At 34.9% G+C, this 69,205-nt stretch overlaps 11 protein-coding genes and 1 long non-coding RNA gene across 18 annotated transcripts in view; 6 read left to right on the top strand and 6 right to left on the bottom strand.

Moving 5' to 3' along the window:
- Nucleotides 1-1,452, top strand: part of LOC124386137 — a 2,136-nt gene extending 684 nt beyond the window's left edge. The window contains exons 3-5 of the mRNA XM_046849786.1: nt 440-880; nt 1,152-1,195; nt 1,327-1,452. Coding sequence (XP_046705742.1) covers nt 440-880; nt 1,152-1,195; nt 1,327-1,452 — 611 coding nt within the window. The remainder of the gene's footprint in view (nt 1-439; nt 881-1,151; nt 1,196-1,326) is intronic.
- A 1,272-nt stretch (nt 1,453-2,724) lies between these two features.
- On the top strand, nt 2,725-5,831 carry LOC124386265. 5 transcript variants are annotated; one of them, XM_046850002.1, is made up of 6 exons: nt 2,725-2,781; nt 3,008-3,358; nt 3,484-3,819; nt 4,487-4,603; nt 5,182-5,222; nt 5,392-5,831. In XM_046850002.1, exons 1-6 carry the CDS (start codon nt 2,739-2,741, stop codon nt 5,524-5,526), a joined length of 1,023 nt encoding a protein of 340 aa, XP_046705958.1. In that variant the 5' UTR covers nt 2,725-2,738; the 3' UTR covers nt 5,527-5,831. The 5 variants fall into 5 exon arrangements, 3 of the variants coding, with proteins under 3 accessions (XP_046705958.1, XP_046705959.1, XP_046705957.1); XR_006925888.1 differs by having other exon boundaries at nt 2,728-2,781; nt 3,005-3,358; nt 4,492-4,603; nt 5,395-5,475; XR_006925887.1 differs by having other exon boundaries at nt 2,728-2,781; nt 3,005-3,358; nt 4,492-4,603; nt 5,392-5,473.
- Nucleotides 5,832-11,116: 5,285 nt separating this feature from the next.
- On the top strand, nt 11,117-12,743 carry LOC124386275. 2 transcript variants are annotated; one of them, XM_046850013.1, is made up of 6 exons: nt 11,117-11,214; nt 11,371-11,751; nt 11,893-11,952; nt 12,054-12,131; nt 12,211-12,257; nt 12,540-12,743. In XM_046850013.1, the coding sequence occupies exons 1-6, from the start codon at nt 11,172-11,174 to the stop codon at nt 12,612-12,614; spliced, it is 684 nt and encodes a 227-aa protein (XP_046705969.1). In that variant the 5' UTR covers nt 11,117-11,171; the 3' UTR covers nt 12,615-12,743. The 2 variants fall into 2 exon arrangements, with proteins under 2 accessions (XP_046705969.1, XP_046705968.1); XM_046850012.1 differs by having other exon boundaries at nt 11,863-11,952.
- A 3,463-nt stretch (nt 12,744-16,206) lies between these two features.
- On the top strand, nt 16,207-17,571 carry LOC124386276. Its single transcript, XR_006925889.1, has 5 exons — nt 16,207-16,218; nt 16,529-16,621; nt 16,752-16,841; nt 16,934-16,971; nt 17,137-17,571. It is a non-coding gene; the product is annotated as an uncharacterized LOC124386276 (long non-coding RNA).
- A 4,781-nt stretch (nt 17,572-22,352) lies between these two features.
- Nucleotides 22,353-26,253, top strand: LOC124386136. Its single transcript, XM_046849785.1, has 6 exons — nt 22,353-22,689; nt 24,749-24,901; nt 25,212-25,304; nt 25,435-25,524; nt 25,618-25,655; nt 25,821-26,253. Exons 1-6 carry the CDS (start codon nt 22,353-22,355, stop codon nt 25,971-25,973), a joined length of 864 nt encoding a protein of 287 aa, XP_046705741.1. The 3' UTR covers nt 25,974-26,253.
- A 6,220-nt stretch (nt 26,254-32,473) lies between these two features.
- Nucleotides 32,474-34,958, top strand: LOC124386273. The gene is made up of 6 exons (XM_046850010.1): nt 32,474-32,516; nt 33,217-33,582; nt 33,900-33,992; nt 34,124-34,213; nt 34,307-34,344; nt 34,504-34,958. Exons 1-6 carry the CDS (start codon nt 32,474-32,476, stop codon nt 34,636-34,638), a joined length of 765 nt encoding a protein of 254 aa, XP_046705966.1. The 3' UTR covers nt 34,639-34,958.
- A 1,508-nt stretch (nt 34,959-36,466) lies between these two features.
- LOC124386135 lies at nt 36,467-38,277 on the bottom strand. The gene is given in 4 exon segments (XM_046849784.1): nt 36,467-36,519; nt 36,522-36,839; nt 37,746-38,093; nt 38,205-38,277. Coding segments are annotated over 4 exon segments (762 nt in total). The 5' UTR covers nt 38,248-38,277.
- A 2,458-nt stretch (nt 38,278-40,735) lies between these two features.
- LOC124386264 lies at nt 40,736-42,982 on the bottom strand. 2 transcript variants are annotated; one of them, XM_046849999.1, is made up of 6 exons: nt 42,912-42,982; nt 42,134-42,484; nt 41,441-41,785; nt 41,230-41,343; nt 41,111-41,160; nt 40,736-40,860 (listed from the first exon to the last, which is right to left on the bottom strand). In XM_046849999.1, the coding sequence occupies exons 1-6, from the start codon at nt 42,970-42,972 to the stop codon at nt 40,750-40,752; spliced, it is 1,032 nt and encodes a 343-aa protein (XP_046705955.1). In that variant the 5' UTR covers nt 42,973-42,982; the 3' UTR covers nt 40,736-40,749. The 2 variants fall into 2 exon arrangements, with proteins under 2 accessions (XP_046705955.1, XP_046705956.1); XM_046850000.1 differs by having other exon boundaries at nt 41,230-41,325.
- Nucleotides 42,983-45,508: 2,526 nt separating this feature from the next.
- LOC124386261 (immunoglobulin superfamily member 2-like) lies at nt 45,509-47,892 on the bottom strand. Its single transcript, XM_046849995.1, has 6 exons — nt 47,828-47,892; nt 47,086-47,436; nt 46,342-46,677; nt 46,142-46,258; nt 45,980-46,023; nt 45,509-45,868 (listed from the first exon to the last, which is right to left on the bottom strand). The coding sequence occupies exons 1-6, from the start codon at nt 47,886-47,888 to the stop codon at nt 45,737-45,739; spliced, it is 1,041 nt and encodes a 346-aa protein (XP_046705951.1). The 5' UTR covers nt 47,889-47,892; the 3' UTR covers nt 45,509-45,736.
- A 1,525-nt stretch (nt 47,893-49,417) lies between these two features.
- Nucleotides 49,418-56,559, bottom strand: LOC124386134. The gene is made up of 11 exons (XM_046849783.1): nt 56,499-56,559; nt 55,754-56,098; nt 55,273-55,608; nt 55,149-55,201; nt 54,275-54,357; nt 52,895-52,971; nt 52,125-52,475; nt 50,758-51,093; nt 50,560-50,676; nt 49,736-49,779; nt 49,418-49,633 (listed from the first exon to the last, which is right to left on the bottom strand). The coding sequence occupies exons 1-11, from the start codon at nt 56,557-56,559 to the stop codon at nt 49,502-49,504; spliced, it is 1,935 nt and encodes a 644-aa protein (XP_046705739.1). The 3' UTR covers nt 49,418-49,501.
- A 2,367-nt stretch (nt 56,560-58,926) lies between these two features.
- On the bottom strand, nt 58,927-61,545 carry LOC124385731. The gene is made up of 6 exons (XM_046848979.1): nt 61,437-61,545; nt 60,863-61,204; nt 59,868-60,197; nt 59,537-59,653; nt 59,311-59,354; nt 58,927-59,206 (listed from the first exon to the last, which is right to left on the bottom strand). The coding sequence occupies exons 1-6, from the start codon at nt 61,510-61,512 to the stop codon at nt 59,075-59,077; spliced, it is 1,041 nt and encodes a 346-aa protein (XP_046704935.1). The 5' UTR covers nt 61,513-61,545; the 3' UTR covers nt 58,927-59,074.
- Nucleotides 61,546-63,685: 2,140 nt separating this feature from the next.
- LOC124385737 lies at nt 63,686-66,161 on the bottom strand. The gene is made up of 6 exons (XM_046848985.1): nt 66,093-66,161; nt 65,627-65,965; nt 64,963-65,298; nt 64,516-64,629; nt 64,057-64,100; nt 63,686-63,946 (listed from the first exon to the last, which is right to left on the bottom strand). Exons 1-6 carry the CDS (start codon nt 66,136-66,138, stop codon nt 63,815-63,817), a joined length of 1,011 nt encoding a protein of 336 aa, XP_046704941.1. The 5' UTR covers nt 66,139-66,161; the 3' UTR covers nt 63,686-63,814.
- Between the last annotated feature and the right edge of the window lie 3,044 nt (nt 66,162-69,205).

Here is a 69,205-nt window from a genome sequence, read left to right as displayed (position 1 = left end):
ATATATATTTTATTCTGTATTCATTCAACACAGACTGGTATATTAAACGCTCTACAGACCAGATTACAAATGTGTAATTATTTATGTGGTGATAATTTCTGTAAGAAGAGATGTTAGTTAACACTCAGAAAATGCTGATTTTGGAGACTCTTTTCATAACATGGAGATAATGAAGTCAATTTGTAAACTTTAACACATGAAGTCTACAACGAGAAACAATTATAGTGCAGAAAGTAATTGTAGTGCAGAAAAAAACATTTTACAGCTGCTATAAGAGAAGTGATAAAGTTATTTGTTCAACAGGATTAAATGTCATTATTGACTTATAAAAAGCATAACATTCTTTAGTAAATGAGAAAATTACAATAATTTGCAAACTACTGTGGTATAAAAGTAAAAAGTATTTTCACCCAAACACTGTCTTTATTCTCCTGAGCAGGAGATGAAGATGTAAAAGTCTCAGTGTTCCAGAGCAGTGTGTCAGACTCGGTTCCTGCAGGAGCATCAGTGACTCTGCAGTGTTCGGTTCTCTCTGAGAGCAGAGCAGCAGAACTCCAAGTGCTCTGGTTCAGAGCTGCTCCATCACAATCCCATCCTCAACTCATTTACACTCATCACAACAGCAGCCTTCAGTGTGAGGACGAATCTTCTACACACACCTGTGTGTACAACTTGTCCAAGAACATCTTCAGCCTCAATGATACTGGAACTTACTACTGCGCTGTGGCCCTGTGTGGGAAGATCATTTTCGGGAACGGGACACGAGTACAGCTGGAGGATGATCTAGTTGATCCTTTAGTGATAGCGTTAGGAGTGTGTGTGGTTGTGATTTTTTTTCAGGCCGTGTTCAACTGTAAAAGGAGAAACTCTGAATGCAGCAGTAAGTTTACACATTTTTTTTTTTTTTTATTATTATGAGTTCACATTTTTATTTGTTTATCAAGTGATGGTGTGAATGATTTACTTCACAATATTACCATGCTCGGCGCTGAAATCTAAAACTGCATGAAAAAAAAAGAGAAAAAATCTAAAACTGCATGAATCAGGAAATTATTATGTCTAATAAATAAATAAATAAATAAATAATGCAAAGCTGACTGTAAAGGATTAAAAAATTAATTACTTCATGTGCTGTTTTCTTTCCTCTCCAGTGAGACATCAACATGGTTCCAATAAAGAAAAGGTTCCTAATCAGGTGCCTAACTTTACATTCTATACACACACAGGCTTCAATTTTAAAGCTACGACTGTGAATGAAAACCACACCAATCTCAACACATTATTCAGACAGCAGTGTTTTAGAGAATCTGTTTTATGTCCCTACAGAGTGAAGATGCGGTGGATCTGAATTACGCTGCTTTACATTTCAATAAGAAGAAAACTAAAAGAATGAGAAGAACGAAAGCTGATGATTGCGTCTATTCTGAAGTGATAATGTCACCAGCACCATAGATCAAATCTTCAACATTTTATCTCATATCTTCTCTGATAGCACGTGGATCATGGAGGAGTGGTCAGTGCTTTCATGGTGATTTGTGATGAAATGTTCAAAGCAAAATTTGTAATTTTTCTTTAATTTTTATATTAGAAAATATTTTAATTACAGTCTCAGAAATGCTCAGAAAGTGGTGTTAGCTATTACATGTATGGTCTGAAGACCAGGTTGTGTTTGACATGTAAAAGTGTGTATTAAAATTATTTCTGTAGAAACAAGTTAATTTTTTAACTAAGAAAATGTTGGTTTTTAAATTGCTAATAATGTAAAGTAATCCCATATTTGTTATAATAACCTTCATTCTACATAGAAGATGTTCCACCAAATTCTGGAGCGTATTCATGGAGATTTGTACTTATTCAGCTACAAGGGTGTTAATAAAGTGAAGTATTGCTGCAGATGCTGTGAGGAGCCCTGGTGTGCAGTCAGCCTTCTAATTCATCCCAAAGGTGTTAAGTAAGGTTAAATCCAGCGCTCTATAGCAGGAGATCTTCCACACCAACCTAGGTAAAGCACATGTTGATAGAGCTGGCGTTGTGCACAGCGGCATTGCCATGCTGGAGCAGGTTTGGGTCTCCTAATTCAAGTGAAGAGAAAATGTAATTCTACTACATCCAAAAAACGTCTGTACTTTCAACTTTGTGCTAACAGTTTGAGGAGAAACACATATGGCTGAAAAAAAAAAGGTGTCGCCAATACTTTTGTTTATATAGTCTACATTTCAGGACAATCACCCTTCTAATAATGCAGAAATTCTTAAAAATGAGTCGGGTTGATTATATTTCAGGTTAAACCACAACATTAACAGGATTCATTTAATCTTTCCCACAATTTTTAAGTTTTATTTATATATACAGTATATATTAAAATTCAGCACAAACATAATCCAGCATAAAAATCCTTAAAACATGTGCAAACTATAATAATGTTCTCCACATTTGCAGTCTCATTCATCTGATTTTCTTGATGTTTGCTTGGATAATGGAGTGTAATCATATTTAGTTTTCCATTTCTGGTTTCCATTCAGTCATACAGTAAAACATCCGCTAACATCTCTAAGATCTTCACTTGTTTTTTTTTATTGGTTTCTGTTTACACCACTGACTTCTGGTGGTTGAAAAAGTTTAGGCAGCAGTTCAATGGAAAGTTTGTGTGAACGTGTCACATGACAGCCGGTGGTTTAAAAGACGATGTTTATTCAAATTCATTACGTTCATTCTCCATGTGTTTGTTCTCCGTGAGCATGGGCGCAGTCTTGATTCTCATTTTCTCTTTCTGCATAATGTGTAAGTAAACTTCCATTCACAGGAATCTTCATATAGATCTTTAAGTTGAATTTTAAGATGAATAAACCTTTGCTGAAACAAATCTATCTATCTATCTATCTATCTATCTATCTATCTATCTATCTATCTATCTATCTATCTATCTATCTATCTATCTATCTATCTATCTATCTATCTATCTATCTAATTTTTCTTCTAATATAATTGATATTTTTTTCCTCAGTAGATTCAGCACAATTTGTGGATTTCAATGAAACGGTCTCGTTCGTCTCTGCTGACACGGGTTATGCTGTGTCTCTTCGGTGCCCACTTGAAGAGCAGTTCAGCAATGAGCTTATAGTTTGGTACCAGCAGAAACTGGGAGGGATCCCTCAGGCAATGGGCATGAGCAGACCGCTGACCGCTGACATTATTTTTGCACCATTCAACAAATCTGCCTTCCAACTAGAAAGAACTAAAAATCTAATTTCTCTGAATATCCTTCATGTAAATAAAGACGATGAAGCGATATACTTCTGTGGAAGGTCTCGGGTGAATATTATTGAGTTCTCAAGTGGAATATTTTTATCTGTTCGAGGTAATTCTTTTTGTTAATGTATAATAACACATTTATGAAGTAACTATAATAAAAGACGTATTTAACTACTCTCTAATATTAAATATTCTGCATTGACAATCTAAAAAGTGTTATTGTTATTACAGATAAATTACATCAAGGCGTCTCAGTGTTCCAGAGCAGTGTATCAGACTCGGTTCCTGCAGGAGCATCAGTGACTCTGCAGTGTTCGGTTCTCTCTGAGAGCAGAGCAGCAGAACTCCAAGTGCTCTGGTTCAGAGCTGCTCCATCACAATCCCATCCTCAACTCATCTACACTCATCACAACAGCAGCCTTCAGTGTGAGAGCGAATCTTCTACACACACCTGTGTGTACAACTTGTCCAAGAACATCTTCAGCCTCAATGATACTGGTACTTACTACTGCGCTGTGGTCCTGTGTGGGAAGATCATTTTCGGGAACGGGACACGAGTACAGCTGGGTGAGACTCATGAGAAATTGTTATAATTTATTAAAACAAATAAATTATAAAAAAAAAAAATAAGCCAAAATACATATGATTTTGTATTTATTCTTTTATTCTTATTCATTTATAATTTTGGATGGACCATTTATTTGAATTCTAAGCTTGTAAGAAACATGAATTTATATTCACAAATAGTTTAAGACAAAATCTACATAATACACCTGTAATACATTTTAATTTATTATATTAAGTATATTTTGGCAGTGCAAATTTGCTTTTTTAACTGACGTGGATCCATGCAGCCATGCCGGTCCCTTTGCAGATAATCCAAATGATCACCTATAATTAATACTCAATAATTCAGTATTTTATTTATTCAATAAATATAAAATATTTTTATAAATATTTATAATATTTATATACATTTACTAATATTTTGCTTTGTGCTTTAATGGTTAAACCCTACATTCACAGAGCAGAGATGTTATGTAATTATGGATGTCAGTATGTTTATGTATATTTCGCCCATCAACATGTACTAAATTTCATTTGATCATTTCTGTTGTAGCATAGATATTTACTTAATTGTTTATAATTTAATACAATAAATAATATCCTACAGCAATTTCTACATGCATATTTTATAAACCTTCATTATTATTATTTCCCCCGTTACACACAGAACAGTCTATAAATCCTTTATTGATCATCCTGGCATCAGCTTTGGGAGTGTGTGGGATTGTAATCACTGCTCAAATCATTTTCATTTGCAAAAGGACACATGAGAAATACCACAGTCGTAAGTATTTATATGCTTATTAACAAAGTATAAAATGTTTATATAAATCTGAGTAAAATTTCCAAATTTAACATGATTGAATATTAGTCTGAAAATGTAAAAAAATAAATTGATATTGGTCATTCAATGTCGTTTTATATGCACGATTACAATATACTGTATTAGAGAGCGTAAGATTCACCAGGCCACATTGGTGCGTTGGCATAAAAGTTTACGATGTGATGTATAGATTTAAAAAACAACAACAACAAAAAAAGTTGCATTGGATAATAGTAATAATAGATACATTTTGCATTTGTATAAAGATGCATCATTTCTAACATATTTGCATTGGGAAAAAAAAAATTATATATAATAATATAATATAATAATCACATTGTGTGAAATGAAATCGAAATCGGATCGCACTGCATCGTTATGGAGGGGGGGTGGGGGGAGTGTTGTATCGTATCGCATTGGTAGCTGTTTCATATGTATCTTGAATGTATTGTATCATTGGCTGTGGTGAGATACTGTATGCACCTTACTAGTTATAATATTACTGTAGATCTTATCGTGTTTTTTCCCCCCTTTTTTAGCGAGACTTCAAGGTACTGTGACCGACAGGACAACTGATCAGGTAGTTCTTATACACTTAGATCAATAAATCAAATGATGGGTTTGTGTCAAAGTGGTGGTCCCTTTAACAACCCAATATGATTCATTTTCCCATTACACTACAACCTGAAGTGTTTCCTAACAAATCAGTTTCTAATTTATTACTGAAAAAATGTTCATGTTTATTCCAGCAGGGTCGTGTTGCAGAGCTGAATTACTCTGCTTTGCATTTCAATAAGAAGAAAAATAACAGTGAGAGGAGGAAGAGCGAACGACCCCATGACATTGTTTACTCTGAAGTTAAACACCTCAGAGCTTCTCACTAACTTGGTTTTCTAAATCCTGCCAATTCCTTGGTTTAGAATTTTGCTGGAGGTATGTGGAAGATCTTTTGCTCACCTGCACATGGCATAGAGCTACAGTAACGTTTCATTTAACGCCCATTTTCAGATCTCATCACAAATGTTCAAGTTTGGGCTCCGGATGGGCCACTCAAGAACATTCACAGAGTCGTCCTGTAGACACTAACGGCTGTGTGCTTAGGGTCGTTGTCCTGTTGGAAGCTGAACCGTTGGCCCAATCTGAGATCCAGAGCGCTCTAGAGCAGGTTTTAATAAAGGACGTCTCTGTACATGCTGCATTCATCTTTACCTCTATCCTGTCTAGTCTCCCAGTTCCTGCTGCTGAAAAACATCCCCACAGCACGAGTCTTCCACCACCATGCTTCACACAATTCCTTGGATTTATGGCTTGGTTTGTGCTCTTACATGCACTGTTAACTGTGGGACCTTTTATAGACAGGTGTGTGCCTTTTTAAAGTCCAATCAACTGAATTTACCACATTCGATTCGATTGAGAAATTCTGGAAATTCTTGCCATCTAGTGGTTAGAACTGATGTTTGCATGGGGCATTTAATATTTGCATGAAATGGTTGTTTGGGGTTTAAAATCATGTCTGTCCGCTGTAGCACCACTAAAATAAGACACCATGTTTACAGACTCAGTACATAAACCATTGTCTAAAGAAGGAAGGATTAATTAAATATAGGTTGGAATAAACCAAGTTTGTGCTGAATATCTGAGTGGTGGTCAGCTGAGGGTCATTTCTGTAATGATCAATGAGTTGAGGTCAACAGAGTTATCAAATGACTGCAAGTGAATACCAGATTAAAGGATTTTATCATATGCAAAATAACAAGCTTCGAAGTGCGTGAGGATCTTCATGTTTCGGCTGCTCATGTTAGGGTTTGCCACAGCAGATCATTTGTTTTCATATTACAATACCTGTGAAGGTCGTTGGTAACCCAGACCTCCATTTATCCAGTAGGACATTCAGGTTTGTGATTTGCATATTTGATTTGGGTACAATGCTTGTGCAAACCTAATAAATGTGCAAATGTCACTTAGTATCATATGCCCATGCAACATGCTACTCAGATTGGTGGAAAAAAACAAAAAAACAAGCAAAAAAAAAAATAAAAAAGCCAAACACACAATTTACGCAGAAAGATTTTATAGAATTGAGGTGCATTTAATTAATTTTTTGAATCCTAATAAATACATTTAATCTTGTTTTCCAAAGTAGATCATTATTAAATAAATTATCATGTGGTTCATTAATAGTAATTTAAAACATTAAATACAGCATATACACAGCAGTCCAACATTCAGAAAAAAAATCATTTACAATGTGTACAGAAATTTAAATGCCAAGCAAAATATACTGTAAGAGAATCTTTACATTTTATAAGGAAATTATACAAAAAGCATCATTTTATTACATCCACTAAAACCCCAATACAATCCATTATCATTTAGACCTTCACCTCCCAAGTGCAAAACTAAAGACAAAAAATCATGTGAAATTGTATTACTCATAAATCTGTTACATTCAATTTTAAATAACTTTATACACATTAAATAAACGAGTCTGAAATAAAATGTGATTCACAGAGATCATCACTCCCAGCCGAAGTCACCCACATCAGAGTACACAGTTTCTTTCTCTGCCTCAGTGTTTTCCTTCTCGGCTTTTTCTCTCCGGGTTAAGATATTCACCGCAGCGTACAGGACATCATGTTCAGCCTCAATGTGGAAATGAACACAAAGTTATTAAAAATAACTAGCAAAATGCCTTCAGGTATAAAATAGGACGACTGTAGGACTACTATATTACAATCCTGCATCATAGAAAAATGATCTATGCACTGCCTCACTTTACTTTCCATCACCTGCACAGTTAATATCCATCTTTTTTTTTTTTTTGTAATACATTTTTATAAAAACAGCACATGATGAGAAATTCCTTGTACATGCAACCCCATGATACATGACAAAAAAAAAGATTCTGAAAAGAAATATTAGGAGCCAACTTAACGAATTAAAATTTAATTATTTTATATATATATATATATATATATATATATATATATATATATATATATACACCATCTGAGTGTACATATATATACACACACACACACACACACACACACACACACTCACACACACATATATACGTACATACATACATACATACATACATACACACACACACACACACACACAATATATATATATATATATATATATATATATATATATATATATATATATATATATATATACACACATATATATATATATACACCCACACACATATACGTACATACAAACATATATATATATAGGTATGTTTAGAAGTCAAAAAACACAGAAGGTCTGGACAGCATATAGAGCAGAATTATTATTTTAATAAAAAACTGAACTCTAAACATTGAGACAAGTTCAGTCCTAACCTGATCTTCTGTTTCCTCCTCCTGCTGTGTGGTTTGAGGTGCATCACGACAAGTCATAAATTCTGGATAAAAATTTTAGAAGCAAAATGGATGTTTAGTGGAAAGTCAGGGATTAGACGGATCTGAGTGCGGCTTTAGACTTTATTTATTCATGTATTATTGTCTAGTAACAGCTACTTGGTGGAAACCTTTATTTTAGGCAATTAAAAAATCTAATACAGAAAAAAAAAAATCATAATACAAAATAAATAGAAAATACAATAAATTAAATAAATAAATAAATAAATCCTCCAGTGTCAGGACTTTGTACTGGAGAAAAAGCAGGAACCAAATAGAAGAACCAAATGGTTTTTTTTGGAACAATAAACAGCCTTTTTGTATTATATATTACAGTATTTTTTTTCCTACATTTAATCGTGACTCCATTATTAAAGAAAGTAAATGACTTGTTGGCAGTTTGTTGTGCTATAATTAAAAATGCTCTAAATCATGTTTCCATTTCACCAAAAATTACATTTACTAGAAAACACTTACTGTAAAAACGCTGACCAACGTCCCTGTGCGTCTTCATACAAACCATGTAGATATTAATGATTATAGACATTAATAACACTTCACAAAGACAAGTGATTATAGGAACACACACTGCACAGTCGTCCATCCCTTCAAGTGTCGTCTGGAAGGAAGAAGAAGAAAAAAAACGAGACGCCGTCGTACTACTGAATATCTGCAATAAATTCTTTGATATTTATAATTACATCGAAATTATTTACACCACCAAAAACAAGAGCCTCTTTAACCTTTTCCCTATAAAACAGACAGATAGAATAATAATTGATAGTGTGTGACCCCCCGAGTGTGATGAAATAATACTCACAGTTGTAGTGGACAGCTGGAGTACGAACAGAATAGTAAATGCATGTAGTGTGTGGTGTGTAAAGCTGAAACCACAGCACTGCCTCTCCTTTATATTAATGCACTCTGTGCTGAAGGTCAGTGTGAACAAAGCAACTTCTTTCACATGTACCGTTTAGCAAATACATTTCAATTATTACACTCGCTGGTAATACGTCAATATTTAAAACGTAAATCACACATTTATTATTAATGAGAATGTTACAATAAAAGAAATCAGTTGTTTAATTAAACCCAATCACTTTGATGTGTTGTTACTTCCTGTTTATTGCAGAAGCACATTTTTTTCATTTGCATGATAAGTTCACACACTGCTGCACTTATACAGGAAGACTAACAATAGCTCATAAGTAGTCTGACCACAAAACACTAGACTCTCTGCTTTCTTCAGCCACTGCTCATGACCATGGGGGGTAACTATGGACAAGCAACTGTCCTTCTCCTCACGTGTCGCTAATGTGGCTCGTTCTTGTCGATTTCTTCTCTACAACAAATGAAGGATTCGATCAGGTCTGTCCACACAGGCTGCCCAGGTGCTTGTTCAATCTCTTGTGATTTCGAGACTGGACTACTGCAACTCTCTGCTGGCAGATCTTCCTCTGAATGCTTTTTGTGTACTGCAAATAATCCAAAACGCAGCTGCACGACTTGTGTTCAATCTGCCCGAGTTCTTCCACACCAGGTGGGACGTATCAGCTGCACGTATCAGATTCAAAAACACTGATGTTTGCTACAAGGCCAAAAATGGACCAGCACCATCTCACCTCAGAGACCTCATTACACCTCGCACTCAGAAGTAAATATACTTCAAGGCTCTTCTCTGTTCTGGCACTGAGGTGGTGGAATAAACTAGATTCGAGCAGCGGAGACCCTGGCTTTCATTATATTTCCATAAGTGAACATAAATAAAATTCAGTTCATAAGAGTTTAAAATGCAGGAGCCTTCAAGGTTCTGATTTACTGATTATTCTTCTAATATCAGAATATCTTTCATCTTTCATGAATTTTCAACCTTCATGTAGGCCTAATGCTTCTTTTTGTTTAATATGATTTATAGAAATTTCAGCTCAATTCCAAACTGCAAGCCAGAACAAGTCAAAACCCCTTTTACTGTAGAGGGTATGACATTTCTCAACACTATTTAGTGTGTGGTTTGGGTATAAGTACATTGTATTTCAACTAACACCGGTTCTGTCCACCAGGTGGCAGTGTCTTATAGGATTTCATTCAATTGTACATGAACTTTGATTGCTGAAATATAGTAATCAAATACACAGGACATTTGTTCAACTAACATGTTTATAGTAGACATGCAGGATTTATTACAAATTTTCAGATTTCTTTAACCATCTATGGAAGGAGTCTCCAATGTCATTGGGTGTCAGTCAGAGGGAGAAATATAACAATTTATTTTCTGACATGGGAAATCAGGAAAAGGGACATTAATACATTTAGCTGTAGAAAAAAAGGTTAATAAAATGTTAAAATTATTTGAGCTTCATATCACAAAAATGCAAAAATAAATTGAAGGAAAAAACAAATACATTTTCCATCATAAATCAAATGAGACCTTAATACAGTAATTCAATTAAAATAAAATTGAACTTTTAGGATGACATTTAAATTTACATTTGCTTATGGAGCTAAATATTTTTAGCAATTTCTATGTGACAAGTTTGACAGCTCTCTCTCTCTCTCTCTCCCTCTCTCTCACACACATACATATATACATACACATATACATATATATATATATATATATATATATATATATATATATATATATATATATATATATATATATATATATACACACGCACACACATTATATATATATAAAAATATATAAAAATATATTATATATATATATATATATATATATATATATATATATATATATATATATATATATACATACATACATACACACACACACACACACACACACACACACACACACACACACACACACACACACCCCCTCACACCCACACTGCACAACCACCCTGACATTTCAACCACATTTCCTTTTTGTCATAACATCAGGTACAAAAGAATTGTGAAAGTGTAATATGTTAGATGTCAGTAGATCAGAACCCCACATAGTGATTTCTGTTGCTTTTGTTTGATAACAGCTAAAAAAACACTTCAAAATCTGGGCGTGTTCAGTATCGACCGCCTACTGAACAGTATAAATATAAATTCAAGCAAGGATTCAAGTGCATTTACACCTGGTCAGGAAATGGAATACAAATGAAATGACCACCGTCTGCGTATTCATTCTGATCTTCAGCACCTTATGTAAGTAAATTAAAAAATAAAATCATTTTGAATGTTGCTTATTTGGAATGAGTTCCAGACAGGCTTAACTTATAGAGTCTTGAAAATTTTTTGTAAACACACGTGGTGTCTAAATTTGTTGTGCATAATATTTAAGTTGCCATTTCTTCCTCCTAGATGCAGTAGAACCTGTTGGGTGCTGGGTTTCTGCACAATCCCTCCCAGAGTCCCCTGTTTATCAGCCGGATAAAGAGCTCAGTGTAGACATCGGAGACTCGGCTACTCTGCCCTGTTGCTTTTCTACAAAACACGTTGGAATAATAGACTTCTTTAAGCAGCCGAACAGACAAAAACTTCAGATTATGGTCACAGTGTATAAAACTGGTTCAGAAACATTCCACCATGGGTTCCAAAGGTTTCGTTACCAAATAGAAAGATCTTCAACCTGCTTCAATCTGACTATTTTAAACACCACTGCGTCTGATGAAGCCACGTACCACTGTGCAGTGATGAGACCCAACATTGTGTTTGCTGAAGGAACGTATTTAAAAATTAAAGGTAGGAGTTCAGTTAAATCATTTTTAATGTAGTGATTTTTCCTTAATATGTGTGTGTGTGTGTGTGTGTGTGTGTGTGTGTGTGTGTGTGTGTGTGTTACTACTGCATCAGAAACTAAACCAGTTGTGTGTGCTGATTTAGTGGTGTGTAAAGAGACACTGCATGGAAACATCACTACCATCAGCACACATGAGAAAACAGGTGAGGTTTTTTCTCTTGATTATAATTAATCATTTGCACTAAAGATGTTTTTATTGTGGTCAGTGTAAAATGAGTAAATATTATATTTGTGCATTGGACAGTGTTCGGTTTGGGAACGGCGTTGGGTTTGTGCGGACTTCTGATTTTTTGTCTCACTTGTTTCATCCTGAGAAAAAAAGGTGATCAGAGTAAGTGCTTTTCTCAGATATAATAGTTTGTTATCAAAATGGCTCATTTTTCAAAATCTTGTATTAACAGTGGCTACAACAGAAAACACTCCAAGAAAGGGGCAGGTGTGTGTTCAGGTAAGTACACGCCTGATCCTTTACCTTTTATTAAGCATGTAGAAGTGTTTATATGAAACAATTCCATTATTCAGTAGATGCCACGACTCAGAGTTTTATTCCTGAACGCTTTTTAATCTATTTTAAAACTGTTAAATGTCGATTAAATTGGCTTAATAAATTAATTTTAGATAATTAAATAAGATTTTATTTGACTGGTGTGTTTATTCTGGAGTTTGTGTGTACAGTGCACATCACTCATTCGGTTCTGACTAAACTGGACTTTTTGCATTTTTTCTTCAGGAAACTGAAGCTGAAACGTTGAACTATGCCGCTTTGCAGTTCTCCAAGAGGAAAGCCAAAGATGAAAAATTTTAACTAATTTATCAGATAAATGTGTGTATTCTGATGTAAAATAAAACATTTCACATTGTTCAGTTTGAAAAAAATACAAATATAAGCTCATCATTGTATGCAAATTGTATTAGATATATAAAAAGGATAAAAGCCCCCTCTTTATTTTATTCATAATAAATCTTTTCCTGTTTGGATATGGTTTTTCTAGTGTTTCATGTGTTACTTGGAAAAATTCTGCAGTGCCCTGTGTCCTCACTCATTTATTTATTGTGAAATTTCCTAAGTTAAGAAAAATTATTGAATAGTTAAAAAAAACGTTAATGGTACTTAAATCTATTTTAGAATTGATGTGTTTTGGCCTTCAACATGCATCAAGAACTACAGACCAGGGCTTGTGTGACCGCCCCCCATCATGACTTGCTGCTGGTAAAAGGATTGTACTGTTTCTCCCCGTTTGAAATCTTTCAGTGATATTAGGCTTCAACACACCATCATCTCCCAATATAGCAGCTCACGTAAATAAAACAAATAAATACATTTGTTTACTTTTGTATTCCAAGAGTCAAGAGTTGACCATGAAATAAAACAGCACAACTTATTAAACCTCATTAATAAAGCTGAGACTGGATGATAAATGGTAGACCCCCAATGCAAAATAAAGACCCCCTGACTGCCAGGGAATGAAAAGACTGACAGGGTTTATTATAGTGAATGAAATGTTTGCAGGATCGATCTCGATCTCAGATTGGAGGTATGAGCTGTACCACTGGGACAAATGTCTATAGAGGGAGCAGACATGCCTACAAAAAGTAGTAAAAAAGACAAATAAATAGTGAAACTATTTTTTAAGAAAATTTATCTTTATGAAACTGGGACCAAAAAATAAATAAAAAAATAAAAAAATAAAATATAAGGGAACCTGATTCTAAAACCTATAACATTAGTCTTCACTTTGTGTACATATATACACATTTTACAAATAAAATCTAATTTTTTTAATTGATTTATTTTTTATTATTATATCTTGTAACACACCTTTAATTTTTCCATTCATTTTTCATGCTTTCTTTTTCTCTTGCATAACAATTTTTTTTATTATTATTCTTGTATTCCTGCCTCTTTTTCTTCTTCAGTGTTCACATATCAACAAAGGCCTAACATACCTTACCAGTCACCCCTCTACAAAGGTGTGACAAAGAGCAGTGCTGTAGTTTGCCTTTAAATATCCTGCCTGCCAGGTGCATGTGGTCCAGGTTCATTAGCCTGAAGATCCTGGCAGCTGAGTTCCATGGAATAGTTGCGCCCACTGTGTGCTTTTTCTGCCCTCTGCTGGATGCAGGTGGTGTAGCATGGCTTCTTACAGGTCTGAGATTAAGTAATGGTCTTGTTTTGTGCAGGCATTTAACCCCAAAGAGCTATCAGTGGTAACCTCTGAGCCCTTTCCAGTTTTTTGGTCGCCCATAATAAGGCACCCCTGGAACTCAGGGCCTTGCTCAATGGCAGAAGAGTGGCATCTTTGTGATACGAGGGCTTATACCCCTGACCTTCTGATCTGTAATCCAAAGATTTAACCATTAAACTACCACTTCCCACATTTTTACTATTCCGCATGTGTTTAGAGTAGAGTTTAGTAGAATTTCTGGCCTGTAAATGGGTTGTGATGGAGATTGAAGGTGTAGAGAAGATCCACTTGATAGCTTTCAATCTTTATCTCCCATTGGTTTGTATTATTCTGGATTACTTCAGACAGATTTTTCTAACCTTAAATACTTATTACAAATAAAGGAATACATTTAATAAATACAAATAAAAGACAGTTGGAAAATAACGAAGAATGACTTTAAATACAAATTATATCTGGAGCACTTTTCAGGTAAATTTGAGCAACACCTACAGAGAAACAAAAGAAAAAAAACAGATAAACAAAAGAAAGACAGATAAACAAAAACCATAGCCAGTAACCAAGCCAGTGCAAAATATCAATTCTCTAATACAAAAAAACTATCAGTATCGTAGCGCCACCCCTCAACATCAGCTTTAATAATTTGTAGGAATCTCGTCTTTTATTAGTGAATGAATCCTTCTGACTCTACTGTATTCTCAACTCGTGCATTACAACCTTCTTTCTCTTGCATTACAACCAGATAATCAGCAAGATTATATTTAGATTAAAAGAGCAGTTACAATGAGGTCAAGGTGTAAAAAAAAGTTGTGAAAACCACATTTCCATTCATTTTATTTTCATTTCTTTTTTATATATCTATCTGTGACACCACAACACAAATATAGAAATATGTGGGAAGATGAATGTGGTGAAACAATAGAGGGTAAGATGTTTTATATATATATATATATATATATATATATATATATATATATATATATATATATATATATATATATATATTTCCAATATGTTTTTAAGGTCAGTGTCATCACATTCGGGGCGTGCACAATACAGACCACCTGCAGTATAAATCTCTATTCAAAGTGTGCAGGAGGCATTTTTTATTCTGCTAATGAACCAAACCTTTCTAAACATTTCTAAAAATGAAAAATGACTCGTTTCGGGATTTTAATATTAATAATCAGCACCATGGGTAAGTTATTCATTATTTATTTATTTATTTATTTATTTATTTACTTTATTAAAAGTTATTGTTTTTAACAAGTTTTAATTATTTCTTAACGGCAGTAGTTCTCATAGTCTAACCCTAACCCTGTTTTTTTTTTTTTTTAATTACAGTTGAAATTGCAACTCATCACAAATATTATTAACATAAACCAAGAAATAAAATATCCATTGTAATTAATCAATGTAACTATTTACTTCACATCAGATTCTGGATAAACCAAAACTCTTATTACTATTAACTTTTATAATGTGTTGTATGTAATATTTTATAAATGTTTTTTTTAAAGTATAATAATAATAATAATAATAATAATAATAATAATAATAAATTTTTATCATAATATCAGCTTAGACCCAATGTTTTCAAGAATGTATATTAATAAAAAAATGTACTTTGTAATTCCAACAAATTGGCAAATTATTATTGTACATTACAAATATAAATATTTATTTATATAATTTTGGATTGGGTTCCATAAAACGTTCTAATGAGGGGTCTGTATGATTAATTAATTAATTTAGTAATTTAAAAAGATCCCTGTTTCTAAAAGGTGGTGTTTAATAACTGTCTTTGTATAATATCTGAACTTTATTTCTCGACCTAATGAATGCATTTGCTTTTCTAGATACAGTCCTGTCTGGTATACGCTGGGTTTCTGCAGACTCCTGCAACGACTCAAAAGTGTATCAGCCTGAAAAAGAGCTCAATGTGCATATCGGAAACTCGGTTCAACTGCAGTGCTGCCATTTTGGAAAAAAAGGGAAAGAAATAATCTGGTTTAGGCAACAAAATGAAAGCCAGCCTCAGTTTATAGTCAGATTTGATTTAACATCTGAGTCAAATTTTACAATAAATTCCAAAATTCACGTTTCCAGATTAAAAAACATGGCAACTGCTTCAATCTGACCATTTTAAACACCACAGTGTCTGATGAAGCCACGTACTACTGTGCACTTGTGTTTCAGATGGAACTCATTTAAAAATTAAAGGTAGGATTTTTATTCACATGTATAATGTGACTGGTTAAATGTAGTATATTTGATGTAGCATGTTCTGTGAGACTGAATACAGTGTTAATTGATTAAACTCAGTTTTTACTTGTAAAAGTTTGTAAATGTTTTACTTATTTAGCACTTTAAACAATGCACATTGAGGAGTTTTATAGAAACTAATAGACTGAGAATCTCTATTTAAAATAACTAATTATCCAGATATACTGTATGTATTCCTGATATTCTTTACTTACTCTTATTCAATCCTGATAAATATTTATGTGTGATAATGTTACTGATGCTTTAGGAACATCTAAACCAGCTGTGTCTGATAGCTCAGTGGTGTGTGAAGCAACATCGCATAAAAACACCACTAACATAAACACACAAGAGAAAATCGGTAAGATGTGTTTTATAAACAATTTTAGACTCATTTAATTTTAAATGTTAATGTTAAGTTTTTTAATATTGTAATGATGTCATGTTAAATGTTAGAGTTTGACATCTGATCAGATCTCTATGTTGAACAGTGCTCGCTTTGGGATCGGCTTTGGGTTTGTGTTTGCTTCTGATTTTCTGTCTCACTTATTTCATATTGAGGAAAAGAAAATGTAAGAAAAGTACGTGCTTTTGTCATCAGATAATAATAATAATAATTCCTTCAGTTCAGTTTTGTTGAAATGGCTGAACGAGTGTGTGTCTGTATTAACAGTGAACACGTCTATAGAAGATTCTCCAGGCCTGAAGCAGGTACATCTTCAATATTATATTGTAGTATCGATATTATATTATACTTAAGATACTGTTGAAATCACCTCTGTATTTGTAACTTTAGATATGACAATGTTCACTTCTACTCGAATGAGTTTCTATATAGTTTTCTTAAATTGAAATGTAATTGCAAATAATTTTCAGGAATCGGACTCTGAATCACTGCATTATGCAGCTTCACAATTCACGAAGAGGAAAGCCAAGGCTCAGAAAAGAGACGCCACATTACAGGAGGACTGTGTGTATTCTGGAGTGTATTCTGGAGTGTATTCTGATGTGTATTATGAAGTAAAATAAATCTGTATGTAACATTTATTAAAGCAGGGTTTATTTCTGTTCACGTCTTATTAGGGCTGGGACGATTCACTAATCTGGCGATTCAATACTATCCCGATACTTTTGTGCTGATTCAATACATATTGCGATTCTGTAGCTATTGCGATTCATTGTTTAAATTGTGATTTTTGTTGGCTTAATAAAGATTAGACAATGGCAAATACTTGATCATACCCTTAAAGAGACTGTATATGAGTTATATTAACAAAAATAATGCATCACATCTTTCTGAATTTTTATTTCAGGAGCATAGACATACATAGTGCATTAAGAACCTTGAAGCATAAAACTTTTCAAGTACCAAAAACTTGAATATAATATTTAAATGTGCAACAAATAAAAACAATACTCTCTAAAATAAAATAAAAGTGCCGTTAAACTGTTCCAATGTCCAACTCAGTCATGGTGCTAATTTACTTCTCTCTCTTCCTCACCTTAGGTGAGAGCTATTATGGCATCTTGTTGAAACGTCTGTTATAAGTTTGTGCACAGGGAGCTCCAGTAACTTTAGTTTTTTCTGCAAAACATGAAGTCCTGCAGCACTTTTATGGAAATATCCTGTGATGCGTCGTACTCGTCCGAGTAACTTCGCGACAGCGGGCAGCTTCAGTGCACGCTGTGAGGCCAGATTATGAGTGTGCGCGTAGCACTTAATATGGAGAAAGCCGGTTAATTGGGCAGCGATAACCATATTAGACACATTGTCTGTGACTAAAGCAGGATCTTTATCCGTTAAACAATTCTCAAAGAGGTTTGCTCCACTGACTTTGCAATAGTTTTGCTTTCTCGCACCAGCTTAAAACGGATACGACGTCATCTAATACGGAAAAACGACAAAATACCCTCTGTTGGAATAAAAGCGGTAACATCTTCCCACCACCTCTCTGGAAAAGTAAAATAATTAAATATTTATCGATTCTGAGGTAGACAAATCGATCTCAAAATCGTTTTAAAAAGAATTGCGATAGTTTGGTGAATCGATTTTTTCTCCCACCCCTACGTCTTATAGTGTCCAGTGTTTAACTTTAACAAGACTTAAAAGATGAAAACTAACTTTAGTGAAACTTTTCTGAGTAAATGTAAATAATTATATAAAAAAAAGGTTAAATCCACGTTTGCTATAATTTTCTTCATATAAAATAATGTCTGTTGCTGTAAATGAGAGAAAAGAAGCACAGCATATTATGGAGGTAAAAACGTTTTTGAACGTGTTTTTTTTCTAAATGTTATTAAAACTTACCAGTAAACCGCCTCTGTGTGATAACTCAGTTAATCCAATGGAAACACCATTTCTTCTTCTTCTTCTTCTTCTTCTTCTTTCGGCTACTCCCATTAGGGGTCGCCACAGTAGATCATCAGTCTCCATTCCCCCCTGTTCTCTACATCTGCCTCTTTCACACCAACTACCTGCATGTCTTCCCTCACCACATCCATGAACCTCCTCCTTGGTCTTCCTCTTTTCCTCCTTCCTGGTGTCTCCATCCTCAGCATGCTCCTACTGATATACCCCATGTCCCTCCTCTGCACATGTCCAAACCATCTCAATCTCACCTCCCTCACCTTGTCTCCAAACGTCCTACATGCGCGGTCCCTCTAATGGGAACACCACTACCAGGTTTAAAAAATAAATAATTAAAATTAAATTCTTAACATGGATAATAAAAAGAAATTAAAACATGCTCTATATTGAAAGTTAAATCACTGTTGTGTTGTGTTTATTATGAGACTAAGTAAGAAAGACGTGTGTTCTATATAGATATTTTTGAGATTGCTAGAGCAGTCAGCCACATGAACAGGAAATGACACGCTTGCCACTATACCACATATTTACCCTCTGTCCCTCACTCAGTCTACAAACATCATCAACATGAACTGTTTTTCTATCGAGGACCCAAATTTATTTCTGAGGTCGTTGTAACAATGTGCACAATTTTAACAATAACTCAGTGTAAATATCCCAATGCACAGATACTGTTTGTTATATTATTGTTAAATTTTATATTACATGAGTAGATGTTTTGACACACCATCATCACCACACAGAAAGTTAACCACATGAAGATGTCAGAAATTTCTTGTCTTCCCAGACCGAGTTGCTTCCGGCGTTAGTTGGGACTTTGGGACAAAATAAATGTAAAATATTCTCTTCAAAAGAAGCCAAGACACTAGGATGAGTAGAGCAAAGGTAGAGTTTATTGCGGCAAACCACAATCAGCCTGAGAGCATCTGCATGTCATGACATTGATGGTCTGACCACACCTGACATTTCCTCCTGTTTTTATACATTTTGACCCTTAACATTAAAAACTCCCCAACCCTGGGTCCTCCTCAGTTTCCATCAGTTATTACCATTATTGGAAATCTTCAGCTGTTAAACCTTCCCCCAAGTATTTTTAACTATCATTAACATTCAAATATTCCAACATTGAAAAGATCAATTCTGATTACCATTATCGTCAAGATTCTTGAGAGGGTTGGACCACAAAAAGTGGGAAGTATACCACTGTTTTACTTAATTATTTTACTTCGCTTGGTTGCCCATGCAATTTGATCATGTGCTAGTACTTTGCTTTTTCCTTATTTCATATATTATTTATATTATTTTGTTAGCAATTTTATTACTTTGCATAAGCTCATTAGTATTGTTTTAAATATATTCTTAACTTTATTACTTTGATGGTTTTAGTAGGCTGCTTAGGCTTTCCACAAATGTGGCAGATTTCACTGAAGAGGTATCATTCCCTTTTTTGGCCTGCACTTTGCGCGAGCTTCACGAAAGACATGTTCTCCATCTTCTTTTATGGCATTTATAATAAATTTCCTTGTTCAGGATTCATGCTGTTTGTGTGTTATTTTCGTCTGTGTTGGGTGGAGCCCTTTTTTTCATTTATAGTGAGTGTTATGGGCACGTTCCTATGGGTTATGTTTACTTAGGCATAAATAAGCTACTTTTAATCCTACAAAACCATGTTTGATGTGTAAAGTTCAGAAGAAACATTTAAAAATAATTATTACATAATTCACAGGGCCAAGAACTAGTAGAAAGATCCTTGCCACATAAAGTGCATGTGTGCAACTGGTGCAAACAACAACACAAGACAATACACAAAACAGCTCCGCCAGTAAACCTGTGTATTGAGTCCGGTTTGTGCAGATCTATCACACAGTTGTGTGTATGTGTGTGTGAGAGAGAGAGTTCAGTTCAGTTGTGTGTTGAGAAGCCTGATGGCTTGAGGAAAGAAACTATTGCACAGTCTGGATATGGCGGCCCGAATGCTTTGGAACTGCTTCCCTGATCATAGGAGAGTGAATAGTGTGTGTGACGGGTGTGTGTGGTCATCCACAATGCTGTTTGCTTTGCGGATGCAGCGTGTGGTGTAAATGTTAATGATAGAGGAAAGAGAGACTCCCATGATCTTTTCAGCTGTCCTCTCTAGCCTCTGTAGGGTCTTGCAATCCAAGACGGTGCATTTCCCAAACCAGGCAGTGATGCAGCTGCTCAGGATGCACTCAATGGTCCCTCTGTAGAAAATGGTAAGGGGGGGGGGTGAGCTTCTTTAGCCTTTTTAGGAAGTAGAGATGCTGCTGGGCTTTTTGGTGATGGAGCTAGTGTATCGATGATCAGTGGAGAATGGTCACTCTGTTCTCCTGAAGTCAACCATCTCTTTAGTTTTTTCCAAGTTCAGAGGCAGGTTGATGGCTCCACACCAGGCTGTTCACCGTTGCACCTCCTCTCTGTATGCTGACTTATCGTTCTTGCTGAGAAGACCCAACACGGTCATGTCAATGGCGAACTTGATGATTTGAGTCGAGCTGTGCGTTGCTACACAGTCATGAGTCAGCAGAGTGAACAGCAGTGGACTAAGCACACAGCCCTGGGGGACACCAGTGCTCAGTGTGGTGGTGCTGAAGATGCCGTTTCCGATCCGGACTGACTGAGGTCTCCCAGTCAGGAAGTCCAGGATCCAGTTACAGAGAGGTGTTCAGGCCCAGTAGGCTCAGCTTCTCAATCAGGTGCTGAGGGACAATCGTGTTGAATTCTGAGCTAAAGTCTATGAACAACATCCTTACATACAAGTCCTTGTTGTCTAGGTGGTTGAGAGTCAGATAAAGGGTAGTGGAGATAGCATCGTCTGTGGAGCGGTTTAGACGATACGCGAACTGCATGGGGTCCAGTGCAGGTGGAAGCTGGGTCTTGATGTGCCTCATGACGAGTCTCTCGAAGCACTTCATCACGATGGGTGTGAGTGCAACGGAACGACAGTTATTGAGGCAGGAGACAGTACACCTCTTCGGCACGGGAATGATGGTCATCGTCTTGAGGCACGTAGGAACAGTGGCGCTGCTCAGGGATATGTTGAAGATATCGGTGAAGACATCTGCTAGCTGTTGTGCACATTCCTGAGCACTCTGCCAGGAATGTTGTCTGGTCCAGCAGACTTCCGTGGGTTAACTCTGCATAGAGTTTTCCTCACTTCAGCTGTGGTTAGACAGAGCACCTGGTCACTGGGAGGAGGGATGGTCTTCCTCAACATTACCGTGTTGTTCTGCACCTCAAACCGGGCGTAGGAGTCGTTCAGCACATCTGGGAGGGAGGTGTCACGGTCACAAGCAGGTGATGTCTTGTAGATTGTGATCGCCTGGATGCCCTGCCACATGCGCCGGGTGTCTCCGCTGTCCTGGAAGTGGCCGTTTTCTTGCAGTGTGCGCGCTCCGCCTCTCTGATGGCACGAGACAGTTTGGCCCTATAAAGTGAAATAAAAGTGAAATCTAGAACAGGGTTTAACAATAATAGTATGTGTAAGAGCCTGATGATTACCTCATTGGGACCAAAAAAAAAAAAAATAATTAGTAAATAAATTGAATAAAACAGGAACATGATTCAAAAACCTATAACATTAGTCTTTACTTTGTGCACATTTACAAAAAAAAAAAAAAAAAAAAAAAAAGGATTCCTGCCTCTTTTTCTTCTTCAACATGCCTCACATGCCAACAAAGGCCTCACATGCCAACAAAGGCCTCACATGCCAACAAAGGCCTCACATGCCAACAAAGGCCTCACATGCCAACAAAGGCCTCACATGCCAACAAAGGCCTCACATGCCAACAAAGGCCTCACATGCCAACAAAGGCCTCACATGCCAACAAAGGCCTCACACACCTTACTAGTCACCCCTCTACAAAGGTGTGACAAAGAGCAGTGCTGTAGGTTGCCTTTAAATATCCTGCCTGCCAGGTGCATGTGGTCCAGGTTCATTAGCCTGAAGATCCTGGCAGCTGAGTTCCATGGAATGGTTGCGCCCACCATGTGCTTTTTCTGCCCTCTGCTGGCTGCCAGTGGTGTAGCATGGCTTCTTACAGGTCTGAGGTTAAGTAATGGTCTTGTTTTGTGCAGGCATTTAACCCCAGAATGCTATCAGTGGTAACCTCTGAGCCCTTACCAGTTTCTTGGTTGCCCTTCCAGAGTTATAAGGCCATAATACCACACCCCTAGAGCTCAGAGGATTAAGGACCGTGCTCAATGGCAAAAGACTGGCATCTTGGTGATATGAGGGCTTATACCCCTGACCTTCTGATTTCTAAACCAGAGATTTAACCATTAAACTATCACTTTCCCCACTTTTACTATGCCTCATGTGTTAGTAGAATTTCTGGCCTGTAAATGGGTTGTGATGGAGATTGAAGGTGTAGAGAAGATCCACTTGATATCTTTCAATCTTTATCTCCCATTTGTTTGTATTATTCTGGATTACTTCAGGCAGATTTTTCTAACTTGAAATACTTATTACAACTAAAGGAATACATTTAATAAATACAAATAAAAGACAGTTGGAAAATGACAAAGAATGAATTTAAACACAAATTATAACTGGAGCACTTTTTAGGTTAATTTCAGCAACACCTACAGAGAAACAAAAAAAAAACAGAGAAACAAAAAAAAGACAGATAAACAAAAAACATAGCCAGTAACCAAGCCAGTGCAAAATATCAATTCTCTAATAAATCAGTATCGTAGCGCCACCCTCAACATCAGCTTTAATAATTTGTAGGAATTCCTTCTGACTCCTCTTTATTCACAACTCGTGCATTACAACCTCTTTCTTATGCATTACAACCAGATTATCAGCAAGATTATATTTAGATTAAAAGAGCAGTTACAATGAGGTCAAGGTGTAAAAAAAAAAGTGTGAAAACCACATTTCCATTCATTTTATTTTCATTTTTAGTTATATAACTGTGACACCACAACACAAATATAGAAATACGTGGGAAGATAAATGTGATGAATTTATAGATGGTAAGAAGTTTTTTTTTATATTTCCAATATGTTTTTAAGGTCAGTGTCATCATATTCGGGGCGTGCACAATACAGACCACCTGCAGTATAAATCTTAATTCAAAGTGTGCAGGAGGCATTTTTTATTCTGCTAATGAACCAAACATTTCTAAACATTTCTAAAAATGAAAAATGACTCGTTTCTGGATTTTAATATTATTAATCAGCACCATGGGTAAGTTATTCATTATTTATTTATTTATTTATTTATTTATTTATTTATTTATTTACTTTATTAAAAGTTATTGTTTTTAACAAGTTTTAATTATTTCTTAACGGCAGTAGTTCTCATAGTCTAACCCTAACCCTGTTTTTTTTTTTTTTTAATTACAGTTGAAATTGCAACTCATCACAAATATTATTAACATAAACCAAGAAATAAAATATCCATTGTAATTAATCAATGTAACTATTTACTTCACATCAGATTCTGGATAAACCAAAACTCATAAAAAAGTTTTATAATGTGTTGTATGTAATATTTTATAAATGTTTTTTTTAAAGTATAATAATAATAATAATAATAATAATAATAATAATAATAATAATAATAATAATAATAATAATAATAATAAATTTTTATCATAATATCAGCTTAGACCCAATGTTTTCAAGAATGTATATTAATAAAAAAATGTACTTTGTAATTCCAACAAATTGGCAAATTATTATTGTACATTACAAATATAAATATTTATTTATATAATTTTGGATTGGGTTCCATAAAACGTTCTAATGAGGGGTCTGTATGATTAATTAATTAATTTAGTAATTTAAAAGATCCCTGTTTCTAAAAGGTGGTGTTTAATAACTGTCTTTGTATAATATCTGAACTTTATTTCTCGACCTAATGAATGCATTTGCTTTTCTAGATACAGTCCTGTCTGGTATACGCTGGGTTTCTGCAGACTCCTGCAACGACTCAAAAGTGTATCAGCCTGAAAAGAGCTCAATGTGCATATCGGAAACTCGGTTCAACTGCAGTGCTGCCATTTTGGAAAAAAAGGGAAAGAAATAATCTGGTTTAGGCAACAAAATGAAAGCCAGCCTCAGTTTATAGTCAGATTTGATTTAACATCTGAGTCAAATTTTACAATAAATTCCAAAATTCACGTTTCCAGATTAAAAAACATGGCAACTGCTTCAATCTGACCATTTTAAACACCACAGTGTCTGATGAAGCCACGTACTACTGTGCACTTGTGTTTTCAGATGGAACTCATTTAAAAATTAAAGGTAGGATTTTTATTCACATGTATAATGTGACTGGTTAAATGTAGTATATTTGATGTAGCATGTTCTGTGAGACTGAATACAGTGTTAATTGATTAAACTCAGTTTTTACTTGTAAAAGTTTGTAAATGTTTTACTTATTTAGCACTTTAAACAATGCACATTGAGGAGTTTTATAGAAACTAATAGACTGAGAATCTCTATTTAAAATAACTAATTATCCAGATATACTGTATGTATTCCTGATATTCTTTACTTACTCTTATTCAATCCTGATAAATATTTATGTGTGATAATGTTACTGATGCTTTAGGAACATCTAAACCAGCTGTGTCTGATAGCTCAGTGGTGTGTGAAGCAACATCGCATAAAAACACCACTAACATAAACACACAAGAGAAAATCGGTAAGATGTGTTTTATAAACAATTTTAGACTCATTTAATTTTAAATGTTAATGTTAAGTTTTTTAATATTGTAATGATGTCATGTTAAATGTTAGAGTTTGACATCTGATCAGATCTCTATGTTGAACAGTGCTCGCTTTGGGATCGGCTTTGGGTTTGTGTTTGCTTCTGATTTTCTGTCTCACTTATTTCATATTGAGGAAAAGAAAATGTAAGAAAAGTACGTGCTTTTGTCATCAGATAATAATAATAATAATTCCCTTCAGTTCAGTTTTGTTGAAATGGCTGAACGAGTGTGTGTCTGTATTAACAGTGAACACGTCTATAGAAGATTCTCCAGGCCTGAAGCAGGTACATCTTCAATATTATATTGTAGTATCGATATTATATTATACTTAAGATACTGTTGAAATCACCTCTGTATTTGTAACTTTAGATATGACAATGTTCACTTCTACTCGAATGAGTTTCTATATAGTTTTCTTAAATTGAAATGTAATTGCAAATAATTTTCAGGAATCGGACTCTGAATCACTGCATTATGCAGCTTCACAATTCACGAAGAGGAAAGCCAAGGCTCAGAAAAGAGACGCCACATTACAGGAGGACTGTGTGTATTCTGGAGTGTATTCTGGAGTGTATTCTGATGTGTATTATGAAGTAAAATAAATCTGTATGTAACATTTATTAAAGCAGGGTTTATTTCTGTTCACGTCTTATTAGGGCTGGGACGATTCACTAATCTGGCGATTCAATACTATCCCGATACTTTTGTGCTGATTCAATACATATTGCGATTCTGTAGCTATTGCGATTCATTGTTTAAATTGTGATTTTTGTTGGCTTAATAAAGATTAGACAATGGCAAATACTTGATCATACCCTTAAAGAGACTGTATATGAGTTATATTAACAAAAATAATGCATCACATCTTTCTGAATTTTTATTTCAGGAGCATAGACATACATAGTGCATTAAGAACCTTGAAGCATAAAACTTTTCAAGTACCAAAAACTTGAATATAATATTTAAATGTGCAACAAATAAAAACAATACTCTCTAAAATAAAATAAAAGTGCCGTTAAACTGTTCCAATGTCCAACTCAGTCATGGTGCTAATTTACTTCTCTCTCTTCCTCACCTTAGGTGAGAGCTATTATGGCATCTTGTTGAAACGTCTGTTATAAGTTTGTGCACAGGGAGCTCCAGTAACTTTAGTTTTTTCTGCAAAACATGAAGTCCTGCAGCACTTTTATGGAAATATCCTGTGATGCGTCGTACTCGTCCGAGTAACTTCGCGACAGCGGGCAGCTTCAGTGCACGCTGTGAGGCCAGATTATGAGTGTGCGCGTAGCACTTAATATGGAGAAAGCCGGTTAATTGGGCAGCGATAACCATATTAGACACATTGTCTGTGACTAAAGCAGGATCTTTATCCGTTAAACAATTCTCAAAGAGGTTTGCTCCACTGACTTTGCAATAGTTTTGCTTTCTCGCACCAGCTTAAAACGGATACGACGTCATCTAATACGGAAAAACGACAAAATACCCTCTGTTGGAATAAAAGCGGTAACATCTTCCCACCACCTCTCTGGAAAAGTAAAATAATTAAATATTTATCGATTCTGAGGTAGACAAATCGATCTCAAAATCGTTTTAAAAAGAATTGCGATAGTTTGGTGAATCGATTTTTCTCCCACCCCTACGCCTTATAGTGTCCAGTGTTTAACTTTAACAAGACTTAAAAGATGAAAACTAACTTTAGTGAAACTTTTCTGAGTAAATGTAAATAATTATATAAAAAAAAGGTTAAATCCACGTTTGCTATAATTTTCTTCATATAAAATAATGTCTGTTGCTGTAAATGAGAGAAAAGAAGCACAGCATATTATGGAGGTAAAAACGTTTTTGAACGTGTTTTTTTTCTAAATGTTATTAAAACTTACCAGTAAACCGCCTCTGTGTGATAACTCAGTTAATCCAATGGAAACACCATTTCTTCTTCTTCTTCTTCTTCTTCTTCTTTCGGCTACTCCCATTAGGGGTCGCCACAGTAGATCATCAGTCTCCATTCCCCCCTGTTCTCTACATCTGCCTCTTTCACACCAACTACCTGCATGTCTTCCCTCACCACATCCATGAACCTCCTCCTTGGTCTTCCTCTTTTCCTCCTTCCTGGTGTCTCCATCCTCAGCATGCTCCTACTGATATACCCCATGTCCCTCCTCTGCACATGTCCAAACCATCTCAATCTCACCTCCCTCACCTTGTCTCCAAAACGTCCTACATGCGCGGTCCCTCTAATGGGAACACCACTACCAGGTTTAAAAAATAAATAATTAAAATTAAATTCTTAACATGGATAATAAAAAGAAATTAAAACATGCTCTATATTGAAAGTTAAATCACTGTTGTGTTGTGTTTATTATGAGACTAAGTAAGAAAGACGTGTGTTCTATATAGATATTTTTGAGATTGCTAGAGCAGTCAGCCACATGAACAGGAAATGACACGCTTGCCACTATACCACATATTTACCCTCTGTCCCTCACTCAGTCTACAAACATCATCAACATGAACTGTTTTTCTATCGAGGACCCAAATTTATTTCTGAGGTCGTTGTAACAATGTGCACAATTTTAACAATAACTCAGTGTAAATATCCCAATGCACAGATACTGTTTGTTATATTATTGTTAAATTTTATATTACATGAGTAGATGTTTTGACACACCATCATCACCACACAGAAAGTTAACCACATGAAGATGTCAGAAATTTCTTGTCTTCCCAGACCGAGTTGCTTCCGACGTTAGTTGGGACTTTGGGACAAAATAAATGTAAAATATTCTCTTCAAAAGAAGCCAAGACACTAGGATGAGTAGAGCAAAGGTAGAGTTTATTGCGGCAAACCACAATCAGCCTGAGAGCATCTGCATGTCATGACATTGATGGTCTGACCACACCTGACATTTCCTCCTGTTTTTATACATTTTGACCCTTAACATTAAAAACTCCCCAACCCTGGGTCCTCCTCAGTTTCCATCAGTTATTACCATTATTGGAAATCTTCAGCTGTTAAACCTTCCCCCAAGTATTTTTAACTATCATTAACATTCAAATATTCCAACATTGAAAAGATCAATTCTGATTACCATTATCGTCAAGATTCTTCGAGAGGGTTGGACCACAAAAAGTGGGAAGTATACCACTGTTTTACTTAATTATTTTACTTCGCTTGGTTGCCCATGCAATTTGATCATGTGCGAGTACTTTGCTTTTTCCTTATTTCATATATTATTTATATTATTTTGTTAGCAATTGTATTACTTTGCATAAGCTCATTAGTATTGTTTTAAATATATTCTTAACTTTATTACTTTGATGGTTTTAGTAGGCTGCTTAGGCTTTCCACAAATGTGGCAGATTTCACTGAAGAGGTATCATTCCCTTTTTTGGCCTGCACTTTGCGCGAGCTTCACGAAAGACATGTTCTCCATCTTCTTTTATGGCATTTATAATAAATTTCCTTGTTCAGGATTCATGCCGTTTGTGTGTTATTTTCGTCTGTGTTGGGTGGAGCCCTTTTTTTCATTTATAGTGAGTGTTATGGGCACGTTCCTATGGGTTATGTTTACTTAGGCATAAATAAGCTACTTTTTAATCCTACAAAAACCATGTTTGATGTGTAAAGTTCAGAAGAAACATTTAAAAATAATTATTACATAATTCACAGGGCCAAGAACTAGTAGAAAGATCCTTGCCACATAAAGTGCATGTGTGCAACTGGTGCAAACAACAACACAAGACAATACACAAAACAGCTCCGCCAGTAAACCTGTGTATTGAGTCCGGTTTGTGCAGATCTATCACACAGTTGTGTGTATGTGTGTGTGAGAGAGAGAGAGAGTTCAGTTCAGTTGTGTGTTGAGAAGCCTGATGGCTTGAGGAAAGAAACTATTGCACAGTCTGGATATGGCGGCCCGAATGCTTTGGAACTGCTTCCCTGATCATAGGAGAGTGAATAGTGTGTGACGGTGTGTGTGGTCATCCACAATGCTGTTTGCTTTATGGATGCAGCGTGTGGTGTAAATGTTAATGATAGAGGAAAGAGAGACTCCCATGATCTTTTCAGCTGTCCTCTCTAGCCTCTGTAGGGTCTTGCAATCCAAGACGGTGCATTTCCCAAACCAGACACTGATGCAGCTGCTCAGGATGCACTCAATGGTCCCTCTGTAGAAAATGGTAAGGGGGGGGTGGGGGTGAGCTTCTTTAGCCTTTTTAGGAAGTAGAGATGCTGCTGGGCTTTTTGGTGATGGAGCTAGTGTATCGATGATCAGTGGAGAATGGTCACTCTGTTCTCCTGAAGTCAACCATCTCTTTAGTTTTTTCCAAGTTCAGAGGCAGGTTGATGGCTCCACACCAGGCTGTTCACCGTTGCACCTCCTCTCTGTATGCTGACTTATCGTTCTTGCTGAGAAGACCCAACACGGTCATGTCAATGGCGAACTTGATGATTTGAGTCGAGCTGTGCGTTGCTACACAGTCATGAGTCAGCAGAGTGAACAGCAGTGGACTAAGCACACAGCCCTGGGGGACACCAGTGCTCAGTGTGGTGGTGCTGAAGATGCCGTTTCCGATCCGGACTGACTGAGGTCTCCCAGTCAGGAAGTCCAGGATCCAGTTACAGAGAGAGGTGTTCAGGCCCAGTAGGTTCAGCTTCTCAATTAGGTGCTGAGGGACAATCGTGTTGAATTCTGAGCTAAAGTCTATGAACAACATCCTTACATACAAGTCCTTGTTGTCTAGGTGGTTGAGAGTCAGATAAAGGGTAGTGGAGATAGCATCGTCTGTGGAGCGGTTTAGACGATACGCGAACTGCATGGGGTCCAGTGCAGGTGGAAGCTGGGTCTTGATGTGCCTCATGACGAGTCTCTCGAAGCACTTCATCACGATGGGTGTGAGTGCAACGGAACGACAGTTATTGAGGCAGGAGACAGTACACCTCTTCGCAGGAATGATGGTCATCGTCTTGAGGCACGAGGAACAGTGGCGCTGCTCAGGGATATGTTGAAGATATCGGTGAAGACATCTGCTAGCTGTTGTGCACAATTCCTGAGCACTCTGCCAGGAATGTTGTCTCGTCCAGCAGACTTCCGTGGGTTAACTATGCATAGAGTTTCTCACTTCAGCTGTGGTTAGACAGAGCACCTGGTCACTGGGAGGAGGGATGGTCTTCCTCAACATTACCGTGTTGTTCTGCACCTCAAACCGGGCGTAGGAGTCGTTCAGCACATCTGGGAGGGAGGTGTCACGGTCACAAGCAGGTGATGTCTTGTAGATTGTGATCGCCTGGATGCCCTGCCACATGCGCCGGGTGTCTCCGCTGTCCTGGAAGTGGCCGTTTTCTTGCAGTGTGCGCGCTCCGCCTCTCTGATGGCACGAGACAGTTTGGCCCTATAAAGTGAAATAAAAGTGAAATCTAGAACAGGGTTTAACAATAATAGTATGTGTAAGAGCCTGATGATTACCTCATTGGGACCAAAAAAAAAAAATAATTAGTAAATAAATTGAATAAAACAGGAACATGATTCAAAAACCTATAACATTAGTCTTTACTTTGTGCACATTTACAAAAAAAAAAAAAAAAAAAAAGGATTCCTGCCTCTTTTTCTTCTTCAACATGCCTCACATGCCAACAAAGGCCTCACATGCCAACAAAGGCCTCACATGCCAACAAAGGCCTCACATGCCAACAAAGGCCTCACATGCCAACAAAGGCCTCACATGCCAACAAAGGCCTCACATGCCAACAAAGGCCTCACATGCCTCACATGCCAACAAAGGCCTCACACACCTTACTAGTCACCCCTCTACAAAGGTGTGACAAAGAGCAGTGCTGTAGGTTGCCTTTAAATATCCTGCCTGCCAGGTGCATGTGGTCCAGGTTCATTAGCCTGAAGATCCTGGCAGCTGAGTTCCATGGAATGGTTGCGCCCACCATGTGCTTTTTCTGCCCTCTGCTGGCTGCCAGTGGTGTAGCATGGCTTCTTACAGGTCTGAGGTTAAGTAATGGTCTTGTTTTGTGCAGGCATTTAACCCCAGAATGCTATCAGTGGTAACCTCTGAGCCCTTACCAGTTTCTTGGTCGTCCTTCCAGAGTTATAAGGCCATAATACCACACCCCTAGAGCTCAGAGGATTAAGGACCGTGCTCAATGGCAAAAGACTGGCATCTTGGTGATATGAGGGTTAATACCCCTGACCTTCTGATTTCTAAACCAGAGATTTAACCATTAAACTACCACTTCCCCCACTTTTACTATGCCTCATGTGTTAGTAGAATTTCTGGCCTGTAAATGGGTTGTGATGGAGATTGAAGGTGTAGAGAAGATCCACTTGATATCTTTCAATCTTTATCTCCCATTTGTTTGTATTATTCTGGATTACTTCAGGCAGATTTTTCTAACTTGAAATACTTATTACAACTAAAGGAATACATTTAATAAATACAAATAAAAGACAGTTGGAAAATGACAAAGAATGAATTTAAACACAAATTATAACTGGAGCACTTTTTAGGTTAATTTCAGCAACACCTACAGAGAAACAAAAAAAAAACAGAGAAACAAAAAAAAGACAGATAAACAAAAAACATAGCCAGTAACCAAGCCAGTGCAAAATATCAATTCTCTAATAAATCAGTATCGTAGCGCGACCCCCCAACATCAGCTTTAATAATTTGTAGGAATTCCTTCTGACTCCTCTTTATTCACAACTCGTGCATTACAACCCTCTTTCTTATGCATTACAACCAGATTATCAGCAAGATTATATTTAGATTAAAAGAGCAGTTACAATGAGGTCAAGGTGTAAAAAAAAAAGTGTGAAAACCACATTTCCATTCATTTTATTTTCATTTTTAGTTATATAACTGTGACACCACAACACAAATATAGAAATACGTGGGAAGATAAATGTGATGAATTTATAGATGGTAAGAAGTTTTTTTTTATATTTCCAATATGTTTTTAAGGTCAGTGTCATCATATTCGGGGCGTGCACAATACAGACCACCTGCAGTATAAATCTCTAATTCAAAGTGTGCAGGAGGCATTTTTTATTCTGCTAATGAACCAAACCTTTCTAAACATTTCTAAAAATGAAAAATGACTCGTTTCTGGATTTTAATATTATTAATCAGCACCATGGGTAAGTTATTCAGCATATATTTTACTAATGATTATTTATTTATTTATTTATTTACTTTATTAAAAGTTATTGTTTTTAACAAGTTTTAATTATTTCTTAACGGCAGTAGTTCTCATAGTCTAACCCTAACCCTGTTTTTTTTTTTTTTAATTACAGTTGAAATTGCAACTCATCATAAATATTATTAACATAAACCAAGAAATAAAATATCCATTGTAATTAATCAATGTAACTATTTACTTCACATCAGATTCTGGATAAACCAAAACTCATAAAAAAGTTTTATAATGTGTTGTATGTAATATTTTATAAATGTTTTTTTTAAAGTATAATAATGATAATAATAATAATAATAATAATAATAATAATAATAATAATAATAATAATAATAATAATAATAAATTTTTATCATAATATCAGCTTAGACCCAATGTTTTCAAGAATGTATATTAATAAAAAAATGTACTTTGTAATTCCAACAAATTGGCAAATTATTATTGTACATTACAAATATAAATATTTATTTATATAATTTTGGATTGGGTTCCATAAAACGTTCTAATGAGGGGGTCTGTATGATTAATTAATTAATTTAGTAATTTAAAAAGATCCCTGTTTCTAAAAGGTGGTGTTTAATAACTGTCTTTGTATAATATCTGAACTTTATTTCTCGACCTAATGAATGCATTTGCTTTTCTAGATACAGTCCTGTCTGGTATACGCTGGGTTTCTGCAGACTCCTGCAACGACTCAAAAGTGTATCAGCCTGAAAAAGAGCTCAATGTGCATATCGGAAACTCGGTTCAACTGCAGTGCTGCCATTTTGGAAAAAAAGGGAAAGAAATAATCTGGTTTAGGCAACAAAATGAAAGCCAGCCTCAGTTTATAGTCAGATTTGATTTAACATCTGGAGTCAAATTTTACAATAAATTCCAAAATTCACGTTTCCAGATTAAAAAACATGGCAACTGCTTCAATCTGACCATTTTAAACACCACAGTGTCTGATGAAGCCACGTACTACTGTGCACTTGTGTTTTCAGATGGAACTCATTTAAAAATTAAAGGTAGGATTTTTATTCACATGTATAATGTGACTGGTTAAATGTAGTATATTTGATGTAGCATGTTCTGTGAGACTGAATACAGTGTTAATTGATTAAACTCAGTTTTTACTTGTAAAAGTTTGTAAATGTTTTACTTATTTAGCACTTTAAACAATGCACATTTTCCCAGAGCAGTTTTATAGAAACTAATAGACTGAGAATCTCTATTTAAAATAATAAAATTATCCAGATATACTGTATGTATTCCTGATATTCTTTACTTACTCTTATTCAATCCTGATAAATATTTATGTGTGATAATGTTACTGATGCTTTAGGAACATCTAAACCAGCTGTGTGTGATAGCTCAGTGGTGTGTGAAGCAACACCGCATAAAAACACCACTAACATAAACACACAAGAGAAAATCGGTAAGATGTGTTTTATAAACAATTTTAGACTAATTTAATTTTAAATGTTAATGTTAAGTTTTTTTAATATTGTAATGATGTCATGTTAAATGTTAGAGTTTGACATCTGATCAGATCTCTATGTTGAACAGTGCTCGCTTTGGGATCGGCTTTGGGTTTGTGTTTGCTTCTGATTTTCTGTCTCACTTATTTCATATTGAGGAAAAGAAAATGTAAGAAAAGTACGTGCTTTTGTCATCAGATAATAATAATAATAATTCCCTTCAGTTCAGTTTTGTTGAAATGGCTGAACGAGTGTGTGTCTGTATTAACAGTGAACACGTCTATAGAAGATTCTCCAGGCCTGAAGCAGGTACGTCTTCGAGAAAACATAGCATCTATAGTATTCTTTTAGATACTGTTGGAATTTCCTCTGTATATGTATCTTTAGATATGACAATGTTCACTTCTACTCGAATGAGTTTTTATATAGTTTTGAGTAAATTGAAATGTAATTGCAAATAATTTTCAGGAATCGGACTCTGAATCACTGCATTATGCAGCTTTACAATTCACGAAGAGGAAAACCAAGGCTCAGAAAAGAGACGCCACATTACAGGAGGACTGTGTGTATTCTGGAGTGTATTCTGGAATGCATTCAATGTGAATTATGGAGTAAAATAAATCTGTATGTAACATTAATTATCACAGGATTTATTTCTGCTCACATGAGTTATAGTGTCCAGTGTTTAACTTCAACAAACAAATGTGATGAAGACTTTTCTTAATAAATGTACATAATTATATAAAAAGGTTAAACCCACGTTTGCTGTAAGTTACTTCAGATAAAATGATGTCTGTTGATGTAGATGGGGGGAAAAGAAGCACATCTTAGATTAAAAGATATTTAGGATATTTTGGAGATAAAAAACGCTTTTGAACGTGTGCTTTTTTTCTAAATGTTATTAAAACTTACCAGTAAACCGGCTCTGTGATAATTCAGTTGTGTTAATCCCATGGAAACACCACTCCTTCTTCTTCTTCTTTCGTCTTCTCCCATTAGGGGGCGCAACAGCAGATCATCTCTCTCCATACCCCCTGTCCTCTACATCTGCCTCTTTCACACCAACTACCTGCATGTCTTCCCTCACCACATCCATAAACCTCCTCCTTGGTCTTCCTCTTTTTCTCCTTCCTGGTGGCTCCATCCTCAGCATTCTTCTACTGATATACCCCATGTCCCTCCTCTGGACATGTCCAAACCATCTCAATCTCACCTCCCTCAACTTGTCTCCAAGATTTGAGTAAAATTGCTCTTTTGAAAGTTAAATCACTGTTGTGTTGTGTTTATTGTGAGACTAAGTAAGAAAGACGTGTGTTCTATATAGATATTTTTGAGATTGCTAGAGCAGTCAGCCACATGAACAGGAAATGACACGCTTGCCACTATACCACATATTTACCCTCTGTCCCTCACTCAGTCTACAAACTGTTTTTCTATCAAGGACCCAAATTTATTTCTGAGGTCGTTATAACAATGTGCACAATTTTAACAATAACTCAGTGTAAATATCCCAATGCACAGATACTGTTTGTTATATTGTTGTTAAATTTTATATTACATGAGTAGATGTTTTGACACACCATCATCACCACACAGAAAGTTAACCACATGAAGACCATGTTTGATGTTTCTTCAGAACTTCACACATTTAAAAATAATTTTTAAATAGATATTAGATTTTAGTTCTTGCATCTAATTTCAGTCCAAGATGATCCAGGACATTAAATACATGTAATAATGTTTCCTTCTGGAAGGTAAAACCTAAAAAAATAAATTAATTTAACTAATAAAATTTGATATATAATTTAGGTAACATGTGACACTTTAGAATAAACACAATCTTCAGGATTTTCTCTCTTTCTCTTCACTCTTTTGGTGTTTTTCTTCTTCACATTGAAATGCAAAGCAGCGTAATTCAGCTCCACTGCACCACCACCCTGTGAGAATTAGAATACAATGTGAAAAGTGAAATCTAGAACAGGGTTTAACAATAACAGCATGTGTAAGAGTGGTGATTATTTACCTCATTGGGTGTTTTATCTACTGTATAATTTAGGTGAGTTTTCACTGTAGAGAGAAAATATATAACACTATAAAATACTTGTTTACATTTACATATTTTCAGGTCGAGTCATGAAGCTGAATATGATATTTTATAATATAGAAGTGAAGAACAAAATGAATTTCATTAATATGTAATCGAGACTCACCTCTGGATTGTCCACAGTTTCTCATTTTACAGATTATAAAAGCTTGAATAAAGATCACGACCACACAAGTGGCCACCAAAACTGTGACATAGATCACTTCATGTCCTACTGCAGAACAATAAATACCATAATAATGAATAATTAGTGTACATGTGTTCAACCAGCTATTAATATAGACAAAAAACTACATAACTACAGATAAACTACATTTGATAAAAACACTAACAAACTTTGTACCAACCAGATTTTAGATGGTTCTCCAGTTGTACTCGTGTCCGTTCCCGAAAATGATCTTCCCACACAGGACCACAGCGCAGTAGTAAGTACCAGTATCATTGAGGCTGAAGATGTTCTTGGACAAGTTGTACACACAGGTGTGTGTAGAAGATTCGCTCTCACACTGAAGGCTGCTGTTGTGATGAGTGTAAATGAGTTGAGGATGGGATTGTGATGGAGCAGCTCTGAACCAGAGCACTTGGAGTTCTGCTGCTCTGCTCTCAGAGAGAACCGAACACTGCAGAGTCACTGCTGCTCCTGCAGGAACCGAGTCCAAAACACTGCTCTGGTTCACTGACACTTTTACATCTTCATCTTCTGCTCAGAAGAATATAAACAGTGTGAAATCTCAGCTCTCTGTGTAAACTTGTACTAGTTAGTGTTTAGGACAATGCTAACAAATTTGACTTTAAAACTAATACTAGGTGTAAAAATCTGTATGATCTTAGTTTTGTGTCAGCTAGCACTAAAGTATATTGTTGTATGTAGCACCTTGGTCCTGGAGGAACATTTATTTTTTTTACCATTTCCTGTATACGGTTAAAATGACAATTATAGTCACTTGGCTTGACTTTATTAGTACAAGACTAGAAATATTATAATTTTTTATTGTTTTATTTCTACATTTAACCCATTACATACAGTATTATTCTATACCAAACTTGTTATATATTTTATTATCATTTTCCCCTGTAACTGGTATTATGTATGTAAGTATTTGTATTAGTTGGGTAAGTTTTGTCTAGTATTTGTTTCTTCATTTATTTTACTGTACTGTAATTTAAAAATACACTTTATACATAAACAAAAAAATATCATTGACATCAGTCCAACATGGTTTATTTAATTTATTCTGACTAATCGAAATATATTTACTTATTAATTTTAACTTAACATTTCTATGTAATTCTGGCCTAAATTTGGTATGAAGCTGTCTAGCAAATATTTTATATCTAATTCTAATCAATATAAACACATTTATCATGCATCATGCAAAGAAAATAACATTTAAAAAAGAGCATTCTTTTATTTACTTATGTATCACAAAATTTATAATTTACTTTTGGGAATTAATAATATGTACAATTCACAAAATAACTATGTGGATCATAACGTTAACATAATATTGAATTTGAACATAATGCTGTAGTTACGCTTTTTTTTTTTAACCTTATTTAGATTTTTTTAAATTTGACTGAGTGAGACTTTAATTCAGTTCTTTACCTGTTACTTTCAAGAAAGTTCCATTGGATAACGTAACATCATGCAAGGTAGATTTTTCACAGTAGTAAAGTCCTCCATGATGTTTCTTTATATGTGGAATTGTCAGAGAAATGCCATCATCAGCCATCTCCATTTTAAATCCTGACATGTTGAATTCTGAGAAAATTTTGAAATCAGTATATAATATTTTTTCTCCCACTTTTTGTGGCATTTCTCCGAGTATTTGTTTGTACCAGACCACATTTTCAGCGCTACGATAGTCTCCAAATGGACAATAAAGAATAACACATTTTCCAGATGTCACAGACAGAAATGATGGTCTGGAAAAATCCACAGATTGGACTTGAGCTAGAAAAGAAATCATATTAGGTCTAATCAAAACAGGTATAAATACTGACTAAAATTTTAAACAGTAACAATCATATCAGAGCATTTAAAAACAGAGTCTATAAAACTTACATAATATGTTAAGAAATAAAATAATTGTCCAGAATGGAGTCATCTTTAGAACCTAAATGATACTCTGGTCGAGATGTTCGAAATAAAACAAATGGCGGAAACATCAAGTAAGTTTGTACTGGAGACTTTCTTCTGATTGGCTGGCTTACAGATCACAAGTCTCTCTTCATACTTTCTTTCCATCTACATGGTTCTATTTTTAGAATACAGTTTGAACACCAGAAGTGTGTAGTGTAGTGGAAAAAAACACACTATAAGAGTTGTAGTCTTACAGCTGTACCCTCAAAGAGTTGTAGTCTGATTTATCTGATTTATCTCAATGTACTTTTGTACGTCGCTCTGGACATGGGCGTCTGCTGAATGCCGCAAATGTAAATGTAAATGTACTAACCCTATTTAAGTAAACTATTCAAGAAGAAATGTTGTTACTTTAAACATAGCCTTTGGTTTTCATCTTTCAATTGAATTTTATTCAATGGTGTTTTATTCAGTGCACAAATAAGCATATGGAACTAAAAATATAACTAAGAAACACCTAACAAAAGCTTAAAATCCAAATAAATCCAAATTTTTGGACTGGTTGTGATCACCTGGCCATGACATCCCAATCTGTTCATGAACTACCCATTCCAAAACCATGGTCAGATAATATGAACCCACTCTGCTCCTTTACCGTTATAATATGTGTCTGATCTAAGAAGACTTGCCGCTAGATTCTGGTTGTGCTTGGGGAGATTATTGATCATTCAGCTGCTGGACTATTAGTGAGTTTAGACCCTGATGTTGAGGAGTTGAGCAGATCTGGGGTTTAGTTAATGTTTTAGTTCATCCCAAATGTGTTTATTGGGGTTGATGAGGTCAGGGTTCTGTATTAGATTCATGAGTTTTTTCTATTCCGGCCTTAACACCAACAACAATGTCTTTGTGAAGCTTATTTTGTACAATGGAACAGTGGGAACAGCTTGGACAGTGTTTGTTGTTGTCGATCTTAGGCAGTTTGTAATGCTGTAGCACCCATAGGCATTATTTACAGTTATGTACAAAACTTTAAGCTAATAGTTTGGGAAAAAATAACATATGGGAAGTTGTAGCTCAGTTTGTAAGTCATTGGATTTGTGTTCAAAATTAAAATGAGTTCAAATACACCAACACCACAAAGCTGCCACTGCTGGGTCCTCAACCTTCTCAACTTCTGCTCAGTTGTACAGGGAAGTGTTAGCTAAGTGTTTAATGCTCTGATTCAGACCACTATACTGCCATGTTGTCTCTGTTGGACCCTTAAGATCCTGCATTTCTCCAGGGTAGTCAGGTTTTCACATAGTTTTAGCTATAGTGTGTGTATTACATCTGAAAGAGATTTTCCCCCAAATATAATCATTTTATATATTTATAAACATTTAAATCATTTGAAAATCTTTCCATATAAATGTCATTGATTATGTTATATTACATTATATTATAATAATATTATAATTCGTGATTTTACACTTCCCTCTTTTCCTATTCTTGATTGCTTATTTACTTTCATTGTGCTCTTATAGTGGATGCTGTACAGACTGAAGATGATGTCATTCAAATAAACAAACATGCAAACAAAAAAAAAAGACTCTTCTTGTGGTTTCTTTTTTCTTGCATGCATGTTGTACTGGTCTCTGGTCTGCCAACAGAAAGTGGTTACCTACGGCTTCCTTCTTTACATGACACAAACCACAGACTCCTCCTATTTACAGCAAAGATGACACCAGGACATGCAAAGATTTACTGTAGAGATAATAGAGATGAATGAAAGACAATAAACAGAAGAACATGCCCAAGAATTTCAGGCTTTGATGAGATCCTTCTTGCCAACAATGTGGCATTTGTTCATCGTAAACACAATTTTAACACAAAATTGTCTCATGAATCTTCTCTGTGAGTTTTTTTGTGACAGAATAGTATTGAAAATATTTACAGAAAAACATGTAATCAAACCCATACTAAAGTGTTATATTGGTTTAGGTGTTTAGCCACCACGAGCCTCCAGAACAGATGTGTACTAGAACAATAGAATAAATTAGAATAGAATAGAAAAATGGAAGAATAGAATAAACAGTGTTCTTCAAAAAGATACTGGCAATCTTCAGGTGTTGTGATAATGATGTTGATGATGATGATGATGATGATGATGATAATAATGATGATGAACTCTGTCTAACACATTATTCTAAAGTTTTCCATAGGTGTTCAGGTTAAATCATTTTCATTCCCATCAAACTATTCACTGAGCCTTCAAGGGTTTTGGGATGGGATTATCCTGTAAGAGGCCACGCCCAGCAGGAAAGAAACGCTTCATCACCAGATACAGGTAATCAGGAGGCAAAATATGGTATTTATTTGCAGCGACACTAAAAACAAGTAAAGCTAGAAAAAAAACAATGAAATGTGTTTTATATCTGTATTTATTAACAAAATCGTGAACAGAAACAATAAAGCAGATCCAAAATAATAACGATTTTAGAAACAGAAACATAATAAAGACTAATTTAGTGATTAGTGCTGGAAATATTCACTTCAGAGTACACGCTGTTCTTCGATCGACCTTCATTTTCTTTAACTCTTTTAGTTTTCTGTCATTAAAATTTAATGCAGCATAATTCAGATCCGGTGCATCACGGCCCTGTGGGAATAAATATATAATTACAAAAATCAAAATAAATATATAATTTTATTTATACAGTATTTTTCTAAAGAATAATAATATATATATATATATATATATATATATATATATATATATATATATATATATATATATATATATATATATTTATTTATTTATTTATTTATTTATTTATTTATTTATATAAATTAACAGTTGGATTCTGATTATCACCACTGAGTCATTTCCTACACAAGTGTATAAGTACCTGAGTGTTCATCTTCTCAGTGTTGATCACAGCACCATGCTGAATTCTCGCTAAAAAAAAAATGTGAATTTGTAAATAAATGCAGAGATCATTTTTACACTATCAGATAGAAAACGTACCTCTGTGTTGCTGAGAGTTTTTCCTTTTACACAGTAAAGCAGCTTGAACAGAGATCAGAATCCCGCACATTACTAACACTGTTCCCAGACTCATCACTACAGGATTAGAGGATGCTTTCAGAAACAAAACATGATCAAGTTACCAACAGAAACCAATTTATTTTTTTTTTTTATATGAAATCCAAATAATAGACAGAAAGTGTTCACTAACCACAATCCTCCAGCTGTACTCGTGTCCCGTTCCCGAAAATGATCTTCCCACACAGGACCACAGCGCAGTAGTAAGTACCAGTATCATTGAGGCTGAAGATGTTCTTGGACAAGTTGTACACACAGGTGTGTGTAGAAGATTCGCTCTCACACTGAAGGCTGCTGTTGTGATGAGTGTAAATGATTTGAGGATGGGATTGTGATGGAGCAGCTCTGAACCAGAGCACTTGGAGTTCTGCTGCTCTGCTCTCAGAGAGAACCGAACACTGCAGAGTCACTGATGCTCCTGCAGGAACCAAGTCTGATACACTGCTCTGGAACACTGACACTTTTACATCTCCATCAACTGCTCAGGGGAACATAAACATTGGGAAACTTTAAAATAAAAATGACTTTACTGCATAATTCACTTAATAATCAATGATTTGAGTCTATTTAATTTCCATTACAGATAAATACAGATTATCGGTTAGATTGCTGTAAAAATTTCTGAAAAACTAGACAAGGTACTGATAGAACTGTCCATTAGCTCTTTATCATATATACAGACGATTAAATTACTGTACAATCATTATGCTAATACAATTTATATCAATGGAATAGAAACAATCATGGGATTTTTATATTCTCCAATTTTTCAAAATGTAAAAGTTATAAATTCAATTTCTAAATATTTGTGATGATAAATTCCTACCTTTCACTGATAAAAAAGTTCCTTTCGCAAACACTGTGTAAAATGTAATCATGCCGCAGTAATACACGGCCTCGTCTGACGCTTCCACGTTGATTATTCTCAAATTACAGCTTTTGTTTTCTTTCTCGATTCGGAACCTTGTGTAATTTAATTCCTTGTTGTAAATGGGATCCTGTACTTTCTGTACTACGGCCACTAAAGAAGGCTCGAGTCCTGCTGCTTGCTTGTACCAAACGATGGGATCTGTGTTTTGTTCTTCCAGCAGAAAACACTGTAGAGTCACTTCTTCACCAGCAGAAGCAGCGATCACCGGGTTTGGTTGATGAACGACTTTCGTTTGTACAGGAACTACTGCAGTGTGAGGATCCAGGGAATAAATAAGAATAATAATTAATAAATGTGTGAATATTTTATACAAAGTTGCAAATACAATTTTTGTATGATTTCTTTTTTTTTATATTTAAAAAATATTCAAAAACTTCTTTATTGTCGTTTGATCTTCAGGTGATCTGAATTGCAAGTAAAATAGTTCATGTCAGTCAATAGGATAATGTTAAGCAAATCTGCTGAATTATTTAAAAAAAATGCATTTAAAAAAGAGCTCATGCAAAAATGTGCATAATAAAAAATATGGTGAAATATTGATACAAAATCATGTTTTATTCTTATTGACTCCTGACTGTGTTGATTTATTTGTTTTTTTCTTCTTAATATGAACTCCAGCTATATATTGTATATGATTATAAACCAAAAAACATCCCATAAAATCTGCACTTACCACATTTATCAAACATAACCACTTCGATACACATCAGCATTATAAGTTCTGTGTACTGCATGTCCTCTTGATGCTCTGGTGTCAAACTGAGCTCATGTCAGTTCAAGTCAAAGTTTTATGAAGGTTCTGACATCACAAACTTCCTGTCACTTTCTCCACCCATAAACAGCAGCACTTAAAATGGCACCAGGTGTCTTTCTTAAAATCAGCATTTTTCTATTTTAGTATAAGAAGCTTATCTAAAGTCACAAGCTCATTATGATAGCTGAATAATCAAATGTTTTTTCATCATTGGTGGTAATTAAGAGGCAGTATATTAATGTTAATTTATTAAATATGAGATTTTTAAAACAACAGCATCAAAACACCCAGAACTTAATGGCAACTGTGTCAATAATTAAAAAAATATAAAAAACAAACAAAAACAAAACAAGAAGAACATAACAGAATATGTACAGTTGCAGAGAACAACACTAACTCTCAATGAAATGGTTTGGATATGACCTGTCATAGACTTTCTTTAATACTTTATATAGCAACTGCACTGAACAAGTCATACTGCTATTTTAAAAGTGACAGTAAGTTTACTGTCTTTATCTCATGTAAAGAGATAAAAATAGATGTATGAATATATATATATATATATATATATATATATATATATATATATATATATATATATATATATATATAAAAATAACAAGTTATTAACTTATTCGAGATCAGTATTTTTTGTTTGATTAGTTCGAAATGATAAATTCGAATAAATTCCTCCAGCACGGCTCGACTGGTACCACCTTTTCTCAGAATGAGAGGTAATTATACTTCAATGCTCTTCTCTGTTCTGGCACTGAGATGGTGGAATGAACTTTCTAATGTCCAAACAGCGGAGTCCCTGGCTATCTTCATGCGACGGTTGAAGACCTTCCTCTGCCTGAAACACTTAAATTAACACTTTCCAAGTTTGCTTTTTAAAAATACGGAGTTGTAGACTGATTTATCTTAAGTTTGTAATCTAGCGTACCAGTGTATTATTTACTCATTGATAGAGAATTAAAGCACTTTTGTACGTTGTTTTGGACACATGCTGCAAATGTAAATGTAAATGTAAAGAATAAGTAGCATATAAGAAATTTCTCACATACAATGTTCACCCAATAAAAGCCAAAGTTAAAGGCAAGATTTTTTCATTGAATAACATAATAATACAGCAGTGTTACCACTGATAACTGATACCAGTTACTGAACCCTAACTGATGCAGTGAGAAGCTTCTTATTTTTTGAACAACCATGTTGTAGGACATTCAGTACAGTCCTTTAGTCATGAATAAGTTGTTCTGTTTCAGAAAGGTCAAATTATTGGCCTGCATCAAGCAAACTGAATATATTACTGAAACTTTAGTAGGTCCAGCAATGTGATGTGCCCAAAAAATAAGGTATCGAATGACCAAATCTTTTTTTCAATACATTTTCCCTTTATTGATGGCATGGGAGTTTTCCAGATTGACAATGTCAGGATTCGTCTGCCTCAAACTGTGAGAGTGGTTTAGAGAGCACAATATGGATTAGCTACCACAGAGTCCAGAACTTAACAACATTGAGGACCTTCGAGATACCCTGGAGAAGACTTTATGCAGCCATCTGTGTCTCCGCTCACTAATGCAGGATCTGAGTGGGAAATTATTGAGAGTCTGGGCAGAAATAAATGTTGTGATATTGCACAAGTTCATTGAAACAATGCTTTAGCGAATGTAAGCTTTAATCAAAGAAATAAGAGATTCAATGAAATATGAGTGTGAGTTTTTTTTCAGACAAACAGTATAAAATACTGATTGAGTAAATATAAAATTATTGTTACCGTGGTTATGAAGTGTTTTGATTGTGACAGTAATTTTTCCAAAAATGTAAAACACCATAAAATAATCACACATGATAAAACACAATGTTTTATTGTAGAAATGACAAAACAAGACTTTTATGCACCTCTACATGTAACAAGCTGTGGATAATTGAAGAGTGAATACAGTATGTGTCAAAAGTATAACAATGGAGTGAGGGAAAGTAAGTCTTTTGCGTTTTTTTTCTTTTATAATTCAAAGTTTTGTGTGTATGATTATATTGAAGTTCCTGCTGCTTTCAGATTATCCTGCAACTCTTTTCAAATGACTGCTGGCTTGTTTCTTCTCTTCTTTATTATTAATCTTATTAGTATAATGTGAATTCTTGAATGGCGAGTTGTGGTTCCATAAACAAAGATGCTGATTTTAGCATGATCCTTCATCTTTACTATTAGCAAATGTGTCATGAAATTTGGTTCAAGGGCATTAACTGCAGAATTTATTACAAACTTTTACATATATTTTCAATAAATGTACTGATATTGATACTGTTTCAGGTCATGCCCCTTTCTGTTTAGACCACGCCCACTTCTGCCTTAAATCAAAATGCTGATACAGAGAGCTAAACACAGACATAAACAAACACAGTGTTACAGTATGATGTTACACCCTTCCTGTACTGTATATAGTGAAATGTGAGTGATCAGAGCAAATTGGACATTCAGGAAGTCAAATGCCCCGTTTCAGATAGAACCAAAGCGGAAAGAGTGTAATCTGATCTAAAATGGTTTGTAGTTAAAAGTATGAAAAAAACTACAGTTTGCAGAAAAATACAAATATATCTCTGAGTGTGTGTTCAGTCTGATCAGCAAAAGAAAATCTCGATATACAACAGGATTATTTTTTTTCTTTAAGTTTTTACATTAAATACATCAGAGCAGGAATCGATGAAGTTGATGGAGAAATACATTATTGAAGATGTATAATCTAAGTAATGGTGAAAGATCTGACTTCAGAGTACAAAGCCTCTTGAGGATATTTTCTCTTTTCTCTCCTTGTTCTGTTTTTCTTTTCATTAAAATGTAACGCAGCGTAATTCAGCTCCACAGATTCACCATCCTGTCGGAAAAAAATGTTAATAATTAGAATTGTAAAAAAAAATCATAAAAATAAAATAACAAACAATAGGAATTATAGTTATCATTATAAAACCTGAGTGATTTCCTGTACCTGATTGTTTGCTCTTTCAGGTCTTTTCACACTGCTTTTTGTCTCTGGTGAACAATAATTTAACATTTCTATTATGTTTAACATTTAACATTATTTAATATTAACAGCCAGTCTCATATTATAATAAATTTATGAAAAAAAAAGAAGCTATAGAACACTTACTTTTGTATTTTCCATATTTTGTCTTTTTACAGAGCAAAAGAGTTTGAACAGAGATCACAATCACACACACTCCCAAAGCTACAGTGAGGCAGATCATGACAGGATCAACTGATTCTACTGTAGGAGACACAGAGACCTTAGAAATTCAAAATAACAGCAGCAAAATAAAAACTAGTCATTTTTTGACAGCGTGTTTTTACCCAGCTGTACTCGTGTCCCGTTCCCAAAAATGATCTTCCCACACAGGACCACAGCGCAGTAGTAAGTTCCAGTATCATTGAGGCTGAAGATGTTCTTGGACAAGTTGTACACACAGGAGTGTGTAGAAGATTCGCTCTCACACTGAAGGCTGCTGTTGTGATGAGTGTAAATGATTTGAGGATGGGATTGTGATGGAGCAGCTCTGAACCAGAGCACTTGGAGTTCTGCTGTTCTGCTCTCAGAGAGAACCGAACACTGCAGAGTCACTGATGCTCCTGCAGGAACCGAGTCTGACACACTGCTCTGGAACACTGACACTTTTACAGCATCATCTCCTGCTCAGGAGTGAATACACATTACACATGTTTATAGCTACATTTGTATAATATTTGTAATATACAGTCAGTTTCGCAATAACAACACATTTTATTATGGCATAAAAACTTTCATAAATCTGATAACCTGTTTTAATTGTGCTTTACATCAAGCTACATTTCATGTTTTTTATCCAACAAAAAGTAATGTATGCATGCATATATTATAATAAAATAATATATAATAAACTGAAGAATAGAAAATATCTAAATTACTTTCATTTTTATGTTTTACTTCTAATAAATTCATTTTAGTTTTCAGAATAAATGCATTTGAAGTGAAGATGATAGTTATATGACAAAATGAAATATAACTCACATGAATTAACTTCTTTAACTTTATAAAGATAAAAATACATGAACTGTCACCTTTTACTGATAAAAAAGTTCCTTTTCCAAATGATATCGTAATCTGTTCTAATCCACAGTAATACATAGCTTCATCTGATGGTTGTACATTTGTAATTTTTAAATGGCAGCTTCTTTCTGAATTATCGACTGTAAACCTCGGTGAGTTGAACTTGTCTTCAAAAATGGTGTTCTGTGCAAGTTTATGAACTGTAACTATCACACATGGTTCGTGTCCTACTGCTTGTTTGTACCAAATGATGGATTCGGTCAGTCTGTTTTCCGTTCGAAAGCAGTGTAGAGTCACGTTTTCACCAGAAGCAGCAGTGATGACTGAGTTCGGCTGACTGACGATGTTCATTTGTGCAGAATCTAATGTCAGGAAACAAAATAAAGAACTTCATAAATAAATGTCTTAAAATGTTTTTTAAAGCTCGGAAATGCTGTACGGCTTCATTTGTTATACATTTAGCTTTTAGACCCAGGAAGTGGATTTTTAATAATTTTTCATTATCCAAGCAAAAGATAGTGGAAATAACTGGAAAATATTTCATTGTTATTTTTAAAATCTATATATAATAAAAAGTCAAATCCTGAATAAATGGTAGTGCAAAATATACAAAAATAAATCTAAAACGTTGAGCAAAACCTTGACAATAAATCTTGTTCATTTTTTATACAGTCATGCATTGATATTTGGTGTAACTCTTGTAAAAACCTGGATGCTTCAATACAAATAATGTTCAAAACCATGATCACTCACCAGGAAGAATAAAAAGCACTGCTGTAATCCATAACAGTATCACCATCATAATCCCCAGCATTGTGCATGAGCATGTCCTTTCACCAAACTCTCTTATAGTGGAACTGAGCATGAGGGGCGTTACTGAGAATCTGACACATGTGAAAGCTCAGCCCCCTGGCCTTCAACATCTGTATGTGGAGGCCAAGAACATCACCTCCAAAAGAGGAAATTTTAAAATAATACCAAAAAAGCAGTGCTGTGAGTAAATGTGTGAACAATCAGCCTGGGAAAACATTCCCTTTATAAAATGTTAATATTATAAACTTTATATAGTTTTAAAAGCTACAAATTTGTGTAACAAACAATTTATTTTTTTGTGAATTCCCTGTTAGTGGGAACATTTTTAAAAAACCAAGAGGATAAATCTACATCTTAATAAACACATTTATCCAGTCTGGGAAATAAAAAAGCCATTTGTCTTTGTTAAACGTTTTATTCCAGATTTTTTTTGCTGTTGTAAGCAAAGCCTCAATATTGTGAGAAGGTTTTCCACCACATTTTGGGGCGTGAATGTGGGGTGTGTTTATTCAGCTGCAAGACGACTAATAAGATCAGGTGCTGATACTAAGCAGGTTTGGGGTTCAGTTGATGTTTTAGGTCGTCGCAAAAGTGTTGGACACTTGAATTTTCCACTTGAACCTTAAGACCAACATTCGTGTCTTTGTAATCTTTGTGCACAGGGGAATTGTCATGCTGGAAAGGTGTTTGGATCTTAGTTCTTGGGGAAATTGTGAGGTTACAGCATACAAAGTCAGTCTATATTATTGTGTAGAAAACTTTGTGCTAATTGAAGTGGTGTGAAGTGAAGGGAAGGGCACATACTCTTTACAATTGTTTGAAAAAACTATTTCTTTTTAATAAGATGTAAACCAACAATAATTTACTGGATTCTTGAAATCTAGGGTCCTTCATACTGTACCAAAATATAGTTCCTGCTGTTTTCAGATCATCTTTCCACTCTTTTCATGTGAATGCTGACTTGATTCTTATCCTTCCTTATCATTATTTGGAAAGTATATCATGAATTCTATTATGACAAGTTGTGGTTCCATTAACAAAGGTGACTAAGGGACATTGGTATGATCCTTCATCTTCACTATGATTGACAATTGTGTCATTAAATTGTGTTATGACACTTTTGCAGGAGAGCAATTACTGCAGTAATTGTAGTAATTGTATCAAAACATTATTGATATATACATATACATATACTGATGCAGGTATTGCTCCTTTCTGTTTTGACCACGCCCACTTCTGCCTTAAATCTGTATACTGATACAGAGCGCTAAACACGGACAGATACAGTACAAACACAGTGTTATGATCTTACACCCCTACTGTACTGTACATGGGTGAAATGTAAGAGATCAAAGCAAATGAGATATTCAGGAAGTGGTTTTGTGCAGACCTGCTCCAGTGCCAGGTTTAGATACAGTAGAACCAAAACAGATGTAGTGTAATCTGGATGTATGTTCAAAACTGGGCGTGGCGGGAACTTAAAGTTTTACGTTTCATTTATTTATTTATAATCCACGAGACAAGCAGAACACCAGTTTAACCATTTATTTCTAAACAAAACATCAAAAACAAAAAAATCCCAGTGAAGTAAATACATTATTGCAGATGTATAATCTAAATAATGGTGAAAGATTTGACTTCAGAGTACAAAGTCTCTTGAGGGTATTTTCCCTTTCTTCTCGTTGTTTTGGTTTTCTTTTTATTAAAATGTAATGCGGCGTAATTCAGTTCCACAGATTCACGATCCTGTGGGGAAAAATATATAAATTAAATTGGAATAAAATCATAAAAAAAGACAAATTATAGGAATTATTGTTATCATTCTAAAATCGGCAAAATCTTCAGTACCTGACTGTTTGTTCGTTCAGTTTTGTTCACACTGCTTTGTGTATCTGGTGATAAAATATTATAACATTTCTATTATTTTTTAACATTTACAATCATTTAATATGAACAGTCAGTCTCATATTGCAAAAAGGTCTGACCTCATCATATTATAATACAGTGGAACCCTGGTGTACGAGATTAATTCATTCTCTGAGAACCGCTCGTGTTCCTGTATGCTCCCATAAGAATTAATGTAAAAGCGATGAATTTGTTCCCAGACCTCAGGATTATTGCTTATTTTAGCCTTAAAAAAGTTGTATGCCTAATTAAACACACAAATTTACTTCTATCAAAGTACATACATAAAAAGTAATAAATTATAAACATAAATAACTAAATAACGTTTTTGTTCTTCATGATTGTACTAAGTGTTGAACTGGACATGCATATTGCAGACAAAGATCTCACGTGCGTGTTCTACAATTTCATTCTCAATTTCAATGGTTGTTCTTTTTACGACCTTCTTTCCAGCGCCATCACTACACTTCTTGGGACCCATGATGCTCAATTTAAAGTGAAAAACACTATAAAACCAGACAAAAAGCACAATATTCACACCAGATAACGACAAGAAAGCAATCAGAACAATGTCTATGAAGCGACTGAGAGTGAAACATGGGGACGGAGGTGACGATCGACGTGCAGAACGTGTGACTGGAACCAAACAAAGATGTTTACTAGTAAAAACGCTCGTACACCGATATTCTCGTACTTCAAGGCACTCGTACACCGGCGTTCCACTGTATATATTTTTTAAAGATATTGCATTGCTATTGGACACTTACTTGTGAATTTTTCACATTTTGTCCTTTTACAGAGCAAAAGAGTTTGAACAGAGATCACAATCACACACACTCCCAAAGCTACAGTGAGACAGATCACTACAGGATCCACTGATTCTACTGTAGGAGACACAGAAACCTTCGAAATTCAAAATAACAGCAGCAAAATAAAAACTAGTCATTTTTTTTTTATGTTCTCACCCAGCTGTACTCGTGTCCCGTTCCCGAAAATGATCTTCCCACAAAGGACCACAGCGCAGTAGAAAGTACCAGTATCATTGAGGCTGAAGATGTTCTTGGACAAGTTGTACACACAGGTGTGTGTAGAAGATTCGCTCTCACACTGAAGGCTGCTGTTGTGATGAGTGTAAATGATTTGAGGATGGGATTGTGATGGAGCAGCTCTAAACCAGAGCACTTGGAGTTCTGCTGCTCTGCTCTCAGAGAGAACCGAACACTGCAGAGTCCCTGATGCTCCTGCAGGAACCGAGTCTGATACACTGCTCTGGAACACTGACACTTTTACAGCATCATCTCCTGCTCAGGAGTGAATACACATAGTGTGAGATCTTATTGTATTTCTTTTTATGTTTAAATCTGTATAATATTTTTAATATATGGTCTAGAAAATGCAGGCTGTCAGTTAGAAAATACATCACATTTTATAATCTTACAGAACCTTCAAAATACTCTGAATAGATGAGAAACCAAATCTGTTCCAGCATGGCGATGCCCCTGTGCACAAAGTGAGCTCCTTAAAGATCTGGTTTACATGCTTTGGAGAGGAAGATCTTGCTGCTATAGAGCTCTGATCTCATTCCTACTGAACACCTTTGGGATGAATGTGAACACTGACTGCACCCCAGGTCTCCTCACCTACATCAGTACCTGCCTTTCATAACACTCTCGTGGCTGATGAACATAAATATCCATAAGCACACCTCAAAATCTAGTGGAACATCTTCCCAGAAGAGTGGAGTGAATTATAAGAGAAAATTGGGACTAAATGTGGAATGCGATGCTCAAAAATCAAATACCGTACTTATGACGAGGTGACCCAATACTTTTGCAATATAGTGTATTTTATACACATTTTTTTAATAAAAACATGGTGTTATGCTCCAGATCTTTTTTTTATCCAGTAAATATCTAAAACATTTTAAAGCAACATTTTGCCATCTATCAATGTATAATTTAAATATTTAACTAAATAAAAAATATATAAAACAAAATCATAATTTTTCTTTTTTCTGTATGCACATATTATAATATTTGTATATGGTTGTAATGTATTTTAATCGAGTCTCCAATGATGCCATGACCAGATAAAAAAATAGATCTGTACAATATAAAATATTTATATGTGTAATGCAATATTTATGTAATATATTAAATACAGAAATTTTAGTATACAGTATACAGTAAATACATTTTGAGTGAAAATACATATATGGTAATAAGGAAATATATTTCACATTAATGAACTTTCTTAAGATTCAAATAATTACAGCAGCATATAAAACTGCACGTCATTGAGAGTATTGAATCTGGTGTACACAAACACTCACCTCTCACTGATAAAAAAGTTCCTTTTCCAAACGATATTGTAATCCATTTTAATCCACAGTAATACATGGCTTCATCTGATGGTTGTACATTTGTAATTTTTAAATCGTAGCTTCTTTCTGAATTATGGACTGTAAACCTCGGTGAGTTGAACTTGTCTTCAAAAATGGGATTCTGTGCAAGATTACGAATTGTAACCATCGCACAAATCTTGTGTCCTACTGCTTGTTTGTACCAAATGATGGATTCGGTCAGTCCTTCATCCGCTCGAAAGCAGTGTAGGGTCACGTTTTCACCAGAAGCAGCAGTGATGACTGAGTTCGGCTGACTGACGATGTTCATTTGTGCAGAATCTAATGTTAGGAAACACAGGACAAAATAAAGAAAAAAATTAAATGTTTTTTAAATCGATAAAATTCTGCATGGATTCATTGGTTATAAATTTAGCTTCTAGAATGTAGTAAAAAAATGAATAAGTGAAACTAATTTGAAAATAATGTGAAGTAGTTTAATTGTAATTTTTTGGAAACCATATAAAGTGATAATAATAATAATAATAATAATAATAATAATAATAATAATAATAATAATAATAATAATAATAATAATATTAATAATAATAATAATAAAATTTTGTAAAGTTGAGTAAAATATACCAACATTATGAATTCTGCTCATTATTTAAACAATCACGCTTTGTTTTTTTGTTTGTAATTCTTATAAAAACCTGCATGTTTCAATACAAATAATGTTCAAAACCATTATCACTCACCAGTATGAACAAGAAGTGTCGCTGAAATCCATAACAGTATCACCATCCTAATCTCCAGCATTGTGCATGAGCATGTCCTTTCACCAAGAGAGTCCTTTCTCTCTTATAGTTGCACTGAGCATGAGGGGCGTTGCAGAGAATCTGACACATCTGGAAGCTCAGCCCCCTGACCTTGATCCTCTGTATGTGAAGAAATTCAAGTCCTGTCAGTAAATGTGTGAACAATCGACCATGGGAATACATTCAAATAGTCCAATTTTGCATTGAATATTTTACTGTATATAGGTTTTAAAGCTACAGATTTTAAAACAAATAAGTTTCCTTTTGTTTATACACTGTTAGAGGGAATATTTTTGATAACCAAGAGGATAAAACTACTTCTAACATTAAATCTTTTTTTTATGCAAACTACCGTCACTTGGTTTTTGGTAACTGAATAGGATTTTTTACCAGCACAAACATCACTACAGAACTCAAAACAATGCTGCAGAACTCTCAATATCACTGCAAAGCACTGTAAATCACTGCAGAACTCTCAATATCACTGCAAAACTCTCAATATCACTGCAAAACACTGAAAATCACTGCAGAACTCTCAATATCACTGCAGAACTCTCAATATCACTGCAAAGCACTGTAAATCACTGCAGAACTCTCAACATCACTGCAAAACACTCAATATCACTGCAAAACTGTAAATCACTGCAGAACCCTCAATATCACTGCAAAACCCTCAATATCACTGCAAAGCACTGTAAATCACTGCAAAACTCTCAGTGTCACTGCAATATCACTGCAAAACGTTTAGTATCACTGCAGAACACTGTAAATCAATGCAAAACACTGTATATCACTGCAAAAATTTAACGTAAAATGTATGCTAATAAAAAAGGTGTTTGTCTTTGTTGAATGTCTCATTCCAGATTTATTCCTTTTTTGCTGTTCTAAGCAAAGCATCACTATTGTGAGATGATTTTCCACTAGATTTTGGGGTGTGGATGTGGGGAGGTTTGATTATTTAGCTGCAAGAGGACTTGTGAGATCAGGTGCTGATACTAAGCAGGTCTTGGGTTCAGTTGGTGTTTCAGGTCATCCTAAAAGTGTAGGAAAATTGAATTTATCACTTAAACCCCAACACAAACATTTATGTCTTGGTGAGACTTTTTCACAGGGGCATTGTCATGCTGGAAGAGTGTTTGGGCCTCAGTTCTTGGGGAAATTGTAATCTGTACTATTGTGTGGAAAAATTTGTGGTAACAGTTTGTGGAACAACTACATATGGGGTTGAAGGTCAGGGGGCATATACCTTTTACAAGTAGTTTACTTTATACTGTGCCAAAGTATAGCCTATGACAATCCATCCATACAGAATATATTTACATAATAAACCAGTATCCATCTGTTAAATATTTACAGTAGTTTATTGTAGAAATTACATATAGTAACAAGAACTTTATGCACATCTACATTTTACATGCTGTGTAATTAAAGACCCAATACATTATAAAAGGTAAACAACTGAGTAAGAGGAAAAGGATTCACACTATTACTTAATAATATATTTTGTGTGCATGATTATACTGTATTTACTGCTGCTTTTACATCATCCTGCAGCTCTTTCTAAGTAACTGCTGGCTTGTTTCTTTCCTCCTGAATCATTAAACCAGAGAGCATATTGTGATTTCTGATATTGCAACTTGTGTTTTGATTAACAAAGATGCTGAGGGGATGATCCTTCATCTTTTACTATGATCGAGAATTGTTATATGAAAATGTTTAATGACAATTTGCATAAAAGCATTTTTTATTTGCATGTTTTTAAATCATATTTAAATTGTATCAATGAATTTATATAAACAAATAATGATACTGATTCAGGTCATTTTTAGACCACACCCACTTCTGCCTTAACTCTAAACACTGATACAGGATGTTACACAGCTTCTGTACTCTACATGGTGAGATGTGAGCAATTAGAGCAAATTGGACATTCAGGAAATCAGGGCCTGTTCTAGGTAATTATAATAAGGGTAAACTGGTACAAGTAATAAGTGGGCAATCAGTGGTAGTAGCCCCAACACCTAATCCAGTTCTCTATCATTAATATTTACAAAATGAAAATAAAATCTAATAAAAAATAATAATTGAACAGTAATAATGAAAAATATTTTGAAAAACCTGAACTATATTTTTACTATAATAACTCCATAAATCTTGTTTTAATTGGATCAGATTAGTTTTCAATTAAAATCACACACACTCCCAAAGCTACAGTGAGGCAGATCACTACAGGATCCACTGATTCTACTGTAGGAGACACAGAAACCTTAGAAATTCAAAATAACAGCAGCAAAATAAAAACTAGTCAATGTTCTCACCCAGCTGTACTCGTGTCCCGTTCCCGAAAATGATCTTCCCACACAGGGCCACAGCGCAGTAGTAAGTACCAGTATCATTGAGGCTGAAGATGTTCTTGGACAAGTTGTACACACAGGAGTGTGTAGAAGATTCGCTCTCACACTGAAGGCTGCTGTTGTGATGAGTGTAAATGAGTTGAGGATGGGATTGTGATGGAGCAGCTCTGAACCAGAGCACTTGGAGTTCTGCTGTTCTGCTCTCAGAGAGAACCGAACACTGCAGAGTCACTGATGCTCCTGCAGGAACCGAGTCTGATACACTGCTCTGGAACACTGAGACTTTTACATCTCCATCTCCTGCTCAGGAGTGAATACACATACCGTGAGATCTTTTTGCTTCTTTTTATGGTTAGATCTATATAATATTTTTATGTCTATAAAATGCAGGCATTCAGTTAGACAAATTATAAAAGCAATGAATCTGGTGTACACAAACACTCACCTCTTACTGATAAAAAAGTTCCTTTTCCAAACGATATTGTAATCCCTTGTAATCCACAGTAATACATAGCTTCATCTGATGGTTGTACATTTGTAATTTTTAAATGGCAGCTTCTTTCTGAATTATTGACTGTAAACCTCGGTGAGTTGAACTTGTCTTCAAAAATGGGATTCTGTGCAAGTTTATGAACTGTAACTATCACACGAGGCTCGTGTCCTACTGCTTGTTTGTACCAAATGATGGATTCGGTCACTCCTTTATCTGCTCGAAAGCAGTGTAGAGTCACGTTTTCACCAGTAGCAGCAGTGATGACTGAGTTCGGCTGACTGACAAAATGTCCAGAATCTAATGTTAGGAAACACAGGACAAAATAAAAAACATCATAAATAAAATGTTGTTAAATCTAAAAAATGCTGTATGGATTATGCATTTAGCTTCTAGAACCAGATAGTTATAAATAATAACCAGATCGAGGAAATCATGTGAAATTGCATTACATGATTATAACATTATCGTAGCAAAAAATTCTAAAAACAATCTGAAACAATTTAGTTGTAACTCTTTAGAAATCATATATAAAAATTTAAATAATAATAATAAAGAAATTCAATCCGGAATGAACAGTTGAATAAAATATACCAAGACCATGTCAATGAATCATGTTCATTATTCAAACATCAGCATGTTTGTTTCTATACAACCAGATGTTTCTATACAGCTGATGTTTAAAACCATGATCACTCACCAGAAGGAATAAAAAGCACTGCTGTAATCCATAACAGCATCACCATCTTAATCTCCAGCATTGTGCATGGGCATGTCCTTTCACCAAACTCTCTTATAGTGGAACTGAGCATGAGGGGCGTTACTGAGAATCTGACACATCTGGAAGCTCAGCCCCCTGACCTTCCACTTCTTTATGTGGAGGCCATGAACATCACCTCTAAAAAAGAAATTCTGAATAAAAAATTTAAATGAAGTACAAGTGCTGTGAGTCAATGTGTAAAAAATTGTTCTGCAAAAGTTCTATCAGTGTTCCAAAACATCCAAAAGGTGAAGGACGATGAGTTTTTCCACACAAACTTTACCACCAACAATCATGTCTTTATGGAACAGGCCTTGTGCAATGGGAAGAGTGCTGGAACAGTGTTTGTGTTACTTATTGGTGAAATTGTGAGGCTACAGTATAGAGCAGTCTGTACTATTGTGTTGAAAATTTGTAGTGAACATTTTGGAAAAAATACATTAAATGTGTTTAATGGCTTGTGGGGCAAATACTTTTTTACAACTGGTTTAAAAACCACATTTTTTTCTGGATTCCCCAAAATGTAGTGTCCTTTTTACTGTACCTACAGTATTCATAGTTTGTTTAAATCTCGGTATACAAAATATTTTTACATCATAAGCCACAATTCATCTGTTGTATCTTCATATTTACTTTACAATCCTTTCCTTTTTCTCATTTCTCTCATTCTCTATTTCCTTTTTCTGAATCTCTATGTTCTAATCAGCTTATATTTATTATTATTCTATAGAAATATTGTAGGTTTTATTTCATGCATGCAAAGTCTCTCGAATTGTAGAAATATCCGTTGCCTTCCTGTACATCTAAATTTAAAAACGAAAATTAAAGAGTATAATTTAGTGTAAATTAACGTTAACGACTTTAATAATAACTCTTCATCATCTTCTGTCTTTCGCTCTTCTGCTGTCCACTTTTTTCTGTTTCAAAATAAAAACAATGAAATTTCCTTTGTTCTGAAAAATGATTGTTTATTCTCTTGCCCAGTGGTAAAAAATATATGTATGTATGTTGTATAGTTTAGAGACAGTGGTATGAGGAAAAGACAGGAGGTGGAGCTGGAGGTGGCATAGTTGAAGATGCTGCAATTTTAATCAGGAGCGACGAGGATGGACAGGATTAGTAATACGTTTATTAGAGGGACCATTAGGGTTGACACAAGCCTTAGTGCCGGTCCAAAGCCCGGATAAATGGGAAGGCTGGCGACCCCTAATGGGAGAAGCTAAAAGAAAGTTTATGCAGGTTTTACAGACAAAGTGAGAGGTGTGATTGCGAAGGCTTGGTCTTGCTCAAAGAAGGGACATGGGGTATATCAGTAGAAGAATACTGAGGATGGAGCCACCAGGAAGGAGGAAAAGAGGAAGGCCAAGGAGGAGGTTTATTGATGTGGTGAGGGAAGACATGCAGGTGGTTGGTTTAAAAGAGACAGATGTAGAGGACAGGGGGGAATGGATACAAATGATCTGCTGTAATGACCCCTAATGGGAGAAGAAGAAGAAGAAGAACAGGTATTATCTTCCACAGTATTTGACAGCCCACATTGTTGTTACCTAAAAGTTTTTCATTACTGTTTATTTTATTCTCAGTATGATGACATCATGATGTTGACTGATGAGGTCACTTTAACAATCTTTCTACAGAAATTATAGATTGGAAATAAATTTACTAATAAAAATTAATTTTAGCCAAATCACTCAAACGTCCTCAAGGTCTTCATTCTGATGTCATGGATGTTACCACATGGTGTGTATTTTCAGCCAATGAATAATTTCCTTTTATCAACTTTTGCATAATATTTTATGTATAGCTTTTGAGGCTAAAAGCATGAAATGATACAAGGAATGAACAGTACATTTTTGCGATAATTGACAAATTGTGACAAAAAACTGTATTTATAAAATAAACATATAACAATAACTCAGATTTGTGTGTGGTCAAATGATGCCACTACATCATTGATTATTTCCTTTAACCAGCACATCCCCGAGTGTTTTATTCCTTATATATTATAGCAGATTGTTTCCTCGTAAGAAATATGACATGTTTTTAGCAGGAGTTTGCAGTGGGAGTGTGAGAAAGTCAACAAATGAATGTGTTTCTCTCAGTGAGATGAACTAATGTGTGAGAAAGTGAGAATGAAGACAGCTGCACTGTGTAACACAGAGCTATGGCATGTTCAAAACATCTGTATGAGGTGTCTGTGAATTGTGTTTACTGTCAGTAACCACACAATACAAGAGCAAAAAGGACAACAACACCGTAGTCTCAATCAGGCCTTTTCTCAATGCATAGAAAAAAAAAAAAAAAAAAATATATATATATATATATATATATATATATATATATATATATACAAATATTTATAGGTCATTTTGCCCATATCTTTACCTGCTTTTTCAGGTCAGAACCAGTGCTTCAGGTTCTGAGATTCAGTTTTCAGTTAAAATTTAATCATTATAAAAAATGTACAATCAAAATTATAACCTGATAATGACACTGAATCAGATCAGAGTTCAAATCTAAGTTACAGAAGTATGTCGCACATGAGAATATATAATATCTTTAGGTTGTTGCTTCGTTACTCGTCCTCTTTTGACTGTCCTTTCATTGAAATTTAAGGCAGCGTACTTCACCTCCACAATGTCAGAGTCCTGTAGGAACAGAAATGAAATTATTAGAATATAGAATTATTCTATAACCTTTAGGATGGATTTCATGTCTATTTATAACATCATATTAAATGCTGAATATTTACCTGATCGAGGGTCGGGTCTGCTATAAAATCATGTTTGAGCGTCACTGTAGAAAAGAAAATGCAAATTCTTTATAACGGCTCTTTTTTCTATCTTGTTTCATGATTTAAATAATTGCTATTAGTGGTATATGTAAATATAATTTTTTATATAATAATAAGAGATTATATCATTGTTGGAAAATTCATAGCATCACAGCTATATTATAATATAATAATACAGATTTACCCCTGTGCTGTTTATGGTTTCCACTTTCGCGTTTTATAATAAACAATGTAAAGATCAGGAGCACACAGAATCCCAAAGCTCCGGCGAGGCAGATCACTACAGGGTCCACAGATCTCTCTGTCACACAGTAAACACCAACATGGTAAATATTTGCTCAGCATTGCTCACCTATTTATCTTCAGGTCATTAAAATGATTAAAAATAATGATTTGAGATGTTTTTGCCAGGACTTATTGCCCAGAACATGAAAACAAAAAACATACAGCAGATGTATAATAACAAATATTCATGATTTACTTTGGCATATAAGTAAAATCATTCTACTGCTCACCCAGCTGTACTCGTGTCCCGTTCCCAAAAATGATCTTCCCAGACACGACCACAGCGCAGTAGTAAGTTCCAGTATCATCGAGGCTGAAGATGTTCTTGGACAAGTTGTACACACAGGTGTGTGTAGAAGATTCACACTGAAGGCTGCTGTTGTGATGAGTGTAAATGATTTGAGGATGGGATTGTGATGGAGCAGCTCTGAACCAGAGCACTTGGAGTTCTGCTGCTCTGCTCTCAGAGAGAACTGAACACTGCAGAGTCACTGATGCTCCTGCAGGAACCGAGTCTGATACACTGCTCTGGAGCACTGACACTTTTACATCTTCATCAACTGCTCAGAGGAATATAGACAGAATGACTTTTTAGTTAGCTTGAATGTTTATAGTAACTGCATTATACAGGCTGGAAAGATGTCATTTGTAGCATTTTATACAACAGCCCTGTTAAAGTCTTGAAAATGGCATCTATAGTGTTTATATGATATTAATTTATTTTTCATTGTTAGATGTTTTTTTTATTAAAAACAAGTTCAGGTGAAGGTTCTTCATTAGATTTTGGGACATGAGTTCAGGGATTTATGTTCCGTGTACAGACACATTCTTACAATTGTATGCTTTCAAATATTTGCAAGAAGTTTTGGTTTTCAGGTGTTCACATACTTTTGTTTATATAAAATCAGTACAAATCACAAATTTATATTAATGAGTTCATTTTTTATGTTAATAATTTAAAGCTTGTATATGTTATGTTGATAATTATAGAAGAAGAATAACAGTATAATAGTTATATGTGGTCTGTATCATTTTAAACTTTTGGGTTTCAGTGGCATCCACAAAAAACAACTTCAACTTCATTTTAAAACATTTTTAAGTCATGAAGACATTAATTAAAAAAATTTATATTTTTTAATCATTATTTGATATGTATTGTTCACATACAACAATGACAGCTACATATAAATGATTTAACCAATGTATGTACATTTAATCTTTTTACCTTTCACTGATAAAAATGTTCCATTTCCGAAAGTTGTGAAAAATTGTAACAGTCCACAGTAATACATGGCTTCATCTGATGCTTCCAAGTGAGCAATTTTCAAATGACAGCTTGTTTCTTTATTCTCGATGCTGAACCTTGGAGACTTGAACTCGTTTTCATAACTGGGTTCACTTTGAACCGTGACTATTACACGAGGCTCGTGACCGATTTTCTGTTTGTACCAAACGATGGCTCCAGAGGTTTTAGCTTGCAATCGATAGCAGTTCAGAGTCACGCTATCACCAACATCAGCAATGATCATTGGGTTCGGCTGATTGATATGGTTTATCTGCACAGAATCTAATATAAGAGGGGAAAAAAATAAAACATGAAGGTTATTAAAATGTATATTTGGAATAATAATATCATGTTGTGTAACTCTGAATAATTGTTAGCAAAATTTCAGAAAATCTCAACAGAGTTTTAAAGGAAATTACCAAATAATCTGCCATTTACTAATCCTACCAATTTCTAAAAAAATAAATATGGCAGTATGGTATACTACATAACTTTAGAACCCAGAAATACTTACCGATTTTACCCAAAAGCATCACTGTAATCCACATCAATGTGATCATTGTGTTCAGTCTGAGGAGTGTGTTCAGCATGTCTCCCCTCACTACAGTCCAATAAACAATTTGAGCAGCTCTGACTTTGTGGCCAAGGTTTATACTATGAAGCTCTGACATCACAGATTTTCCGCATACAGTCTAAAGCATTGTACTGTAGCAAGATTATGCAACTGATGTAACAACTGATCATGGCTCCTCCTCACACTTTTCTAAATCTTTTCTGAACAGTTATTGTGTGCGTCTGTGTCCTTATATCTGGTCTGTTTTATCTGAAACGGCAAGTTTATCATTCAAGCAGATCTATTAGATTGTAACCAAAAAATATACTTTAAGATGCAGAGTATGATCGAGTTACTATTTTTAGATTGACAAACATACCTAGAGCAATGTACAATAAAGTGGGAATTTAATAAACAATATAAAAAATTCAATCTGAATTGTTTAAATACTTTTTGAAAACACTGTTTTTGAGTTTATAATGATATGGTCAATAATATTATATGGTATATAATAATTGTATTATATATACACGGACCAGCCTTCGCTCCACACGTGCATCAATGAGCCTTGACCGCCCACGACCCTGTCGCCGGTTCACCACTGTTCCTTCCTTGGAGCACTTTTGATAGATACTGACCACTGCAGACCAGGAACAGCCCACAAGAGCTGCAGTTTTGGAGATGCTCTGACCCAGACGTCTAGACGTCACAATTTGTCAAACTCGCTCAAATCCTTACGCTCGTCCATTTTTCCTGCTTCTAACATCAACTTTGAGGAAAAAAATGTTCACTTGCTGCCTATTAAATAAATCCACCCACTAACAGGAGCCATGATGAAGAGATCATCAGTGTTCTTTACTTTACCACTCAGAATGTTCTAATATAATAATGTTTTTCCTGATTGGTGTATTACAGTACAATGACTACAGTTTCAGTTCTGTCGATGTGGGGTGTGGTCGAGCACGGGTTTGTGAATGGAGGGTGGGGACAGTGGACTCAAGTGATAAGGATTACACACGTTCATAGTTTTGTGTGTGTGTGTGTGTGTGTGTGTGTGTGTGTGTGTGTGTGTGTGCGAGACGAAAACTACAAAACACTGGTAAGCGAAAGTAACCCAAAAGAAAAGGTCAATGTGAAAAAACACAGATTCTCTTGTTGGTAAACCGTCGCCTGCCTCCTGTCCTTTTCTATCTGAGTCATCAAGCCTCCACAGGAGGAAATCATGAAGAAACCCAATTTATAGATGCTTCTATTAAATTTAAGGACAAACAAGTATGTGTAACTCACCCATGTAAAAAAAAATATAATAAAAAAAACCCAGACTGCACCAAATGCATCCAAAATCTACTAACTAACCAAAACATCATTATATTTGGTGTTAAAGACTGTTTTACTTTAATACATTAAATGATGATTTAAAAAAGTGTTTATTAATGTTATCTTTTCATTAAATTTTCCTGTAGGGTTGAAACTATTAAGTGTAACAAATGTGCAAAAAAACAGATCAGGAAAGGGAAAACAATCTTCAAAACAATGCATTAAAATTTTTTTATTTAAGTACATTTATGGCAAAAATGAGTGCAGCACATCCATATTTATTTTATGCTAATTATCTGTATGTATATTCATTTATTTCCCTAAATTAAATATGAGGGATACTTTAGCCATAGGTAGCTTTACTCTGGGTGGTTAATGAATTCAAATGCAAAAATAGTTATAGTTATAGACACATGATCATCACATTCATTTGTGGTTTCTACCCAATATGTTGGCACGAATTTAGAAACATTTAATAGTATAGAATGTCTGTGTATACTGTAGCATTATAATTCTCTTTTCACTGGAACTAAGAGGCCTAGATGCTGGTCCAGCATGACAAGGCACCTGTGTACAAAACTGTGTATGAAGACATGGTGTGTTAAGGTTGGAGTAGACAAACTTGAATCTCCTGCACAGAGCCCTGACCTTCTCAACCCCTGAGACACAAACAGACCCAGACTTCATCACTCAACATCTGCACCTGATCTCACTAATGCTCTTGTAGTTGAATGAACACAAATCCCCACAGCCATGTTCCAAATCAAAGTTTTTCTAACTCAGAATGAGGAAAATATTAACATATTTTGAAATATTGTGTATTTCTAACATTGAAATACATATATTATGTATATTTTTGGCACAACCATGGCTATGTTTGAATCTGCATTCCGGTGTTGATGCCCAACAGATCCAGTGTTCCAGTGAAGTTAAGATCATTTAACTTTCAGTTTAAAGTCAGTGTGAACAAACATTCATGAAAACATGTACAGCAGAAAATAAATAGAATTAATAGCATTGATCTAATTCACAGAAAGACGTTGCACATCAGAATATATAACATTTTGAGGTTGTTGTTTCTTTACTCGTCCTCTTTTGACTCTCCTCTCATTGAAATGTAAGGCAGCGTAATTCACCTCCACAATCTCACAGTCCTGAAGAAAAGGTTATGAAATTATTAGAAAATAAAATTTTTATACTTTTTAAGTGAAAATCTTTCAAACAATTTCATTTCACATGTAATATTTAGATGTCAGATATTTACTTGACTGAGGCTCTTGTGTGTCACAGAAGCTTGTTTGAGTTTCACTGCAGAGAAAGAAAATGCAATCAGTTTTAATTGTGGCACATCTGCAAATCCTGAGTTAATATTAATACATTAGATCTAATAAATCATGGTTTCTACAGCATCCATTTGCACAAGGTTTTGCATGTCAGGTGCCTTTAACATTAATATATTAACATATTTGTGAATTATACGTGTAAATTTATTAGTTTGTTTAGGCACCAGTTCAGTACTGTATATCTAATAAATTGAGCGTTTCAGAGTTTTATGTTTATTTCTCTTTTTTTTAAGTAAATTGGCTGAAATATTGGAAATGTTGCCAGTTTGATGGACACAAAGACCTAATAAACAGCAGACTCAAACTATAGAACAGAAATCCATTATTCTTTGCATATATTTTGTATTTATGTTTATATAGTAACTCTACTGCAGGCTTACCGCTGCGTTGCCCACAGTTTTTCCATTTACACCATACAGCTTGAGCAAAGATCATGAACACACACACTCCCAAAGCTACAGCGAGGCAGATCATTACAGGATCCACAGGTCTCTCTGTAAGTAGGAATAGCAACAAATTAAATGCATTAATCTAATGAATGTTTATACATAAATTTGAACTTTGTTTTTACTGTTTGGTAGCACAATTTATTTGAGAGTTTTAATTAATTTGGTTCATTTTGCTTCTGAATCCTTTATGCAATAATTATTATAAAAAAGGTCATTAAAAAGTAGACATATATATATAGCTTGACAAATATGGACAAATAATACATAAATAAATTAACTTGTTTATAAATAAAACTGCATACAACTTGTACAGTTCTGGCACAAATTTTAATGTATACTTTTTTCACGTACAAAATAACACAACATTACACTTCTCACCCAGCTGTACTCGTGTCCCGTTCCCGAAAATGATCTTCCCACACAGGACCACAGCGCAGTAGTAAGTTCCAGTATCATTGAGGCTGAAGATGTTCTTGGTCAAGTTGTACACACAGGTGTGTGTAGAAGATTCGCTCTCACACTGAAGGCTGCTGTTGTGATGAGTGTAAATGAGTTGAGGATGGGATTGTGATGGAGCAGCTCTGAACCAGAGCACTTGGAGTTCTGCTGCTCTGCTCTCAGAGAGAACCGAACACTGCAGAGTCACTGATGCTCCTGCAGGAACCGAGTCTGACACACTTTCCTGCCGCACTGAAACACTGAAATCTGGTTTACCTGCACAATGTTATATAGACAGTATAGGAGCTTTTTTAGTTTGGTAAAGAGTGTGACATTAATGCATACTTAACTTTTCAGCTAAGAATGAAATACACACTTTTGAATGAAATTAATTACACTTAAATTTGAATTAACCTTCCAAATGGAAAATCAAGCAACATACAATTTCTTACCTACTGCAATACACTGAATCACTTAAAACTTTAATCACACTCAAAAAAGTTTTTTTTGTATTCAAATTAAATACTAAACAAGAAAAAATGGTTATTTTCTCCCAATGATGTAGCTGAATTAATCCAGCTGTGTTTTTTTTTTTTATTCTTACCTTTCACTGATAAAAATGTTCCATTTGTAAACCTAGTTATAAATTGTATATATCCACAATAATACATGGCTTCATCTGATGGTTCCACATCAGCAATCTTTAAATGACATCCTTTTTCTTCTTTCTCAATGCTGAACTTTGGTGACTTGAACTCATCTTCAAATGCAGGATTACTTTGCACTGAGACCATTACACAAGGCTGATGACCAACTTTTTGCTTGTACCAAATGATGGAATCTGTGTTTTCTTTTTGCCCTCGAAAGCAGTGCAGAATCACATTATCACCAACGGCAGAAATCACTAAGTTTGTCTGCTTGATGCTTTTTGTCTCAAAAGAATCTGCTTTAAAGAACAAAACATTTCATCATACACGGAATTTCAACCAGTTGCGTCATTTGCATTTGAATTATTATATGTAATAACATCATGCGTATAATCCGAAACACACAATACCATCCACACTTACCAAAAAGCATTGCTGTAATCCCCATCAGCATTATCATCATCATCATCTTCAATCTGAGTTGGGTGTGCAGCATAAATACCCTCGCTACACTGTCAGATGGTCAAACTGAACATCCCTCACATTGTGCCAAAGTTTCATGACTAGATCTTGACATCACATGCAGTTTTCTTATGACCTTACCTACTTATGGCCTTAACTAGCGAGCTGGCAGTGGATACCACCTCAGACTCCTCCTCAGACATTTCTGAAGCTCCCTTCAGATAGGAATTAAACACCTTCACAATGTTTTTTTTCATGTCAGAATATTGAACCAATTAATATCTGATGTGGTTTATTAAACATTTTAATATTCACACAAACACAGTGGATTTCAACAATACTATACAATTTCCAAAGACCTTTTTTAGTTTATTTATACTTTATAATGATACAATGTTTTCTTGTATTATTAATAAAATTGAGTAATAATTCTAGGTAAGAGCAAGTATTTTAGACAAATATACATGATGCAGTTACTACATATAAACATAATTAGTAAATTAAACAAGAACACATAAAGGCACACAAAATATATGAAGTATCATTTGTAGTAAACTATAAATGTAGTTTATTAGTAAAAATTGTCAATTCATTATTTTCATTGAGTTTTATTATTTTATTTCATGTAGTTGTCCAATCAATAAATACTACACCAACTCTCATGCCACCTCTAGTGTAGGTGTGTGAAGGTGTGTGGGTGTGTGTGTGTGTGGGTGGGTGTATTTTAAAAATATGTCTGTTTTTTTCCATATCTTAAAATAGTTTCAGGTTCACTGGTGGAAGTTTGGTTATTCTGTTCTGCCATGTCCTCTAGCATCTCGCTCTATTCTACCTCCCCTGGGGTAATTAAACCTTTTCCTGAATTACAAATGACTTCATGTACACCACATACAGTATTTACACTGTTTGGACAACAGTACATGGACTGCTGACCATCAACCTGCATGTACTTCTTCAACACTTAATTTCAGATGTATTCCCTATTTTGCTGTTATAATAAATTCCACTCTTCTGGGAAGGAATTCCACTGGATTGTGGGGTGTGGCTGTGGGGATTTGTATTCATAAGCCTATAAGAGCATTATTGAGATCAGGCACTGATGTTTGGTGAGGAGGTCTGGGGTTCACTCTAGTTTATCCCAAAGGGATTCAGTAGGGTTTCACACATTCTTCCATTTCAGCCTTAACCCCAACAACCACGTCGAAAAACAGTTTCAGTGAAGGAAAATTGTAATGTTACAGCATAGAGAGGCATTCAATACCATTGTATGCTTCCAAAAGTGTGGAAGGCCTACATATGGTAGTGACAATCAATGGTGCACATATTGTGACCATGTTGTGTTTGACCTCAAGGTCAATCCCAAGGTGAAACCCATATTTTATTGCACCTATCGAGATTCTAGAAGTCCCTGCTCCTATTTTATAAAACTGGTCAATTTTGGAGGCCTTCCAGAGTTCAACTGAGTGTTTCTCTATTAGAACGGCTTCCAAGCTCCATCTTCTTGACCACAGTCCTTTTGATAACTAAAGTTGTGCACAAACCATAAATTCATATTCCATAGTATTTTGTATATCTGGAACCTTATATAGAAAATAAAGAGAGATTCCCTGTGCTGAGACATACAGAGATAAGGATTTCTACTAATACAGTGCAGTGTCAGAATAAAAACTATTACTGAATGTTAAAAGGATAAAATTATTATTAAAATCAATAAGGCATGAATAATTGATACTTAAGCACTTTAGGCGTTTGAATATTCAATCAACCATAATAAAAGCATGAGAACAAACACGGATGAGGCCCGGGAACAAGACCACCTGCTGGTTTCTGATTTCTGATTTACATTTTTCTCATCTGTTCAGTGTTAAAATGATAAATACAAACCTAAAAAATAAAAGAATAAAAAATAAAAAAGTAAAACTGATAAATATATCAAGTTTCATACAGATTTCCTGTAACATATACTATATATATATATATATATATATATATATATATATATATATATATATATATATATATATATATATATATATATATATATTTGTTTTATTAATGCAATCACATTTTATTATCTGCATATACAAATAATGTTACAAATTAATTTTTTCTGAAATCAAGATAACTGAGTGTGGATTTGGGTGGAGTTTTATTCAGGCCATAATGCGACTCCTCCTTCAATACTGTCTGACAATAACCAATCACATTCTCTTTCTCTCTCTCTCTCTCTCTCTCTCTCTCTCTCTCTCTCTCTCTCTCTCATGCTCACTCATTCTTCCTCTCCCTCCCTCACTCGCACACTCTCTATCCAAACTCATCTCACAAACACTATAATACTGAGGACAGAATTATTAAAAGTCATGAGGCAGAGCATATGTGATGGACGTTTAAACCGTTTTCTTGAAATGACTGAATCAACTGTTACAGTGAATCATTATGAGAAATGATTATGGGACATCAACAATAAAAAAAAGCACACAATGCAAATACGTCAGTCTAATCAGTCCATACAGGTTAAATATACATGCAGAATAATTATATATAAATCACATTGAAGGAAATGTAGTTTTCCTACAAATACAAGCAAACTGCCGCTTTCATTATGAAGAGCGTGCATTGAAGTGCGTGCGTGTGTGTGTGTGTGTGTGTGTGTGTGTGTGTGTGTGTGCATATGTGGTTTTAAGGTGTGTGTTAGTGGTTTTGCAGCGCTGTTTGTCTCGTTGCCCCTTCACACACTGCAACTGTGTTTTATCTCCTCTTCAGGCCGCTCTGACCGCCCGAGTCATTTTTCTCAGAAACACCGTCGGTTTCTCACCTCTCAAACTTTCCACAGGATGTGTTGCTATTTTTGTTTTTCTCAGGCCACACCGTTGATGCTTTTTATTTTTATTTTTTACACACAATGAAAAATTTGAAACATCTCCAGACATATAGATGTGTAATATTGATAAGATTATTGTAAGATTTCACCCTGCACTTGAATCAGATCTAAACACACGACAGCACAGAAATCATTTTATTATGAAGTCATTTACAGTCAGTGATGCTCAACTGACAAAAAGGCAGAAGCTGTT

Source organism: Silurus meridionalis, chromosome 5 (assembly GCF_014805685.1).
Source record: "Silurus meridionalis isolate SWU-2019-XX chromosome 5, ASM1480568v1, whole genome shotgun sequence".
Classification (NCBI taxonomy): domain Eukaryota; kingdom Metazoa; phylum Chordata; class Actinopteri; order Siluriformes; family Siluridae; genus Silurus; species Silurus meridionalis.
The sequence above is the reverse complement of the archived record's forward strand: the minus strand, read 5'-3'. Positions and strand labels throughout refer to the sequence as shown.

Coding starts and splice junctions, on each gene's coding strand:
- LOC124386265 (XM_046850001.1), top strand. CDS start 2,739: ATGGGCGCAGTCTTGATTCTCATTTTCTCTTTCTGCATAATGT. Junction 3,359..3,483: donor AATATTTTTATCTGTTCGAG/GTAATTCTTTTT, acceptor TTGTTATTACAG/ATAAATTACATCAAGGCGTC. Junction 3,820..4,486: donor CGGGACACGAGTACAGCTGG/GTGAGACTCATG, acceptor CGTTACACACAG/AACAGTCTATAAATCCTTTA.
- LOC124386275 (XM_046850012.1), top strand. CDS start 11,172: ATGACCACCGTCTGCGTATTCATTCTGATCTTCAGCACCTTAT. Junction 11,215..11,370: donor TCTGATCTTCAGCACCTTAT/GTAAGTAAATTA, acceptor TCTTCCTCCTAG/ATGCAGTAGAACCTGTTGGG. Junction 11,752..11,862: donor AACGTATTTAAAAATTAAAG/GTAGGAGTTCAG, acceptor CTACTGCATCAG/AAACTAAACCAGTTGTGTGT.
- LOC124386136 (XM_046849785.1), top strand. CDS start 22,353: ATGCCAACAAAGGCCTCACATGCCAACAAAGGCCTCACATGCCAACAA. Junction 22,690..24,748: donor TGTAGCATGGCTTCTTACAG/GTCTGAGGTTAA, acceptor TTAACATCTGAG/TCAAATTTTACAATAAATTC. Junction 25,305..25,434: donor AAACACACAAGAGAAAATCG/GTAAGATGTGTT, acceptor TATGTTGAACAG/TGCTCGCTTTGGGATCGGCT.
- LOC124386273 (XM_046850010.1), top strand. CDS start 32,474: ATGACTCGTTTCTGGATTTTAATATTATTAATCAGCACCATGG. Junction 32,517..33,216: donor ATTATTAATCAGCACCATGG/GTAAGTTATTCA, acceptor TTGCTTTTCTAG/ATACAGTCCTGTCTGGTATA. Junction 33,993..34,123: donor AAACACACAAGAGAAAATCG/GTAAGATGTGTT, acceptor TATGTTGAACAG/TGCTCGCTTTGGGATCGGCT.
- LOC124386264 (XM_046849999.1), bottom strand. CDS start 42,972: ATGCAGTACACAGAACTTATAATGCTGATGTGTATCGAAGTGGTTATG. Junction 41,344..41,440: donor AGTACAGCTGGAGGATTGTG/GTTAGTGAACAC, acceptor TGTTTCTGAAAG/CATCCTCTAATCCTGTAGTG. Junction 41,161..41,229: donor AAACTCTCAGCAACACAGAG/GTACGTTTTCTA, acceptor TTTTTTTTTTAG/CGAGAATTCAGCATGGTGCT.
- LOC124386261 (XM_046849995.1), bottom strand. CDS start 47,888: ATGCTGGGGATTATGATGGTGATACTGTTATGGATTACAGCAGTGCTT. Junction 46,024..46,141: donor AAAATATGGAAAATACAAAA/GTAAGTGTTCTA, acceptor ATTGTTCACCAG/AGACAAAAAGCAGTGTGAAA. Junction 45,869..45,979: donor CTGAAAGAGCAAACAATCAG/GTACAGGAAATC, acceptor TTTTTCCGACAG/GATGGTGAATCTGTGGAGCT.
- LOC124386134 (XM_046849783.1), bottom strand. CDS start 56,559: ATGCTGGAGATTAAGATGGTGATGCTGTTATGGATTACAGCAGTGCTT. Junction 55,609..55,753: donor AACTTTTTTATCAGTAAGAG/GTGAGTGTTTGT, acceptor ACTCCTGAGCAG/GAGATGGAGATGTAAAAGTC. Junction 52,972..54,274: donor GATGGATACTGGTTTATTAT/GTAAATATATTC, acceptor TCTTGGTGAAAG/GACATGCTCATGCACAATGC.
- LOC124385731 (XM_046848979.1), bottom strand. CDS start 61,512: ATGCTGAACACACTCCTCAGACTGAACACAATGATCACATTGATGTGG. Junction 60,198..60,862: donor AACATTTTTATCAGTGAAAG/GTAAAAAGATTA, acceptor TCCTCTGAGCAG/TTGATGAAGATGTAAAAGTG. Junction 59,207..59,310: donor CAGACCCGACCCTCGATCAG/GTAAATATTCAG, acceptor CTGTTCCTACAG/GACTCTGACATTGTGGAGGT.
- LOC124385737 (XM_046848985.1), bottom strand. CDS start 66,138: ATGATGATGATGATAATGCTGATGGGGATTACAGCAATGCTTTTTG. Junction 65,966..66,092: donor GATTACAGCAATGCTTTTTG/GTAAGTGTGGAT, acceptor TCTTTAAAGCAG/ATTCTTTTGAGACAAAAAGC. Junction 64,630..64,962: donor CGGGACACGAGTACAGCTGG/GTGAGAAGTGTA, acceptor TCCTACTTACAG/AGAGACCTGTGGATCCTGTA.